The following is a 70,762-nucleotide window of genomic DNA, read 5'->3' as shown; positions in this document are numbered from 1 at the left end:
CTCGTCGATGGCGTACCGATAAAAAAAATACGTGAACCGACAGGGAGGCGATGTTTTTATGTCTATATACGGACTATCGGTCTTCGGCATTTCTCTGTTGGTTTCGAACCGACAAGGAAATATGAGTTTCTAGCAGTGAGACCCAGTTACAGATATGAATGCATGCATAAACGGGCAAAAACTCACCCGAGGCATGCACACAAACCATACTCGTATAAATACCTACGAAGAACTGAGCTATATCGACAAATCCCGAGATTGACGAAGTCAACACAAGTGACTTACTATCGACGAGCACATCGAATACCACTAAAAGAATAGCATTGTTAAATCTTAGAATAAATTATGTCAAGCCAGATTAGAGTCTTAAATCCAGGTAGACATCAAGTTTTCTTTAAAAAAAACATAAGCAGCAGATCTACGCTTGGTTCTCGGTTGCCATTCACACGTGACAGTGGCAAATTGTTATATACTCTCTTCTCTCCGTATAGGATTTAAAAGTCGTTTTAAACAAGGTTTGAGTCAAACATTGAAAATATAAATTATCAATAACTTTTAAATTGTTGAGTTTGTAAATATAAAAATTATATGAATAGGTTTGTCTTGAAAAATACTTTCATAAAAGTATACATATATTATTTTTTCTTAAATATTTTTATACAAATATGAAGTCAGAGTTTGGTTTTGGAGACCATGTGTCATTGTCCTAGACGACTTCTAAATCCTATACTGAGAAAGTATGGTTTTGTTTAGTTCTAATTTTTTTTTATAAAATAGATACTGTAGCATTTTCGTATGTATTTGACAAATATTGTCCAATCATGGATTAACTAGGCTCAAAAGATTCGTCTCACAAATTACACTATAAAATTAATTATTTTTTTATTTATATTTAATGCTATATGCATGTGCCACAAAATTCGATGTGACGGAGAATCTAAATTTTTTTGTAAAAATTTTTAGGACCGGCCTTGTTTACTTCTAAAAAATTTTACAAAATAGGAATAGTAGCACTTTCGTTTGTATTTGACAAATATTGTTTAATTATGGACTAACTAGGTTCAAAAGATTCGTCTTGTCAATTCCGACCAAACTGTGCAATTAGTTTTTATTTTCATCTATATTTAATACTCCATGTATACGTTTAAAGATTCGATATGATGGAGAATCTAAACAAGGCCATATATCCAACGTTGGCGAATTATTACTGGCCGATCACCCCGCGTGAGACTGAGACCCCGGGCAGGCACTCAATTTCCGCGCACCGACGGCGACGGCCAATGGCGACCGCACTCGCGCTCGCGCCCCTGTGCCTGTGGCCAGACCCCGATCGCGATTTTGCCCAGGAGGGTAAACCTCTCGCGCGATCGCCTTCTTTATTTGGGCTCCCTCTCTCTCTCCCTCACCTGGTCCCGTCCTCCTCTTTTTACCCTCGCGCGCGCCTAGCGGTCGCCTCACCCGTTTCACCCCGGCGTCCACCACGAAACGGGCAAGCGTCGGCCTCCACCGCCACCACCAGTCCACCTCCTCCTCCTCCGGCTCACGCAGTTTCCCCGCCCCGCCACTATAAAAATCCACCCCACCGCGTCTACAGTTTCCACACACACGCGCGCGTGCACGGGCGGGCAAGCACCAGAAAGGAAAGCGGAGGCCGGCCGCGCGCGCGCGCGGCGGCCGCCAGTTCACCACCGCCTGCCTGCTTGCCTCCTTCGCTTTGCCATTTTTGGTGGGCGCCCTCCCCTCTCAGATCTACCTAGTTTTGTCTCGTCCCGTGGCTTCTGATCCTCTCGTTTTTTTTAAAAAAAATTCCTCATCTCACCTCACTGTTTGCTGTTGGTTGGTTGGTTTGCTTGTTCGGGCAGCTTCAGCGTCCCTGGATTGGGTTCGGCCGCTCCCGCGGCGGAGCTAGGGAGGGAGGGATCGGCGACGATGGTGCGGGGGAAGACGGAGCTGAAGCGGATAGAGAACGCGACGAGCCGGCAGGTGACCTTCTCCAAGCGCCGCAACGGGCTGCTCAAGAAGGCCTACGAGCTCTCCGTGCTCTGCGACGCTGAGGTCGGGCTCATCGTCTTCTCCCCGCGCGGCAAGCTCTACGAGTTCGCCAGCGCCGCCAGGTGCGTGCGTCCTCCCTCCCTCCCTCCTCTTGCATGCCATCCTTCTCCTTCCCTCCGGCCTGCTTCGACGAATCTGAATGAATACGAGTCCCGCGCGTTCCATCGTCCGTTTGTCTAGCTCGTTGCGCTCCGCAACAGGGCCGCGCGCAGCAGTTGCTCCTTCGATTTCAGACTGTCGGTGGTGAATTTCACTTGATTTTTTCTGGGATTTAATTCGTTGAACTGGGTTTTTTTCCTGCGGTTGGGTTCGTCTTTGCTCCAACGCTTGGGGGCATTTTTTTTCTGGGATTTGGTTCAACTGGGTTTTCCCACGCTTGCTATTATTGGAAGTCGCGAACTCCTGTAGAGCCTGCTCCACCCTCAGCTCCCCCAAAAAATATCTGTACGGCTTCGATGCACATCAAGCGTTCTTCCTCCTCTCTCTCTCTCTCTCTCTCTCTCTCTCTCTCTCTCTCTCTCTCCTGCCCCTTTGCTGCTACTGTTCCTTTCGCTCACCCCACCAGCCACACCCCATGTCCATCGTCCCTGCTTTCATGTCTCCTCTCATTTGATACCTGGCTGGACTGGCTGAAAACAGCAGGACCGGCAGGAAAAACAATTAAAGCCTGAAGAAATCGTACATGGGGGCAACCCAATGCAATGCCAAAGTCCTGTATTAATGCGCGGCCAATAGGAGCAAGAGTGAGTGAGTGGAAAAAGAGGCAGGCGTGCCCAGTGACTGCGTGGAAGGATAGCTGCTCCGGCTACAAACGGAGAAACATCGTCATGTGACTTCTGGTCGCTTGCCTTGTTCCTCCGGCCAGCCAAAGGCACTTTTTTCTTGGTTTGTAGGAGTTTTTTGGAAACAATCTTTTCTTGCTATGGATTAGTGGTGGTGCCAATTGACTTTTCTTGTTTGTGTTCTCCAATCACATCAGTTCCGGACGAGGGTATGATGGCTTGGGACTCACCGGTCATTTTGCTGTGACGTTGGCTACAGTTTGTACTAGCATAGTATTAATTCTTTGGTTTATTTTGCGTGCTTTTGGTCTGGGTTTATTGGTTTCATCCAAAGGTTAAGAAATATAGTACATGCGATATTGCGATATATTGTAGTTTCAGCAAGATTTCTTTCTTCGATTTTATGACAAATAGTCTGGTGACCTGAATGTCTTCAGCTTCTCTGCTGAGCTTTAGTTTCAGTTAGTTTCACCTGTTTTACCGTGAGGCCGGATTCCAACTTAGTCTTCCTTTGGGTAGGTTAGGTTTAAAGTTTTAAACTGACTTGACTTCTTAATGTCTTTATATGTATATGAAATCATTGTATATCGACCCTTATATGAACATATGAAAACAAACTGTCTGGTTTGGTTATCATATCTTGACGGTTTTATCCAATACATATGCTTGGTTGATGCTTAATTAATAATCTATAACATATTCTGATGAATAGTTTTTTCAACCAGCAAGTTCCAACCAAGTTTACGCACGCAATCAATTCTTGTCGTACATCATTCCATGCCCATATTTACACAAATCTTTCGGATTGGTTCAGCCTTGACAGTCCATTGTTTGATGATATAATAATATATAAGCTAATATGAGTACTTATTGTTAGGAATCATAAACTGTACATGGTGTGACATATTCTCCCTTTCATACATTTCAAGATGTTTTTTACTGTGCTGGAGCCATTCTCTTTATTCACTTTGGTTTTCTCCAACAGTAAACAGTATTATACATATTTTGAACATGTTACTACTGGGGTTGCAGTGAATCTGATTTACTTTGGTTAGTTCTTGAGATGATACACCTCGGTTATGAGGTTTCATTTATCAGTACTGGTTGATTAGGAGAGATTACAGAAATCATCAAGTGTGTTACGTGTAATATGAATTTTTCCAGACCATGTAATGCTTAGTTGAGCCCTCATTCAGTTAACCCTTATCCTTGACTTAATGATCTTGTTGTTCTGAATATTTCTTGAGCCCTCATTCAGTTAACCCTTATCCTTGACTATTAATGATCTTGTTCTTCTGAATATTTCTCTAACTGAAGTGTAAGAGAGTTATGAAGTTATAGAGAACTAGAGTCATGTATGTTGCGTATAGGTTGCTAGATTAATCATTAGGTCAAGCTATCTTACATCACAGTTTGGAGCTTTTGTTGAGACGATACCTACATTTGAAAACAATAATATCCATATATTTTTAGCTGTAGGTACACGTCCAATTATCTCTCGAAATAAAAACAGACTAGTGCCAAGTTTTGCTTGAATGAAGCATGTGATAATGGCATCAATGTTCCTTACTAGAGATTTGGTTTTGTTCTTGTCACACTGTAGTTTTTCAGATTGTAGCCTAGTGAATTTTGCTTGAAGAAACCCATAGCATGAGGTGAAGAACCATTGTTACAGCCCCCAAAATTTGCACTCGACCTGCATGTTGATTTTGCTTGCAAGTTATTATAAGGCTAGTCTCAATAGGAGTTTCAAATGAGCTTCATTCTCATTTAATGCTATAACACATCATTAAATTTGTTGAGTAAGCAGGTTAATTACGAAGAGAGGGAAAGAGAAAGTTTCATAGAGTGTCATCTAGATGAAACTTGTTGTGTCAACTACCAACACAAAAGCTGATGTGGCAGTCTTGGTATGTAACTGTGTTATGAAACTTTTCATTGAGACTAACCTAAGAAGTATATATAATTATATCTATTATTATCTAGTTACAAGTGTTAAAAAAAGCCATCACATTCATGGAGAAATTTTCACATAACTCAAAAATAAAAGCGCCAACAACGTTTGATTTTATAATAATCTAATAGCATAAATTAAAGCAACGAGTCTTTGTCTAATGCAATTAGTAAATAGCGAATTCAGAATAATAATAAATTTAGGAAAATTAGAAATTTGATTTCCGTACGAGTTGGAAAGCAAAAGGTACCTAATTAAGAGTTCATCTCGGTGAAGCCAAAATTTAAATAACTACGAAAACTAATAGTTGGTCTCCGAACGAATTGGAAAGAAAAAATCCAAATAAATAGTCTATATAAAATTCAATAATTAAATAGATAAATTCAAGTTTCAATAGTAGTTTAATTTTCCTATGTTGGAAAACACCTAAAATTTGGTGTATTAGTGTAAGTTATTAATTAAAAGTTAGGGTTAATTGAATATTTTTCATTATAAATGTCACATTTGAGTTATACCGTTACTATTGATCATATTGAAACGGTGTCATTACAATTCCTCACCTCTCTAAACCGTCCCATTTTATATATATCTGATAGTGTTAGGCCCATGTGCAAGAGTTGCATAGCGGCTACAGTTTTGTATAGACCAAAGTGCCCACATGGTCTTCTTCTTTCTATCAGTCTTACTTCTTTAGCCCCCTCTGTGGCTGCCATGCTTGACCTCATCTCTTTTTCCACCCTAAATGATGGGTGTAAGACCTCCTTCCCCTTTTCTAGCATTGACTCTTGCATTCACTGCTGACGTTGGCCTCACTGTGCTACTCCTTGTGCTTGACTTGGCATTCCCAAAGGTAGTTGAACCCATAGAGCACGGTGAGATCAAGCACTATGCGATGATGACGAGCACACACCACATGGTGAGCTCAGCGCTCTATCCCTACTACCACTAAGTGAGATGCAAGAGAGCATTGTAGCGAAGAGCTTGGGAGACCCGGGAGGTTTTAACAATGTAGACATCACCAAGGAGGAAAAGGGAGATGAGGTCGACCACACCATCGAGCATTGACTTGACCACCACGCTGAGGCGAGCATTCTCTAACTCCGCGCTCGTTGGTCCCATTGTCATGGGCTTCTCAATTGTGCTCGCACTCACCATGTTACATGTGGAGACATTGAGAGAGGAGAGGTAGGTAGGGAGGGAGGTAAAGATTTTGTGGGAGGGAGTAGATGATGAGTTTTATGAATGAGGCCCACGCATGTGGGAGAGGGACACAACATGGGCATTTTTGTCCATACAAAAATATGGTAGCCTAAGAGTGCATCAAACTACATCCGAAACATATGGCATAGATCTTAGTTAGATAGAATTATAAAAGCACCGGTCTAATATGAAGAATAGTAAATGGTATAACTCAGAAGAGTGACATAATCTATAATGTCATAGATCTAACTAACCTAAAAGTGTAAATAAAATAGTCATCTCTTTTACTCTCGAAGGCCAAAAACAATCACAATGATCCTATAGATCTAGATTGTAGTGGTCTAGATCTATCAAAATATATAGGAAAAAAAGTAAAGAATCCAGTATAGATAGAACAAGTATGGAAAGAGATAATAATATTTAATTAATTCAATACTACAATTCAATTTTGCCGTGGTAATAAAATTCAAGGAAACCACATGGAATGCCTTTGGTAGGGGTTATATTCATGCACATGATCTATCCAAACTGGATACAAATGCCTTAGCACACCCATGAAAAAAAATCATGAAAGCACTTTCAATCTTCACACTGCTCTCTTCGCCTTCCATGCTCTATACCTTGCAATCTTAGTCCTCGCAACTTAGCCCTGAGCTCATTGAGTTGCCCTTTATGCTTGTTCTATCTTGAAAGCTTTGGCATCAATAACGTCATCAGGAAGGGAAAATAAACAATCAGAATGTCTCGATCCAAATGGGCGTGGCTCAAATATGATGACTTTTATGGCTGCAACCTAGGGGAGGGAATATGTACCAACGATCGAGATTATGATGAAATCATGAAAGCATATCAACTTTTTGGTATCTTATGTGTAATTGGTCCATCTATTTCTAGTTACGCATGCGTGAGAAACTCGTGAGCAACACACCCACATCATTTGTTTTTTCTTCATGAGAAGCTAGCTGGTTACAAGTGAGAACATACATAGTCACAACATGGCCTCACTCTAGTCTCCTCGGTCCTCTCCTCCATACCGAACTACCACCTTACTGTGTTCCACCTTGCAGCTTGGGCCAGGAAGAAAATCAACAAAATCAGGAGATTCTTCCTTGGACGGGCGTAGAGCTGCCTTGCAATGAAGCCGACCGGTTGTTCTTCCACTCATCAACTAAGGTCACGGTTGGCGATGGCAAAAGGCCCATTTCTAGCACAGCAACTGGTTGGACGGTGAAGCACCCAAATATTTGGCACCAAACTTGTTTGACTTGCTGAGAAGGAATAACAAATCGGTCCAATAGGAGCTTGACAACTATAGTTGGATCCGTTCGCTAAGGGATAGGATCACCTCTGCTATCCAAGTCGAGGAGTTTGTCTCCCTTTGGATAAGGCTCCAAAGCATCTAGTTGACACTAAGCGTTCGGGACTCCATAGTCTAGAGGTGGACAACCTATGCTTCTTACTCCACTCATTCAACGTACAGGATCCAGTTCCAAGGTTCCTATGGCGGGTTCCGAAATGAACTTATTTGGAGAGCAAAAGCTGAGAATAAAGGAAAGGTGTCTGCTTGGATCCTGGTGCGGTAAAAAGTCTTAACAACAGATAATCTTTAGAAGAGAGGTTGGCCTCACCAGGACCAATGCGCGCTATGCAACGGACCTTTAGAATCATGCCTTCACGTATCACTCCTTTGCCTGTTCGCCAAGGCAGTGTGGAGCCAAGTTCTTTCATGGGAGAATTTTGATGTACAGTTGATCCGCCCCACTCAAGACCCACCTCACCTGAAGTCTTGGTGGCAAGAGGCTACAACCAAGATAGCGAAACAAGAAAAAAGGTGCTTCAATGGGTTAGTCATCTACACACTATGGAACCTATAAAAGAAAATGAATAGGAGAATTTTTAATAACACCCAGAAGTCGATAATGCAAGTGGCACTAAGGGTAAAGGAGGATATCGAGCAAAGAAAAAGAGCTTTAGCTTGGGGAGGGAGCAATAACGCGGGAGGCATCACGTAATCCTTTTGGGGGCTTTGGCCCTATTGATCTGTACATAAACCTCTTTACCCTCTTAATCGAAAGGCAGAGCTCCTGCCATTAAGTTCAAAAAAGAATGTCATGGCACATGGGTCGCAAGCATGATATTGGTAGCTTTTGGTAGTTTATTTGTGACGGCTTGAGGCACCAATGGATGTTGGCGCGATGACAAGGCCGATCAGAGGTAGTAATGGCTCCAATAGACGCAAGCAACATGTTTATGAATTTTATTACACTTTTAGTTTTAGAGAAAAGAAGCAAGTATAGATACACAATACATTGCATAGGATGATCTAGAATTAGAATTTATAAGATGTCAGCAACATGGTTATGAACCAAACAATTTGTGTTAATTTGGACAAGAGTTGACCAATAAATTGAGCTCATTAAGAGGATTCTAAAGGCTATCTTGATTTGACCTCAACAGAGGTATGACACGAGAGAAGGGATACAACAATAGCTTTAGGTGAAGGAATTGTTTGACTTGGTTAACAATCAATCAAATATCATACAAAACTATTAACAAAAGGATAGTTTTAAGTAAAAATCTCAAACGTTATAGAAACTACATGAAGTTCATGCCCATAGATGCAGTGGGATGCATATAAAGAGGATAATTACAATGAATCAAACATACATAACTGTTTGCCAAAAAAAATCAAGTGAAAGTGATCCTAAATGTTATAACTGAAAAAAAGGCTAGCCACATTACTTGTGCGGGGGCACCTTGCTCATAATGAATACATGATTTAGTGGTGAAGGGAGGAGTTCAGATCAGCACACTCATATTGTCTTTTAAAGTGCATCTCACTAATACAACAAAGTTCATAATACCAATTAGCAAAACACAGTATTATGTCATTTTCCATCTTAACAACAGCATGAATATCCCAGTGGTATATATAATAGAAGGAATTTATTTGCCATACATGGTAAACCTCAATATATAACAAATGCAGGTACTTGATTTTCTCGAAAACAAAATCACATGACATCATAATTAATTATCAGAAGTCAGTACATGCAATGGCACATGTACAAGTTTCTATCTAATAATTATACTTGCATCTGGTCTCTGCAAGTTGCCACACCGAAATTATTTATTTTTCTTCAGCAAACACATAATGTAATTAAGCCACTGCTTATCAACATCGTGTCTTCCCACATTAGTGTACTAGTCATACTGAAGCAGTAATTTCTGCTGGAAATGTACCTGCTATGACAATGGAGATGTCTCAGGTCTTACTACACTGCCTGTATGTCTATACATTATTAATGCACGCAATGTTGGCCCACAAATTTTTTGTACTTAGGGAAAATATTGGCTACAATCATCAAATAAACATGGGCTCTTGGCAAACTGCCGCTGAATTTTATTTTGTTCATTTCAATATCACTAAAACTCTGAATCATTAATTCTTTTGCTATTGCCTATCAAATTACTTATTCCAAAAATTTTTGACCCCATTCTAGTGTTCTAAGTTCTAACTGAATACCCCCTTCTAAATCTAGCTACAACTGTTATTCCTCTCTTTTTGTTCTCTCAGCACATAGCTACAGGGAGAGGAATTTTGGAGGTTTTGTTATCTGATAGGCTAGAGATGATGCAAAGTGGAGCATAGTTTCCCTTCAGGTCACAGTGTACAACCAGAAATTTGAGGTCATCTTTATCATTGAAACTACTCAGGTTTCTAATACAATAGTTCAGATTAGAATCAACAGAAAGGAGGTTGGTTTGAAGTAAAATAAGCAAAAAAAGGGAAACCAAAATATGAATGGAATATAAAGAAAAGGGGTGAACACAGTGGTAAAGCTCCCACACAGCTGGGGTCCAGGTTTGCAACCTCCAGGTGAGCTTACACTTATTTTGTAAGGATTCGCTCATTCTAATTGAGGATTTTAAAACTAAATGCAAATCAACTGCGAGTAAACAATATTTCAAAAATACTTGCAATAAATTGAAGTACTTGTGATATTTTGAGATAAATAATAAATTTAAAGCTTTGTGAAACACACAATAGCAAACTCAAGGGACGCTGTGAATTGGGAATGAAAATTGGATTGATAATTCCCAACTGTCCAACTGCCCAAAGGTTTGTTAAACAAATATGAGATACAATAGTGAATATCCAATACCATATATATGTCTGATCTGAGTTCGAGAAAACCAAATCCCAGTAGTACCCATATTCAAAAGTATATGTATCCAAGCTTAGCCTGCTATTGTTTCCCATTCAGCACAAAGGTAAGGAGGTGAGAAATTCCTTTAGCCTCGGCCAAACTCCAGTCCATTAGTTCCTCTTTAGTGAGCAATGATGTGCTAGCTAAAGTTGAAGATGCCATCTTGAAGACACCAACTGTGTAAGATTATCCAAATTGTCAAAGATCTCAGGATTATAATAGAGTTGAGTCCTCTTTGTGTCTAATTGGATCTGCCCTCAACCACCAATCGTCAAAGCAGTCATCATTAATCCATGGGGTTAGAGCCTGCAAGCCGAGCCTTTGCAGCAAAATAAACCAAAATTCCTATGAGAAGGGGCAAGCACAAAGCAAGTGGTTTATCGATCCTATCCCTCCTTTTGATCACAGAATAATGGGTAGATTGGCACATATGAGGAAACACATAATACAAAATGTTCTTATTTTCATGTTTTAGCAGACACTCTTCCAGATCACACCCTTAATTATCGTCTAATGTATTGCACCTGTATACAAGTTGAATATGTTTAGTCTATTCCACCAACTTAAAGCTTTGGCCACTCCATTGTTTCAAACTCCGACTAATCATGACAAAAATTATCCGATGAGTTTTCATATCCAATTTAGACTGAAAGTATCGTAGGACATCATCTGGGGTATTTACTAGTGTGCAGTTAACTAGGGGTAGACATGCAAGAATGAAGGAAAAAAGTGTATTAGAGTTATCATGGACCTATAATTGGTGCAATTGGGAGAAGGGTAGATGGACTTAGTTAGGAGTATCTCGGAGCAAAAGGAGTACCACATTTGTTCACTTAAAATAAACTTCACTATTTAACGGGAAATAAAGATAATTGTTTTATTTTTGACCTTAGCATGTATGGACAAAGGTGAAGGTTAGTTAGGACCGGCCATTGCCCTCATTGTATTTTGTGACTCCTTGGAAAAGAATACTGAATAGAAGTATAATACCTACTTGAACTTGAAAATGCAACCTCTTCCTTGTGCAATAGTCACCCTAAATGTTGTCCTCATCTAACATTGATTACTCTCTTCATTAGCTATAACTGTGAACAGCCTCTTTGATTTTTCTTTGTTGTCTGATCTTACTATTGATTGATTGTACTGCCACATAATAATAGAGATATCTACAGATTTTATTTAATGATTTCTCTTGTGTGGGTCATACAAATATGGAGATAGATGCTTAGTCAATGGAGTGGCTTATGGGCTTTATAAGCACAATTACATTTATACAAGATGATTTTTCTGATTCAGAAATAGCATCATCACCATGAATTAAGGCCAATGTTGGTTCCTTCCCTACGGAAAAACATACACCACCAACCTTCTCTTAAAGGTGCAGGTCAATAATACCAAAAACTACAGATCATAAAGTTTTTGCATTTTTATTGTGAATTCTCTTTGGTTGGATCACTGTTGTTTCTTCCAAATTAACATCCAATGTTAGACTGTGATTGCAATAGTTCCACTGAAGAAGTGATGAGAACATGAGACTAAAGATGATAGGATTGGTATCCTGATAGTATTGGTTTAGGAGGATGCATGTGTGGACTATACATGAAGCAACAGTTATTTCCTTGATTACAATAGCAACCTTTTGATACTCTTCATCTCACATCTAGCCCCTGGAATTGGTTAAACAAGTTTTACTCCCCCTCAAAATCACCAAGGTTATTTTGCTTATTCTTGAATATAAGGATTCTTTGATCAGCTTTATGAGCCATCATACCCTTCACTATTGTATGTTTCTAATCACCTGTGGCATTACTAATTTGGAATCGATTTTCCGGTCAATAGTCTTTCTAACAACAAGAACTCCATATTACTGATCCTACTCTAACTCCAACTGCGAAACTCAGCTATCTCGATCATGCATCAGCTGCAGCTTTTTAGCACAATGGTATTATCATCTCCAGACTGCAGTACTTCATATCAGCTGAGTTTGGGACTTTGGTAGACGTGCAACAGAAGAAATGGTCATTCTTTTGTGTTCGGCATTAATTGTATTCTTGTCTTTTCATCCGAAATGGCCTAATATTATGTTAATTTCAGTTTACTACAAGCTTCAAAAAACAAATTGTGGTGAATTTTGAGAACCTATTCAAAGCATGCACAATTTATTCTAAAACTTCAACCAAATTGCTAGCACACTATTTTCTCCTTGTTAGCTTAGCTCCAGTATGCGCAGATACAATAATATTTGCTTCATTTTCGCATGCAAGTACATAGTTTTAGTAGAGTTGAGCCAAGGCTCATATTCTCATGTATTTTTTTTTGTTCTTTCTAAGTTCCTTGTATCTAATATATCAATTAAGTATTCTAATTCTGGCCAGAAAGGTTAACTTTCTGTCAATGATAAGATTCTGTCAGTGCGATCAACTAATGTTATGCTCGACTTTTTATTAAAAAAAATATATTATTATTTTCTTATTGTTTGCTTCATTCTGCAGCCTCCAGAAAACAATTGACCGTTATAGGACGTACACAAGGGAAAATGTCAATAACAAGACTGTTCAACAAGATATACAGGTGAAGTTCTCACAGCATAGTATGCATGACCTACCTGGTTTTGATTATGACAAACATGAGATACAGCTACTACTTATATGAACTATTTTTCTTCTTTTTATACCGATGAGATGTTTTTTATTCGGAAGATACTTAATTTGCTCATTATTTCAGGTTTCTATCCCTTTTCTTGTGGCTGATGTGTCTACTAAACACATTTTTTGACTAGGGCATCTTCACTTAATACAACAAACCCGAAAGTGAATTTACATGACCGTTTTTTTATATATAAACCGCAACGAAGATGCTGACACGCTTAATTGAAAAGTAAGGAATAAGGTCAATATATTTTGACCTGAATACGTTTATCTCCAAGGCATTAAAGTAATGTTATACAGCATCACTTGAAAACATGGGTAGAATAATCTTCTTGAGGTTAGGCCAGTGTTCTCAATATAAAATGGAACTGCAAATATCTGGGGTCTTACTCTCATGACATGTGAATGTATCTGATGGCGCACGTACTTATCTTTTAACATTCAATCATCTGAAACTGCAGCAAGTCAAAGCAGATGCTGTAAGCTTGGCAAATAGACTCGAAGCCCTTGAAAAGACCAAACGGTGAGCAATCATGTATTTTACTAAAGATTAATGGCATTCTTCCTCGGAGCTAAAAGGCCAGCCATTCATTGTCTTTACACGAGTTGCAGAAAGTTCTTGGGTGAAAATTTAGAAGAATGCTCCATTGAAGAACTGCACAATTTGGAGGTTAAACTGGCGAAGAGTCTTCACGTCATCAGAGGAAAGAAGGTTAGTTCATGCCAGACCTCCCACATAAACCCTAGCCTCTGAAATTACTACATAGACGATAACAAAGATACTGTTCGCCCAAGTTGATATGCATCCTACTTTTGTTTTGACAGACACAACTGCTGGAGCAGCAGATAACCAAGCTGAAGGAGAAGGTAACATAATGCATGGGCCCAGAGTATCCTGAAACTCTAGTAACCAATTCCTGACCTCTGTTGTTTCTTACTTCTACCACTTCCAGGAGAGGAACCTGCTCAAAGACAACAAAGAATTGCGCGATAAGGTAAATGAAACGAACCACCTTGAACCAACACAACATCGCAAACTGCAGAGAATGCAAGTCAAAATCCCCCTCAATCCCCTTTGATCCCTCCTAATCCCAATGGTTTAGGGATGGACTGAAAAACTGTGGGGTACTCCACTTTCAGGAGTTGAGTTTTTTTTTCTTTAACATTGCAAACTGCAAATTAAGTTTTTAACACAGAATATACGCAGGAAAGACAATCTCACAGCCATCATGTATGTACATAACCTAAACAGGTCATGTGTTGTTTGCTTTTTGTAAAAGTTCACCTGCTGTTCTTATCGCTGCAGCAGCGCAACCTCCAGCCTCCACCGGAGGCGCCACCAGTCCTGAACCGCTGTCTCCCTCCTTGGCCGCGTAACCTGCCGGCGCCACCGAGCAACGACGACATGGACGTGGAGACGGAGCTGTACATAGGATTACCCGGCAGGGAGCGCTCCTCCAACAGGGACTCTGGTTGAGCCACGGATTTTCAGCTCGGCTAAAAGGAATAAAAACTCTCTGAAAGCATCATCAAAGGGCACATGCCAATGGTTTTACTTGCACCTTGTATACAAAGTTGTGCTGGAAATGTAAAAAAGTATGTAGTATGTGGATGAAAGAAACGGCTGGGTAGCTAGCTGCAAACCTGCAAGCCTTTCTGGGGCCTGAAAATGAAAATCCATACACGGATACACCCACACAAGCTTGTGTGCTCTCTTTTCCATCTGGGTTGCGGGTTGCCTCATCTGGCGCCTGGATGTCCATTGATGCGCTGCTTTTATACACGAGCAGCTGCTGCCGCGAAGTCTCTAGAGTTCACTTGTAATGTCGCATGCGACAGCGACAAGCCGACAACTCGCTAGGGCTGCACGTGTCCACGTGTAGGGTAGCGCAAAGTGATGCCCTCTGGACACTGGCATTTTTTCTTTTTGAGAATTGCTGGGAATGGGATATGCGGGCGCAGTTCCGCTGGAGCGAGGCAGCGAGCAGATTCGGCCGCCTGCCACTGCGGCCTTTTTGGGCCGAGATCCGGTGTGGGCTAGTCTGTCTGGTCATGAAAGATCGGCCTTAGATCTGCTCAAAAAAAAAAAGAGCGGCCTTAGCTTAGCTAGGCTTAGCCCAGGCTGAGGCGCTTCTGAGTTCAGACTTGGCCTCCCTAATAATTGTACGTTGAAGTCCTATTTATTTCCTCCAATCGGAAAACAAATTTAATAAGCTCCACCAACTTTTAAAACCTTTTCAAGTGCACATTCAAGTTGTAGTCCCGAGTAACATGTTAGGACGTCTAATGGTTTCCAAATAGTTAGTCTACGAAGAATTTTATTAGCTATTAAGGAGAGAGATCAAATAGCTAGCAACTTTCAAATAACTAGTCTAGCACGATCTTATAGAAACTTCTCTCTCACAGCTCACATAACTCTCCACTATATTGTTTATTTTTTACTACTTCTATGCCTTACCTAGCTAGCTATTTGCAAATTATAATTGTGGACGCCCTTATATCATTTTAGTCTTGTTTAGTATAGTTGGATCCTTCATAGCATGGGTTTTCTCATTCCTTAGTGAATGCTCTAGTCTAATCTGTCGCACGGGATTAGATTAGTAGTATAAATGTGGTTTTTATACTATCAAGTACATTGGTTTACAACCTGCCCTATGGATTTGTGGTAGCTACGAGGTAGTGACAACCCTGTCTAGCCTATGTAGTGCACCATGTTCGGATTGGTCTTGAATTGTAGGGCTCTTTGTGGCTTAATCCAAGCACCCTTGTCATCCCTTTTTTGCTAATGGTTTGGCTCATGGCCCGAAGTGCTATTGAATCCTAGCTTGCTATACCTTGGTCTTAGTTGTATTTTCTAAAGTTCTATGCTGGTGCTGATCATAGTGGTAGATAAGATCTTAGGAAATTGATACTCACTAGCTATGTCATTTATCTTAAGTTATCCTTCTATCCTTCAGTGTCACACTACCCTATTACCCTGTCTAGACTTTGGTAGTTCATTGCGATACTATTCGTGGAAATTATATTTATTAATACTCTTACACAAAAACTTTCCTTGAGGATAAAAATCTGATGTCTGGAATACTTCCAGGTGAAGTGCTATAATGATATTTTCTGCGCTTATGGATTTACCTACCGAAGAATAAGATATATCAACATGCATGCCACAGGTATGGGTTATGTATTCATGTAAAGGCTTTGGCTCTTCGGGTTGACTTGGCAAAGAATGAAGTTTTGGGTTTAACAAGAATTTTAGCAAAAGCCTTAAAAAGGATGGATTTTTGGGTCATTACAATTGACCCTGTTGATTTGGCCTTTGGTGCATGTGTGCCACTACAACCCAAGTGAGTCGGGTATTATAGTCATCATAGAATTGAAATAAGACTTTTGCCTATGAACTGAGTGCCATTTTGGTGATGATACTATTCGGGATGCTAAACTGATAGACAGTGTCTAGAAAAATTTGAAAGCCTTCTATGGAGTTATCTTGACAACCGGCTTGGACTCAACCCATTGGTAAATCTATCCACCACAACATAGAGATAGTTCTAGCCCTAGGTGTTGTTTTGAGGGGATCAACAATGTCTAGAGCCCCCAAACAACAAATGGCCATAGGATTGGAATCATTTAGAGCTCCTTAGTCAATTGGCATGTATGTCTGCTAAGCATATTACTATCAACCCTCGCAGGTGTGTATGATGTGATCTGTGTTAGTAACTATGATTAACCAGCAGAAGCTTTGTCAAAAAGCCTTACCAACTATTGACTTTGGTGCCACATGATTATAGGAGACTCTTGGGTGGATATTGTGTAATAGTTGCTTGCCTTGATAGCTCATTTCCTATCACAAAGTAGTACTTGGCACACGGGAGAGGCGCTTGGCTTGGCTTTGCCCTGTGGTAGTGTGTTTCATAGGAGGTAGCTAGGTAGGACCGAGTCTAGCTCGAGTTGATGAGCTTGACCTCTTTTGTATGTTCTATGTTGTCAACTGGCTCCCTATGCTTCATCTATCTCGATAGATGACTTATACAACTCTTGGATGAAGAGTCCATTTTGGACATAATCTGGTTTAGATCTCTTCTTGGTGAATATATCTACTATATTGTTGTATTGCCAACTTGATTATAGACCTTGGTTAGGCTCAATCTACATTTCTCTCTCGGTGGTGCCTTCGCCAGGCAATTGGGTGCACATATACCTTGGTTTTCAAAAGTCGCAAGGGGTGCTGGTACACCAAAGACTTGTTGAACGCTAGTGTGTGGCAGCTCATATAATTACTCAACTCACTACCACACTACTACAGATTGAGATAAAACCTTTAGCATGACCTTTTGAAAACACCCTCCAAGGCGGGTAGCAATTTTAACCACCTCGATTAAAGCCCTCAGATTAACCAAGGCGGTTATTTTTTATTAACTGAGTTCGTCAAAGAAACCATCTCGCAAAATTGGTTTACGGAGGTGGTTAAAAAATAGCTGTCCCCTAAAATCTATTAACCAAGGCCCGCCTCTAAAAGTACTCCCATTTTTGAAGGCGGACGTCTTATAAGGCCTGCCTTAGTTAATATCGGTCGAGGTCCAACCAAAAGCCAAAACAGCTTCTTCTCGGGCTCATATAAATATAAGACTTAGGGTTTTACTCTCCACACACTACTATAGAAAACGTAATCATGACCTTTTAAAAACTACCTCAAAGGTTGGTAGCAATTTCAACCGCCTTGATTAATGCTTCAGATTAACCAAGGTGAGCGCTTTTTATTAATCGAGGTGGTTACATGCAACCCCTTAGAAAATCAATTTAAGGAGGCAGTTAAAAAAACTACCTTCTAAAATCTATAAACTGAGGCGGGCCTTATAACTGGCCTGCGTCCAAAAGTCCATCTATTTTAGGTGGCGCGTGTCCTAACTTGCCTGTCTCGAGAAAAAGGTCATGGCCCAAATGGCCCAGACAAGACCTAATAATTGTGACTAGTATATAAATGCAAGTTATGGTTTTTTAACAAGACGGCAACCTCACTCTACTTCCTCCCGAGCCACCATGCTCAGTGGCGGAGCTAGAGTAAATCTGACAGAGGTGCGTCTGCCTTTTTAGGTGCAGGAGTTTACAATATGTGGGTGCATATATGGTTAAAATTTAGATCTTATCACTGTTTCTTAAAAATTTTGTGGGTGCGGCCGCACCCACTGAGTACACTGTAGCTCCGCCCCTGACCATGCTCCCTCTGTCTCCCCTCACTTTTCTCTCGAGCCACCATGCTCCTTCATCCCTCCGCTCTCTCTATCCCTCCGCCTCACCCGAGCAGCCAGCCCCTCACTCTTCCTCCTCCAAAGCAGCCAAATCACAACGCATAGCTACACCTCACTCCCTTCCTCCCTCCCTTTGCTCTCTCACCTACTCTTCTCTCCTGCGATGGCAGGGCTCGATGGGGAGGTCACGAGAAGCATAGGGTGGTGTGGTCGTGGCCTTATCATTGAGGCGATGCAGATCTCGAGGCATAGGCGGTCATGGCATTGTGGTGGCAGATCTCGAGGCATGGACAGTCATGATGTCGGCCATGGTAGATCTCGAGGCTCGGGCAGCACGGGCGACCATGGCATATCTCCTTCCCCATGTGTTAAGCCTCCCGCGGGTGGACCCCTTTGGTGGTGGTTCCCCTCTCTCAGCACGGCGCCCCCTCCCCTTCCTCCCTCTCTTCTTCATCAGGACTAAATCTAGCGGTGCAGGAGAGGAGGAGCCTAGATTCGGTGACATGGAGACCAAATCATGTGCTGGGGAGGGCAGATCTGGGTGCGGGCGAGGCGGCAATGTCACAGGACAGATCCAACGGCTCGGATGCTAGATCTGGCGAGCGGTAGTAGTGGGAGCACGAGGATGGGCTTGCCGGGCCCATGATGGGCTCAGTGGGATTTTTCATTTTTTTTCATTTTTTGTTTCATTTACCAAGGCTAGTGACAAACCGCCTAAAAAAAGTCACATTAACTTTGACCTTTCATCTGGGGTGGTTGCCAAAACTACCTCAGTAGAGGCATTTTGCTCATCTTGGTAAAAAAATATTATAGTAGTGACAACGGCTCATTCTCTTTCTCTTTCACAACCCAACGTGGCGCCCTTGCCTCACCTCCTCACGACTTCTTCCCTCAATCTCCCCATGGTCACCCTCACCTCCCTGACGCATATTGTCTCTCTCCTCTCCCCAGTGGCGCATCGCCCCTCCTTCCTCGGCGCTTGTTGCCCCTCCTACCTCCCTAGCGGCACGACATCCATCTCTCTCTTAGATTTGCCCATAGTGGCCGACCCTCTCATCCCCGACGACGTCATGCAGGGAACAGCTAGGGCACAATGGCCCTCTCTCCCTTAGATCCACTCACAGTCGCACGAGGAGCGACCTCCATTATCGGGAACACTAGTCCCCTCCTCCATCGTGCATGGGGCACTAGGCTCCCTTATCTAGTGGCGGTGACATGGCCTCCCCTCAGACACATGGTCTCTAGTGATAAGGGCATGCGCGGGGCACCCTCAGATGGCAGCAGACGCATGGATCCAGCGAGCAGTGATGCCAGCGGCGGCAAGCAAGGGCATTGACGGTGAGGCCTAGATCTAGGCCCAATAGGGCTGCGAGCTTCTTTTTTTGTTTTTTTGTTTTATTAACCGAGACGGGCATCCAAAACACCTGTGAAGGGTCTGATTTACCGTGACCTTTGGTCCGAGACATTTTGTATGCCCACCTTGGTTAGGTTTTTGTTAGTAGTGATCACTGCGCCCATTATCACTACCGCTTATGTAATAACCGGTAGTGAAACTATTTCATCAACAATTAAAGTGACATCGAGGCCTAGAGTATAATCAAACTGGGTGTGAAAAGTTGTATCATCGATGGGTGACCATTGGATCAGGCTTCAGGCATTCATGTTGGGGTTTCTTTTCGCCACCATATTTTTACATTGAGCCACATGCGATACCTGTTATGGTCGCCAGCCCTAAATCAACGTTTGGTGTAACCGGCGATCAATAGTTCTTCTTGATTGTTGAGTAATGTCCTAACTAGCAGCACCCTTTCATCACCATTACTTTCGTCGAGAGAAGCCAAAGAGGTCATCCAGTGCTGTACATATACATTGTCGTTGGATTTACTAACAAGATATGGGAGCTAAAGGAGGAATGTATGTTAGAACAATGCAAAAGTTCCAATATGCATCATTCAACAACGACCAGCAGGAGGTCAAAGAGATACCAGAGATTGAAGAAAATGGCGAGGGTTCCAACATAGATGAAGGAAGATTTGGTACCTTTGAGAAAGAAAAATGTGCTTGGTGTTCTTATTTCACCTTTTCTGTACTTATCTTAGTCCTTGCCATGTTCACTTGTAAGTTCGTTTGTTCACCGAAATTGTTCCAAGTGTGTGAGGATTAGTGTTCTTTAGTTTTGTGTTGTCTGCAGCTATATGCATCGGTCGATGTAGAGCCCGGCTGGGATATTTATAATATATTCTCTTTTCAAAAAAAAAAGATTTGTGTTGTCTAGGTCAAGTATTGATGGGTCAAACTAAATTGTGTCACTTTTGTTGAAGTGTTGTTGAAATAAATACAACGTGATTAACCCGATAGTTAACTAAATGCACGAGAGAGGCATGTTGTGTCCCTGCACCCTGGTCCTGCTATAGGATCAAATAATTTATGAGCTTACACTCCTAGGATCCTACCACACCTTCCTCCTGATTATTTCCCTCTCTGCTCCCTTTCTTTGCTTCATCCTAGGTTGCCACAGATGGAAGGCAGCCTCTTTCATGCTCTCTGCTCCATCATCTCCAACCTCTCCGGCCGACGCACAAATCAGCAGCACACGGTCAATGCTTCTCTGCTCCCTTCCTCTGCTTCACCCTGCTCTTGGTGTGGAGACAGAAGGCAGCCTCTCTCGTGCTCTCCTACCTCAGTAACACACAAATCTGCAGTACATGGTCGACCCCTATTCTGTATACTAGTATATTGCCCGTGCTAACGCTACGGTGACATTTAAATATAAATATAAATCAAACAACCCATAATGCAGTAAACTAAAAGTTTATGTTCAAAAAACACCACTTTCATTGTGGCTAACTAATTTTGGCAAATCTTAATTTGAGGTTCATTTGGACTTTCATAGCAATTTGGCATGTTCCACTACCTTGTATTTGGATGAGTGCCAGACGCGTGCTCAACCAAGCCTTATGCAACCCAGCATGACGTGTCTTTCTCGACAATTATGAGGTGGTGGCCATTTTCCTGCACGAAATAGTATATACTTTTCAGTGCAAATTATATTGTATATTAGCAAAGTAAACCTAATAGTGACCAAACATTTATAGGAAAATGGCCAAGAAATGCCAGGTAACATGAGTTCTTGATGAACTTGATCACTTGGAGACGGTTGCACCCTACATATCAATGTCAACTCTCTAGACAACAAAAAATAATTTGAGGCCCTTAAAGGCCTCCAATCAAAGGTTTAGTACAAACTGTCAGAAATGTAACAACAACTTGCTAAAAACTGGAAGGAGGGGAAACCCCTAGTCCTTCACTGATGTAGGCTATGGTACAACCAACACATAACCTATTAGGATGAGTTTAAGAGCATTTCATCGAATGGCTTACCTATAGACTGTGTGTTGAGCAGGCTAGTGCATATATAACCCATCTGTAATCAGCTCCATTCCAGCAAATACAAATTCTTGTAAAATCCAACACACCTAGCTGCCTACTCGAACAATTAATCAAGAAACAAGCACCACCATCTTCTCTCGAAGCAGCAACCTGTCTGCGAGCAATTTCTTAGTGCAAGTTCCTTATTGCAGTCCCACATAAATACAAGCAACACTGCATCTCAATAGTTTGCTTACACATTTCATTAGAGCAAACATTTTGTTACACCAGCTATTCAGTTTGCTACCAAACAATAAAGTGGTAAAGCAATTATTTCTTAAGTGCCAAATTTAGTATAATATATCGATGATAATGTGATGCACCGGACAAGTGTTACTACTGAAGACCTCTATTTCTCATGAAAAAAACAAGTGAAGCCTACTTCTCAATCGGGGCTAGCAGCAATCAGATACATGGGACTGCAATAGAGCAGTTTTTTCTTTTGTTACCTGAAACTCATTTCATGAAAACAAGTGAAGCATACTTCTCTCAATAGAATAGCTGATGCATTGATATTGAAATACTACATGGTAATTGGTAACTGTATTTTAGTTCCTTCTTTGGCTACCTGAAACTCGTTTTATGAAAACCTGGAAATACATTCCAATTCACCTTGGTTGTGTCGGCAAGAAGAGAGGAGCAACAGCAGCGTGGCAACAGGCAGAGAGCAGCACCACGCCACTACCCTTGAGTCTCGTCTTGTTTTCATGTATGATCATATCCATGCAATTGAAACTATGTCCATAAAAAATATTTCTTCTTAACTTCAAAAACCAACAATTCTGTATATGCAGTAAGTTCACTCAATTCCATCTCATTTTATAGAGAATCAGACCTTCTTTGTTGTTGGATCTAGAAAATCTTCAAGTCATGTGCAGATGAAAATGAGTTTTGTTCTTTTAGAGTTTGTGGCCTTCTATCTTTGTGGAGTACAAGTTATGAGGCTTATGAGTTTTGTTTTTAGAGTTCTTTTAGAGTTTTATAGAGAATCAGACCTTCTTTGTTGTTGGATCTAGAAAATCTTCAAGTCATGTGCAGATGAAAATGAGTTTTGTTCTTTTAGAGTTTGTGGCCTTCTATCTTTGTGCAGTACAAGTTATGAGGCTTATGAGTTTTGTTTTTAGAGTTCTTTTAGAGTTTGTGGCCTTCTATCTTTGTGTGGCCTTCTATCTTTGTGGAGTACAACTTATGAGACCTATTGGTGTTGTATTGCTTGTGCGTCATATGTAGATGAGCAGTACGGTTGCATGGATGTTGATTAAAGGCTCCCTACACCCACCTTTAATTATATGTAGATGAGTTTTCGTTCCCGAAGGATTACTCGTTAGCCGGCGTGATTTGCGCACTGCATTTGTCACCGCACAGTGACATGGTATTTAGTGGTATACGACTCACATGTCCCATCCCAGCGATCTATGGTTCCAGTTTTAGTCTACGAAAGGCGCCAATATCCCGTGTAACGGATTCGTATGCCCGTCCCGTACGTCATCATGCATGTGCAGAAACCAAACGCCCTAATCCGGTAGAAACCAAACGATCTAATTCAGGAGTCCTGTTTAAGTCAATTTGGCAGTAGACCTCTCAAGCAGCCGTGTTTGCTATTTCTACTCGGAAGCAGTCTATGGGATGTACTATTCCAATCTGTTTCATGTCTGATTGGTGATGGTAACAGTCAATCACCGAACGGTCACACCATGTACCATGTACGTACGAGTTGGACCGCTACAATACGCCTCCTGAAGTCCTGATGATCCTGGTGAGCACATACGTGCCCGTCAGGTAAACCTCCGCCCCGTCCCGTACGCCCGCTACTAGTGGGAGCAGTGAGGTTGCCTGCCAACATCAACACTGATCGGCGGCGTCGTGCGCGTGCAGCCATGCATGTGCCGGTCCACCGCCGCGTCCCTCGCCGGCCACCACTTGCAGGCGCCGTATCGGCGACTTGTTCAACTCCGATCCGGAGGCCCCTCCTCGACTGCCTACTGGCATCGCCCAAGATTCTGCATGACCGCGTCCGCAGCTTCAGCCGCCGTACGTCGTCCGTTTCGTTGCGACAGCGCGGCAACTGACCGCGTGCGCAGAACGGGTAAACGACGGCAGATACAGCTCCGCCGACGGCGACGTCGACTCGCTCGCAGAACGTCAGTTGAACGCCGCCGTGGGGGCGTGTGTGACGACAGTGTGAGTCCGTGCAAGGTGTCGGGTTGATTACAGGTTCATGTACATGGAAACTGACTATAGAGAGATTAGGACGAAATAGACTAACTTTAGACCAAGACCACCGATTTGTTTCTCTCTTTTCTTTCGATCTAGATCTAGTGTGTCTCTTATATGCCGTGGACTTTGCAGAGACTTACTCCCTCCATTCTTTTCAAAAGCCAGTCTCAGTGGGGGTTTCACGAGGATGTCATGCAAATTTAATAGAGCGTCATGTCAGCAAAATTACACTTTCTGCATGAAACAAAGAGGAGAGAGAAGAAAGTAGTTTCATCATGGTGAAACCCCGCGGGCGTTGTTTCCCACACGGTGAAACGAGATGAAATCCCCACTCTAAATCGTTTCACCATCTTGCATGTGATCCAATCATTTTACAGTAATTAAATGCTTTGCCCAGCCTAGGAAACGTCAAGATGAAACTCATGCATTGTGTAAGTTGTTTCATTATTTGTTTCATTGATGCTGTCAGCGGATTTGTTTTGGAAACAGTGCATTGAAACGGGCCACTGAGACTGGCCTTAATGGTGTTTTCACGTATTAAATAGTCTAGCGTACTTAACTTTAATAACTAAATAATTAATGTGGAGTATTTATGAAACGTAATAAGTGTTACTAGAGTAATCATCGAATATATTTGTGTAATATACACTTATTTAGAGATACAACTATTACTAATAATAATATTGTTCCTAAATCTAGTCAAATTTAAAAATATTTGATTAGCTCGAAAATCTAGGCAACACATGAAAAGAGACAAAGGGAGTATGCTTCAAAATAGTTGCATAGGATATTGTAAAAAAAGAGTAAATTGCATATCGGGTACAAGAACTAGCCTTGTGGGTGCAAATTACCCCCAACAACTTATAATCTGTTGTGTCGGGTACAAGAACTAAGCCACCTGGAGCTATATTAGATTATTAGCCATAAGCTACTAGCAGTGAAAACAGCCTACCAAGATTCAAGTAATTTGATTTGAGGTATGTACTCATATTTTTCAAGATTTATTCTAAGATCTAATAACATTATTTTTCAGTGGTAGGAGATGTGTCTATCGATAACAATGTGCATGTAGTGACTTCGTCGGTCTCGAGATCAACTGACTCAATCTTAGTCTTTCGATAGTACCCATAGAAATAGAATGGGTGTACACGTGTCATAGGGGTAAGTATGCATATATGTACGAGTGTTTGTGTTTATATTGTGATTTGCAAAAAAAGGAAAGCCATAGTAGCCAATCTACTAGAATTCAACTTTTTTAACAAGTTAGTAGGGACTTGAATTCATCTTTAATTCACTAGAATTCTTATTTAGGCCTCATTTCTATGGTTTTAGACTTTTCTAGAAACATTTGAGATCTGTATTCTTCTTAAAGAAAAATATTTATCTAATGATTCTCCATCACACTCTAGCAACATATGGTCGAGGTTCGAATTTTTGAATATAAATGAGAAGGAAATGAATGGAAATAGCTGAAACACCCTTTATGGTGATTCTCCATGGTGTGTAAAATGAGAATTATTTCAGGTAATTTTAGGTAAAACATTTCATATTTTAGCATATTTGGCAGAGGTTCTTGAGATTAAAGTGAGAATACAAAAGTTTGTCGCATCCAAACGGACCCTTAATCTAGACAAATTCTTCTTATGTATAAATATTGTAGCACAATTGACGTGAGTGAATAAGTAATCTATACATTTTGCGGATAGCAAATTATGCCCCTAGGGTAAGTGGTTTAGCAAAATATATAAAGGCATTGCTGCGAATGTGTAATAGCTCTCTAAATAAATTAGAGGTTGCCCCCAACCGGCAATCTCTCTAGGATATGTCATTTTCATTTTCTCCTTGTAGCTTTCTCCTTCCCCTAGACTGCTAGTGAGATCCACAGATGAATTCCTCATAGTAGAACTCTTCATCTGTATCCTTAGACCTTATATTCAATGGAATCTCGTGGGAATGGAGGACTTAACCTTCTCTTGTCCTTTTGTCTTTAAGATCTGAGTTTTTTAGTTGAGTTCGATTTGGTTTTTCTTCTGCAGGTCTCTTCTATTTTGGATTTTGGTGGATTTAGCAATTATGAGATTTTGGGGATATTTGAGGTTAATGAATATGTTCTATGACATATGTGGAACATATCTGTAAGCCCGTTTGGTCTACTTAAGAACAGGGGGGGTGCTCTCCCCCTTTATCCTTGTTGATGCGTCGGTTGACGTCACGAGTGCGATGTCAGGCAACTCCGCCGTCTCCCCGAGCTGATGGCTCGTGCTCGAGGGTCGCACGCAACTCCTTCAAGTGCCTACGATCTTCCTTAAGCTTAGCCTCGAGCTCCTTCAATTACTTGAGCTCGAGTCGACGATGGCCTTCTAGGGCTGATGCTGCCGCTCGCGGTATGTGCTAATCGGTCGAGAGCGCCCCATGTGGGGGCGTTCCATTCCTCGGCTCGTCTGCCTTGGCGGCTTCATGTCCTTTCAGGGGGTGCTCCCCTAGTCTCAAGGTGGAAGCACTCTCTGGAGGGATAATAGTCGCCTTCGTCGGAGTAGCCAAAGCAGTAGTTGCTTGCCGCCAAGAAGCAGCGGAGAGTCTCCGGGTCACTGAGCCTGGAGAAGTCTACACCAGCCCATGCATAGTCTTCTGAGGAGCTGACATTAGGATAGGTGGACGCTGCTGGTGTGGCAATGCGGTCAAGAGTTGACCTCAGGTGGTGGCTAGGAAGGTCTACGTACGCACTTAAGGAAGTGCTCGCAGAAGAGGCATAACTCACGGCGGTGTTCCTCAGTCCGTATGGGAGTGAGGGTGGTGCGACTGCTTGCCCCCTGGCATCAGGTTAGGTCTCAAGCATGGTGGTTGTGGGGCTTTGTGTCATGAGGACGGCACCCCTAGTGTCCCCTTCCCAAGGTGGGGGCAGATCTGGCGTACTGATCGCCAACCGAGGTGGGTCACCAGGGTATGCTGGAGCTCTCCTAGGCCTCGCAGTGGAGCTAGAAGCCTCCTAGGCTTTCCCCTTGGTTAGTTGTGGACTAGGCGTGCTAATCATCGGCTGAGGTGGATCAACAGGGCGTGTTGGGGCGTTCCTAGCCCTAGCGGTGGGGCCAGAACTCCTTGGTCTCTGTCTCGCCCGTCGGGTGTGTCTAGAGTGATGTCCTGAGCGCCTCCTGTGCCCTGTCGGAGATGGGAGAGGCTCATCCTCAGGCTCGACCCTTGGCGAGAGAAGGACCATGTCATACCTAGAGCTGAGTGACATGAACTCCAAACTCCCAAACCAAATGATCATGCCAAGGTGAAGTGGGTGGAAATCGTCAGCCATCTGAGTTTTCCTGAAGGAAAAGGATGTCACACGCAGAAGGCCCCTACGTGGCGCGCCAATTGACGGTGTCTAGACTGGTAGCCTAGGCACTACCGAATAAGATGAGTTTACGTGCCCCTAAACCCAGATGGTGATGCAGGAAGAACACAGGGATTTATATTGGTTTAGGCCAAGTGTTCCCTACGTTCAGTGTGAGGAGGAGGTTTGTATTATCCTGCACTCAAGTGCTTGTAGTAGGGATTACAAGTGAGTTGCAAGGGAGGGAACGTGTCCCAAGCCTCGGCTTTGTGCAATGAATGAGATCTCACTCATGTATGTGGCATTGCTGACTAAGCGAGTGGTCTGGTCAATGTGTGTTGGGCGTGTCTTTGAAATGAGGCCCTCATTCCCCTTTTATAGCTCAAGAGGAGTGAGGGGGTACATGTGATTGTATTTACAGTGTTGTGGTGCTATTCTAAAGCATGGGCTTTGGACATGGCGTCATAGAGAAGTCAAGGTGGTCCATCCCTAGCATCTTGGTCACGGCGTGGTTGCTTCTGTTGCACCTGTCGAGCCTTTCCTGATGCTATATACTTAACGCCCAACCCTGTTCTTGTCATGCCAAGTCCTATTTTGCATCAGGACTATCTCCCGAGGCCTCCATTGTTCAGGAGCGTCGATAGGCTTCATGGCTGCAGTAATCAGGGTTTGATGTCGCCCATTCCTTCTGACTCGATAGTACGTATAGTGACAGGGATTAAGTGTTTCAGTGATGGGAGTAGGCAGAACAGTGAGTGCCATACCCTGCTTGTGCGGCATGGGTGGAACGACGTGCCCGTGTCCCGTCTGTCATATGGCAACTGTGCGCTGGAAGCTTGAGTGTTGTGCTTAGAAAGGGGATCTGAGCCTGGGCTCGGGCGAGTCAGAGAATCCTTCTGAGGCTCAGGCTTGGGTGAGCCAGAGAATCCGTCCAAGGCTTGGGCTCGGGCGAGTTGGAGAGTTCGCTTGAGCCCTAGCCTCAAGCGGGACAGGGAATGGTTCCTTTCGCTCGAGGCCTGCCTTAGGCTGAAGTAGAGTGGTCTTGGCCCAATCTGGCAATGTTCCCTAAGCGGTCCAGTTGTTCTCCTTCTCAGAGTCAGACGATTTTGGGCTTGGGCCTTTATTTGAAAAAGGAGTCCTAGGCTTTTTATAGTACTAACTTGGGTATCGAGGTTCATGGTACCCAACAAGTGGCAATCTGGAAAAAAATTTATTTGGCTCTCAGGCACACCCCTTTGGTCGAATATTTTGGTCCTTCATAATAGTGTAAGCACTACGCTTACACTATATGTACTACTTTAGAGCATCCATACAAAGTGACAAACCCGTGTTATATGAGATAATCAATTATACTAAACAAGATTGTAAATTATAACACTAGTCTAACTAGAGATCAAGACTACTACTAAGAGTAAGACATGAATCAAATACTTAAGTAAACTAGAAAGTAAATATAAGAAATAAGATAAAGTCCTACGAAGGGAAAGATACAAGAGTTATAGCAAACCCCCAAAGGTTTCTTTTGGATCCTAAGCAGAGCTTTACTCGACTCTAACTGTCACTAGCTAGCCTAAATACTAGCTAGGAGAGGCAGTGGAGCCCTGGTGGGGTCGACTGAACTCCAATTGGGTTGGGGTGACCCTTAGATGGCGCCACCTCTTGATGCAATGCTCCATGACAATTGATAGTTACCCAAGTCAGTTTAATTGACGTTGCTTGGTCCTAACTCAAATGGTGGGCCTCTTAATCCAAGTGAAGCTCCATCGTAACCGTTGGATCAAACCGACGTCAGCCATTAGATGATTATTGACCTATGCTAATGTGTAAAATAACATAAAATTGTGTATGACTACATTTAAACTACCCATATATGCCATTAAAATATATGATCTAAAGTATACCTGAATTTGCATCTAATTATCCACATACTCTTATTATAACAGATTGTTTACGTAATCTAATTTGTATCTTATTATTTGAAAAATCAAATATGCTCAAAAATCTGTTTCTAATATTTATCAACATCTTCTAATAAAAACATATTTAAATAACAATAGAGCATGTATATGTTTATTACCCACTTCTATCGATATTAATACACTAATATTTGACTATAGTAAGCATATACGTCGTGCGAGCATGCATGAGCGCTAAATACACATATTATGTTTCATCATAAAAAATATTCCCTTATCAATTCATATTCTAATGATACTAACAAATTATTTAGAACCATATTAGTAACAATGGCATATATGTTGTTACTTTAGATATATCCATATATTTTAAATAAATATTTAACATGTCTATATTGATAGCATAGCCATAATTCCGCATACAAATTCCTTGATAGAAAAAAACTCAACTATCATAAAAAGTATGAGAGACCACTGGTGGCAATATTTACCTGGTCCTTCAAGATTACTTTAGAGTAAACAATTAACCGTTAAATGGCTTAAGTATTAAAATTCTCTCAAGTTAGCACTCTTACCCCATTCCGGGATCTCACATCGAGTTTTGTCACTTATTTTAAGTGAAATGGTGCAGACTTTAAATAATTTTTTATGCTATTGTAGTATTTAAGAACGTACTCTAGGACCTAATATCCTTATTTTTAAAAAAGTGCAAAAGCAAGAGATTTTCCATAAAAAAAGGTTAATAAAAGATACTATAAGGACACGTTTTCCAACATGAGAACAGAAAAAAAAAATTATAGCAGTCAACAAGAATAAAATTTGAAAAATCAAAATTGGATTCATGACTTTATAGATATGTAATGCAACAAGGGCATCATATTTAATGGCAAGATTTCAAACTAATTACATACTTAAAATATAAAGAGGTGTCCTGGTAAGTAAAAATACAAATATAGTTGAAAAACATATAAGTCATTCCCTTACAAAAAAAAATAATTAGTAAGTTTATGATAATAGAATATAGAGTATGAAGTATCCATTATGTCTACTTGGTAGAAAAATAGATAAAGAGAAAAACATATCATTTAATATAAATATTTCTTTATTAATCAGATGTGTTAAACAATTCATCTCTTTAAATTCTAGCCCGAGAGCACGGGGACTAGTCTAATAAAAAAAATTATGTATTTGCCCGAGACTGGTCCCTTTCTCACCACTTCTAATAAATCAGTTTGGAGAACATAGTACGTAGCAGATAGAGATGACGACTGGCATCTGATTCATCTTTTGTTATTCGTGGGAGATGATTGAGCCGGCGACCTGGAAAAGCGGAAACGGAAGAAACAAATGTAAGCAAAGGACCAAGGAGCACATTGTGCGGTGAAGGAAAAACATGAAGACGTCCCGGTAGTGTTGGAACGACGAACTTTCAGAGCATGGAATGGAATGAATGCTCGACTGTCTCACATTGCGTTGCGACTTAGCGAGGAAACGTGAGCCACCCATTAGGCAGGCCATTGGCTCCATCGACACCCAAAATTCGCAACCCCAAGTTTCCAAAACGGATGGTGGCGAACATGGAAAATGCGCCAATGCTGATCCACATTCGCCGTGGACCACCACCGCATCCGCATACAATGGCTCTGGGCGGACGATGTAGATCTGCTACAAGAAATCTTCTCCTGTATCTCTACTGTGTACACAGGTACGCCCTCGACACGGCAAAGCACGTGGATGTGGATCTGATTTCCACCACACTTGGTGGTGCACCGATTGATCGTGTGACGACCAGCAGACATGCATCTTGGCACGACGGCGAATCTGCTCTGGCACACTCTGTCATCTGCCTCTTGGATCCTGCGATCCGCCGGACGAGCATAACCACCGTCCACATGCTGGTGCACATTAGTGCTGGTGCTGGGACACTGATCTCGGCAGATATATATTAGTAAACAAAGATGGTGCATGAACGAAGAAGGTCTTGTGTGGTTCTATTTTTTTGTTTTTGTAAAATAGACACTATAACATTTTTGTTTACATTTGATAAATATTGTTCAATCATGAACTAACTAGGCTCAAAAAATTCGTCTCTCAAATTAAAAGTAAACTATATAATTAGTTATTTTTTTACCTGTATTTAATACTCTATATGCATGTGCCGTAAGATTTGATGTGACGGAAAATCTAAAAATTTTGCAATAGGCACAGAGAGGCTGCTTAGCTCGCCGCCGAGGACCACTTGCCCGCCATGGTTATATATGGTTATGGTTATGGTTACGGTTACGGCGTGATGCGGAGTGGGTGATGTCACTTGCTGCCACGGCGATGACGCGAGGGAGATCAGTCGGCCGAGTCCACCCAACGATCGCAGGGTCGGGCTCTTCTCGGTCGTCGTCGCCGCCGCCGCGGCTGACGCCACGGGCCCGCCCGCCCCGCGCCGAGGCGTGCCACGGCGCAGTCACTACACCACAGGTTACGGCATCCGCGTTCGAGCGCTATAAAAAGCGCGTGACGACCGCCTCCCGGAGACCCATGCTGCTGGACTGGAGGCGAACCGCACAACAGTGGGGTTCCTCCTGGCAGCGCGCGCGCACGCAAACAGTCAAGACCGACGACTTACCCATAGGCGCGCGGCGCGCGGCGGGCGGGCGGCGGTGACCACGCACACGCACGCATGGCGGAGCAGCTCCTCTCGACGGCCGTGCACGACACCCTGCCGGGGAGCTACGTCCGGCCGGAGTCGCAGCGCCCTCGGCTCGCCGAGGTCGTCACCGGCGCGCGCATCCCCGTCGTCGACCTAGGGAGCCCCGACCGCGCGGCGGTTGTCGCCGCCATCGGCGACGCCTGCCGCTCCCACGGCTTCTTCCAGGTCCTCAACCACGGGGTACATGCCGACTTGGTCGCGGCGGTGATGGCCGTGGGGCGCGCCTTCTTCCGGCTGTCGCCCGAGGAGAAGGCCAAGCTCTACTCCGACGACCCCGCCAGGAAGATACGGCTGTCCACGAGCTTCAACGTGCGCAAGGAGACGGTGCACAACTGGCGCGACTACCTCCGGCTGCACTGCCATCCCCTCGACGAGTTCGTGCCCGACTGGCCGTCCAACCCGCCCGATTTCAAGTATGTTATTTATTCGTTCTGATGCTTCCCTCAACTAACCACACTTTTTTATTGTTCAATTAGGGGTATTATTGTTAGTACTCCTACTCCCTAGTTAATTAAAAACAGCAAGCGGAGGTTAGCTACCTAGTGCAAAATATCGGGGGAAGAAGCTGTTAGTTCAGGTAGACAGGTACATTTTTCATCATCAAATCAAATGTGTAGTAGCTGGAATAAAGAAAACACTCAATTTCGGTGAAGAAAACGATCTGAAGCTCACGAGTGGGTCGCCATTTGTAGTGGCATATTAAGCACACTGCTTTTTTTTCAATAAAGGTAAATAAACAGCACTTAGCTTTTTTTGAAGAATGGAAAGGAAATAGTACTTGAAACTTATATACCCATGAAGACTAGGTATATATAGTAGTTTATATACTGTACTCTATAGTAGGTTTTGAGCTCCTGCGGATGCCTGCGTTGATTGTCTGATACTGAATCAACAACAGCCACTAGCATTTTGACCATTGCTTGCAAGAATAATTAAGCGAATAGGAGAAAGAGCATTTTTATAAGTTTTTTTTCTATAAGATAGGAGAAAGAGAAAGTTGCATCATCTCTGGGAACTTCACATGTACACCACTGTTTTTGGGCAACATCACACCAGAAAGTAGTACACCACCGTTTACAAATAGTGACTAATTAGTACTCTCGGCTTTACCAACATCCAGTGTTTAACGTTCAACTGTAAATATTACGCAGATAATAACCATAAACAAAAGATATAGTTGAAGTACTATTGATATATCATATCTGGTGGGATACTCTTTCTGCTTATATTAACTAAATAGCTTTAATTTGAGCAAAAGTCGTCAATTAGACAATTACTATAGTTTAAACAGCTAAAATTAATGTGACAATTACTTGTAAACAGTGGTACTCACTCATAAAAAGTAGTCAATTTTTGGGGGAAAAGAAATGAACTTGTTTTAGTGGTGGCGGAATAGCCAGTCCTAGGACTGTTCAGTAATAAAGGGAATCCAGTGCATGCACGCAAATCAGGCATTGCGAATGCCTTTTCCCAAGGATGCAGACATCCAGGGTTGTGGCGTACAGCATCAGAACAAAAAACTTTGATGCGCCTGATTTGAGCTGACGCTTTCAAGTGCAAATAGACAAGATCATAAAATCTTATCAGATATATGTCATCCGATCCTTTCCTTTTCACATGATAGCAAGGATACAAAACAAAACAACGTGATTCATGCCACCGTCGATGCGGAGTGTTTCAGCAATTCAGCATGCAGTGATCAGTTGGCTAAGGCCCACACAATACGGCAAGCATCGACTTAGGCCAAATAAAAAAGGATTTGCGAGCTACTCCCTCTATTCAAAACTATTGTTCTAGCTTATCTAGCAATATAAATTTTACTATATATTTCAACATAACATATATCTAGATACGTAACGAAAATTATGTATTTAGAAAACTCAGAAATTGAACGACTTATAATTTAAAACAACACAAAGAGAATATTTATGTTTTTGACTCCTCAAATACTTGTTTCAAGCCAGATCTGTTCGATTCTAATCAAGCCAATCTCAAGCTTAAGCCAAATATCACGAACCTTGCAAGCTAGAGCTCGAGCAAGCTCGTGCATTATTACCAGCCATGCATGACTCTAACATGATTTTGCTAAAAATTAAAACAGACATACATGCATCCACTCAAATCTTAAGATCAAACAAATTACTCCATTTCGCAGCTAGCTCAAACTGATCTATAAGATAGTTTTGCTAGTATGGCATGGAGATCCCACATGTAAGAATTAATCCTTCCTCTTATTTCTCTCGCTATGCGTCCTCGGATCCCCCCATCTCTCTTTCTGTCACACTCACTAATTCCCCTCTCAGTATTACATCCCCAATGCCCTCACCAAGGGCAGAGCTCCGGTACTATCGTTTGAAGGATACGGCAAGGAACATTGCCACGCGAGAGTTGTTGGTCCACTCATTGCTGTGGCTCCATCGTGAGCTAGCACTAGGTAGCAAGGCAAGCAGGGGTAAACAAGTCTAACAGCGCTGCAGCCACACATGTTGAGAAAAAAGCACATGCCGAATAGCTAGCATGTGGAGTGTGGACAGCTGCTAGCGCCACGGCGAGAAATGACAGAGAGTGTCACAAGGAAATAAAGTAGCCACGTGTAGAAGCACTCTGAAAGTTATAAGTTGACTAGCTAGGAATCCAGACATGTCGTGGTGTCTATTCCGTAGCTCGATTCCTAAAAAACGTGTAATGCGTGCTGCTCTTTTTCTAGACGTGTAAACGACATCATCAGTCGGCGAGAATGTAGTTACTGTGTATTTCTGATTCTGACACTGTCACGCACGTATGATATGACGATCATGCATCTCATCAGGGACACCATGAGCACGTACTGCAAGGAAGTCCGGGAGCTCGGGTTCAGGCTGTACGCTGCCATCTCGGAGAGCCTGGGTCTAGAGGCGAGCTACATGAAGGAGACGCTGGGGGAGCAGGAGCAGCACATGGCGGTCAACTTCTACCCGCCGTGCCCGGAGCCGGAGCTCACCTACGGCCTCCCGGCGCACACCGATCCCAACGCGCTCACCATCCTGCTCATGGACCAGGACGTCGCCGGCCTGCAGGTGCTCCACGGCGGCAAGTGGGTCGCCGTCAACCCGCAGCCCGGCGCGCTCATCATCAACATCGGCGACCAGCTGCAGGTGATCAGAACGTACACGCACGCATGATTATTATTATTCGCTCTGTCGTCCCATGTCATCGTCATCGTGGCCGGCCGGCTGACCGTTCAGCGAGACAGTGACGACAGTGAAAAACCGGTGGTTTCTGATCGAATTTCTCTGATGCCCGCAGGCGCTGAGCAACGGGCAGTACCGGAGTGTGTGGCACCGGGCGGTGGTGAACTCGGATCGGGAGCGGATGTCCGTGGCGTCGTTCCTGTGCCCGTGCAACCACGTCGTGCTCGGCCCCGCGAAGAAGCTCGTCACGGAGGACACCCCGGCCGTGTACAGGAGCTACACGTACGACGAGTACTACAAGAAGTTCTGGAGCAGGAACCTGGACCAAGAGCACTGCCTGGAGCTGTTCAGAACCTAGCTAGCAGGCGCTGCGGCGGCCGGGCAAATGGATTCGCCCTGGTCCTGTGTTTCACTGTGTTTCTCCGTGAGATTAGAAGAAGACGTTTTACAACGTTTGTCCGTTGAAGATGAAATTTCAAGACTCTAGTCATTGCAATTCTTCCACTCTATATACATAATTAAATGTTTTTTCTCAAAGAGAAGGAAGCAGGTGTATTATGTTATTAGATTTTTTTTAGGAATAAAATAAGGAGGGGTTGTCCCTACTGGTTATATATATTATAAATATCACTCCTCCTATTTCTTAGATGTCTGAATTTTAAGATGATTTCAAGCAACACTTTTGTACCACCAACTAGTACAAGTAAATTGTTGCTTTTGTGATTTAATTATTTGTCTTTCTATCATAACATATTAAATTTGTGTCCTGGTTTGCCTATAAGAATAATTGTTAATTGTCTTTCTACCAACACAAATCAGATTTTGTCGGATTTTGTGGTTTTGTCTAACGGGTTTTTTTTGTTGCCTGTACCGAAAATTACAGATTGCGCTGTGTAATAACCGTCACCTGAAACGAAACTAAAATTTAAGCAGGGGGATTTTAGCAAGTCCCAAGTCCCTGTAAAATATAAATAAAGGTAAGGTTGTAGACATTGATTAACAAGAAAAAGTATTTGATTGGTCCCTATGGACGACTAAGATAAATTTGTGGATAACTATCACCATGTTTGTTTGGCTGATAAGCTATGGCAGAAAGTACTATTAAGAGCATCTTCAGGAGTTTTGAATAATTGAGTTGGCATTTGTTGTTGTTTGCAAACTCCCAAAACAAAATGCAAAGTCTAAAAATAGACCATCTCCAAGGGTTTTGCATAATTAAGTTGGCAATTAGCCAAAGTGGACCCGGCCACGATTTTTTTCCTTCACGCGCCCTCACGATCGTCTTCCCGCGCGACTTTCCTTCGCGCGCGTAAAGTTGCTCGCGATCTGCAGTGGACGGCGGCAGGTGGGGAGGGAGTTTCTGCGCGATATGGAGTCGGTCGCGATCGACAGCGGACGGCAGCGCGTGGAGGGCCAGTGCTCGCGATAGAGTCTTTGGCGACTACGATCGGCAGCGGACGGCGGCGCGTGGAGGGCCGGGGGTTTCTGTCGCGATCGATGGACCATATATGGTGGGAAGAAAGTCCGGGTCGTGCGGGGGACCTGGAGACACGTGCGATCGGCCTTTTGCCAAGCCGTGCGCGGCTTGGCATATATGCCAAGTTTGCTCTCTCATTTGTCAAGTTGCCCAAAATGCAAACTCTAAATGCAAAACTATATTGGATACCTCTTTTTGCGATTTTTGGCAAATTGCAAGAATTCAGAGTCCAAATGCAAAACTCTTGGAGATGCTCTAACTGATTTATTGTGAGACAAATAAACTTGGCAAGTCTTTGATGATCGGCATCAAGTCGGCGACTTTTTCGACCAAAAGCAATGGTCTACATGATGGATCGCAACATATCTATCACACAAGTATAGATGTCCAAACAGGTGGCCTAGCCCTAGCACGGCACGAGCTCTATAGGACACGGCGTAATTAAAATCGGGTCAGCACAACACTAAGGATTAAACATGCCATGTCGTACCCTTTGGGCATAACCTTAGACTCAAGCACTACATTATGTAGATTGCATCATGCCAAGCTACGTCGATGGGCCTAGAAAGCGTAATCAGCCCATATCACCTCAAAATACATGAAAATATTCGTTGACAAAAAAAAAATCCTTCGCTAGTCAATTACATATTCATAGTCATATTGACAAGTTTTTTGCTTTTCCTTCTTGAACTCTAAAAACAGGTAAACTATTTTTGTGAACTTTTCAAACCATTCATTTTATCTCCATGGCCAATTATAAGAGGTTTTCAAAGGGGGTTTGTCTTTTTATTTTTTTTATTTATTTAGACTGAATATTTGAAAAATCATAGTAAATCACTGGAAAATAATAAAATAAAATATCTAATTTTGTTAGACTCCACATGAGTAGATCTACACATTGAACATATAATGTTGTATGCTTTAGTATAACTTTTTTGTTGTAGCTTTAGATTTATGTTTTTCTGTAATTAATTCATAGTTGTAGTTTCTATGGTCCAATTATGGTAAAATTTTTATAGTGGGATAATTAGTGTATGCTTGAACTATAGTAAAAGTTTCATACTCATTTGCTCATTTATAACTTAGTTATAGATTTACAGCCCATCATAAAAATTTCACCATAATTAGACCATAGAAACTACAGTTATGAATTAATTATGGAAAAAGCATAGATTTAAATACAACTAAAACTTTATACTAGAGGATATCATATTATATATTTACCGTGTAAATCTACTCATGTGAAGTACAACAAAACTAGATTTTTTTTATTTTATAATTTACTATGATTTTTCAAAGATTTAGCCGAAAGAAATAAAAAAGGGATAAAACCACCTTTGAAAACTGATCAGGGAGGGAAAAACGAATGGTTTTAAAAGTTCAAGGAGGTGGTTTACCTGGTTTTAGAGTTCAGAGAGGACAAACAAACTTTTGGAAAAGTTGGGAGGGGGGGGGGGAGGTAATCTAGAGTTTTTGGGAAAAAAAAGTAGAGGTCCAGAAGTCTAGATGAGAGGTCAGCTCAGGTTGCTCTTACCAGTTCGGGAGCTACTATGTGCAACTTTCTCTCGAGGCCCCAAGAAGGGCCCGAACAGATCATTTCTTTTCGGAACGTAGCATGTGGCATGGAAAAACGGCCCAACAAAAGCCCAGTCTCTCGCTTCCCCCTCCCAAATCCACAGCCTACCTACGCGTTGTTTCACAACTCATCCGTTGCCGTCTGCAGCACAAAAGCCGGCGCCACGGCCAGGCGCACAAAAGACGCGGAGTGTGAAGGACGAAAGGACCTTTACACGCGGCAGCCGCGTGGTTCCTCAGGCACGCATGGCCCGCGTACCTGCAGGTCGACGGAGACGGCGGACCGCCACACCACACGCGGAGCAACAACCCCATCTTATCATTTTCCCCGGGGGAACGTGTGGCGCCTGCCCAACTTTATCCCCGCGCGCGCGCGCGCGCCTCAGAGCCCCAGCCGCCCGCTGCCGCCGCCGCCGTGCCCCCACGCCCAACGCCTTCCGCACCGCGCAGCGACGTCACCACCCGGGTGACACCGACCAGTCCACAGTTCGCTGCAACACCCACGCACCGCCATGGCCCCTGCTGCCACGGGCGTGGGGAGCCTCGCCGCCGCTCCCGTCGCCAAGGGCTACACCACCTACAGAAAGGCCGCCGCACGCTCCGTCGTCAGGCTGGGGCTGCCCGCGCTGCCGCCGCTGCCCGGCCTCAGACTCGCGGCGCAGGGCCAGGCATCCTTCTGTGAGTGTGTGTGCCACGACGTTGCCTAGCTAGATCAATCGAGCGTCGTTGTTCACTTTGTTCTTACCTGGCTGTACGCGTACCAGGCAAGCGGCTGGCGAGGAACGTGGTGGCCATGGCCACGGGGGAGCCCACCGCGGCGCCTGTGGCTGACAACGAGGAGCTCACCGAGTTCGTCAACGCGTTGAAAAAGGAGGTAGGCGACGCGACATCATGGCACGTCGTGTGTGTTTTTCTTCAATCTGTATGTATGTACTCGTTCCTAGCTAGGTTGGTCGCAGCACGTACGATCGATGACACGTCTTCTCTCGTTGCTGCTGCTGCTTGCGTTGCGTACGTGGTGGTGCAGTGGGACAGGATCGAGGACAAGTACGCGGTGACCACGCTCGCCGTCGCCGCCACGCTCGCCATGTGGAGCGCCGGTGGAGTAGTGTCGGTACTGGACCTTTTCATCCTCTTCGACTGAACTTGCTGAATCCTCTGTCTGCGTGGATAGACAGAGTAACTAACGAGCAGTGTTTTATATTTGGTGTTACCTTTACCTCGCAGGCAATCGATAGGCTTCCCTTGATTCCAGGTCTGATGGAGGCTGTTGGAATCGGATACAGTGGGGTAAGAAGATCCACAGCTGATATGAGTAAAACTTCAGATTATAATAGCTCTTGATGCATGATTTGACAAATTAATGTGGGATGGATTTCGCATTGAGGCCTACAATGTTCAGAATCTTTCGGTTGCCATGCCTGAATTTTCTACGGTTTATCTACTGAATTCTCACCTTTTCATTCATGTATATGCTTTTCTGATGCAGTGGTTCGCGTACCGAAACTTGCTATTCAAGTCTGACAGGTAATGGAACAGTACGATTATCAAAATTTTGCATATGCAAAGGCAGAAAACGCTAATTAACTAATTATTTGTCAGATAGAAATTGCTAAGTTTATATTTTAGGTTTTGCCTACCATAAATTTCTTTGATTTCGTTCCTTTGGTTAAAGATGTTTAGGTGCTCAAACAACTGCAATGTGTTTCAGGGATGCTTTCTTTGCAAAGGTCCGGGAGGTCTACGAGGATATAATCAGAAGTTAACAGATGGAGCACTAATGCAAGCTCATCCAAATCAAGTTCACTTTAAGAGATCCTTCTAGTTTGCTGCCGTTCAGTTGCTTTTGCTAGCTGTAATATATTTCAGTATAGCATCTAGTTTGATCCTCACTCAATGCATGTATGGATAAACATTTTTTATAAAATGCAATCTATCGATGCTCTGTTTTTTTTTTCGTATTAGTTTTTCTGATTATAGTGTTTTGTTGCTTATAGTCAAGGTCATTATTTATTTGAACTATCATTTTGTGCTTTACTTTATGTTGATTGCATGATGTTTGAGCCCTTGTTTTATTCGAAACCTACTGCCTAATCAAGCAATCAAAATTAAGTGAAAGCATAAGCTATGCAATGTGGCAATGTGTAAATAGGATATGTATCTGTTAGAGCATGCTTGAAGTTGACATCACCTTTGAGATATTCCATAACTCAGAATCATTAGGTTGAGCTCCTGGTTTGATATAATGCAAAATGACAATTTAAATGAATAACGATCATGACCACGAGCAATGCAACATTAGTGACAGAAACGAGTAAGATCCAAATAACTCTAAATAGAGCATGAATAGATATATTATATACTCCCTCCGTCCCCAAATACTGCTATTTCTAGCAGATTTCAGACAGATTAGTGTGGCAAATAAAAGACCATTCTACCCTCAATTAATTTGGGTTCCACCATTTAATCATGCACGTTAAGCCATGGTTCTCTGGTTCCAACGAGCTGCATTTAATGCCAACTAAACAGACTCAAACAATTACCATACGCCAAAGTACTACTCCCTAAAAGAAATTAAATGGGCTGGTGGACCACGAAAGTTTCAAGGAGAAATTAAATGGGCTGGTGGACCGAGTATGTTAGTAGAAATAGCAGTATATGTGGACAAAATTTTCTCCTAAAAATAGCAGTATTCAGGGACGGAGGGAGTACTTTTTAAAAAGTAGCACTAGTTTTATATTTTTTATTTGAAATAAATTAGTTAAAAACTGTTATGGATTTAACCATTCTTTTATGATTTTTATAAAAATACATATGTAGGTAAAACAACTTTGAAACATGTCGATGGATAAAGTTAACCGTTGATAGTTGGATGGCTAAAAATATTCAGTTTTGAAGTTTAATGGCCAAAATCAGACTCGGGTGATGCATAGTTAAAAAATAATAGGTTAAAAAAACAACAAAAATAAACTTGTGTTACTCTGTATCGACTTTTCAGAATCAAGATCCTAATGTCTAGTTTAGTATTTCCTTCTGAAAACATACCTTCGCAGTAATATGTATGCTAGCTACCCTATAGGCCACGCCGCCACGGCGGGGTTTCTACGAACAATGATGCTTGGCTGACATTTGGTGTCGGGTGGATTGTGCCATAATCCATAATAGATTGAACCATTTATTCCTCATTCATATTGTATGAGTTCCACAAGAATAAATGTTTCATAGTAGTGTGATTTTTTTAAAGCACACCCCAATAAATAGATGGTCTAATTAATGTGCACGGATTTGGCTACTTTGGCAAGAAAAACAGCAGCGCATGCCCTGTCTCCAATATCCAAATAAGCAAGGACGATCTTTCACTAAGGTGCATATGCATGCACATCATTACATCAAGTCTGTGATCCTCTCCATTATATGGTTCCCCAGCATTTCTCTCCGTGTTTTAGTTTAGGCGATTTATTTATTTCAATCTTGGGCCCTAACGAACTCCTTCGATCATTTGACATGCATGGAACATGTAAGCACGTCTTGACAAAAGACCTACTGACAGTGCTACTACATCATAAAGTCGTATACCTTACACTGTCTCACGTCGTCTACGGAATTCGACCGACACGACCATCAGAAGTCACCACCAGCTTCGTGTTCACAGCCTAAAACTGATGGTCAGCACGGTGCAACTACTAATAATCGCCTCGGACGACGATATTTCGTTTTCCGGCATCTTCAGATATACGTGCTCCCCTCGAACGCATCTTTACATTTTGGGAAAGCGTTTCCTGCCAGGTGCATATATACTACGTGCAAGTGCAACTCCGTCGACCACAGCAAGCTGATTAATTTGAAAACAGTTGCACCGGTCATCTCTCGCAGTGGTGAGGGGCTGGAATCTCTCACCATGGCAATGGGGAAGCAGCAGGGAGCAGGGCTGCTGTTCCTCGTCGTCGTTGCAGGCCTGCTCCTGCACGACACCCGTGTCGCCGATGCGCAGACTCTCCGGGTCGGCTACTACAACCAGACGTGCCGCAACGCCGAGTCCATCGTCGCCGACGAGGTCCTGAAGGCGTCCTACAGGGATAAGGGCGTCCTTGCCAGCCTCATCCGGCTCCACTTCCACGACTGCTTCGTCAATGTAAGATCGATCGAGACACTAGGCACCATGCAGTACCTGAGTATCTCGTCAACGCTCGCCGATTTGCTCACCGGAACCGGGACGGCGGCCGTGCATCGTCCGCTGTTTTTTCATTTCATTTCAGGGCTGCGACGGGTCGGTGCTGCTGGAGTCTAGCGACCGGCAGGCGGAGAAGAACGCCAAGCCCAACCTGAGCCTGCGAGGGTTCGACGTCATCGAGCGGATCAAGCAGAGGTTGGAGGCCGCGTGCGCACTGACGGTCTCCTGCGCCGACATCGTCGCCTTCGCCGCCAGGGACAGCGTTAAGCTGGTACGTAGATTATTGCTTGCTTTTATTTCAATCTTACTACTGATAAGTGATAATCATCATCAAACTAAACGGGAATTAACTAACTAATGAAAACTCACGAGCATGCACAGAGCGGTGGTGTTGGGTACGCCGTCCCCGGCGGGCGGCAGGACGGCACGGTGTCGCGGGCGAGCATGACCGGCGACCTCCCGCCGCCGAACCAGCGGAGCGTGGACCAGCTCGCGCAGTACTTCTACCGCAAGGGCCTGACGCTGGACGACATGATCCTCCTCCTGGGCGCGCACTCGCTGGGCGTCGCGCACTGCGGCACCTTCGACTACCGGCTGACGAGCGACCAGGACAAGGGCATGGACGCCGCGTTCCGGAACAGCCTGCGGAGCCAGTGCCGGCACAACGCCAGCAACGCCGTGCCCTTCGACGCCGGCAGCCCGTACGCGTTCGACACAGGCTACTTCGCCAACGTGCTCGCCAACCGCACCGTGCTCGAGTCCGACGCCGCGCTCGCCTCGCCGCGCGCCGCGGGCAAGGTGAGGCAGTGGAAGGACAACCCGGGCTGGTTCAGGAGCAGCTTCGCGGCCGCCATGGTCAAGATGGGCAGCATCCGCGGCACCAACCCAGGCAAGGTCCGCCTCAGCTGCAACAGGGTCAGGATGTGATGATTGATGGGCATGCGTGGGCGTCGACATGAGGCACGATTGCATCCAAATATTTTTTGTTCCGTGATCTTTTTCTTGTGTTCTTGCTAACTCTCGGCATGTAACAATCGTCATTTTTTTTATTTTTTTATTTTCAATTTTTGCTAATTAGCGCGTGTACCTTCTATCTGCATATATGCAATTAATCATTCTTTCTGGAATCAAGAATTCCTCGAACTTGCATGGTTGGCAATGGCAAGCAGGATATGTATTCTCATGCACCTGCATTTTCTCTTGTTTCTCTCTGAGCCTCTTGGCTTTGCACTGCATTTATACAGTTTGCAATTTGAATACAAATTAGGTAGCCTGAAAAAAAAATGTATTCTCATGTGACACATTTGTTGGCGGTAAACTCACAAGCCCGCTTTGAGCAACCCTGTCACGGACTGGGCTACCAAATGGGCCTATCGTGGACTGGGCTACCAAATAAGCTCAAAATAGAGAAATGTGCAGCGAAAAGGATGGGAGTTTAATTCTCAAAAAAAAAAAAAAAGATGGGAATGCTAGATGCAGGGCATCGAACAGAAGAGAACACATAACTTCCAACTCGTCTTCCTCCTCCATCCCAGGACTCTATCCGTGCCTACTCTAGTTCTTGCTGTTACTGTCTAATTTCCCCTGATTGGTGTCGCAAAAAAATAAATCCCTTGATTAATTTCTCTCTCATTGTATCTTGAATTGAGTAAATCATAGTGATCTTGTTGAGTATTTTTGCTTGGACAATATATAAGGTCTGTAACAAACCTGTAGAGATGCGCACCTCGCAAAACCATATGTGAAAACACTAGTAGAAAAGAGTACAACGGCGACGCCCTCTTTTTATACTACAGGCGGTTGTAGTTATCACGCGCCTGTGGTGTAAAAAGGACGGTGTCAGAACTACGAACCGTCTGTGAAAATACATTTTCACAGGCGGTTTTCCTAACTGAACCGCATGTAGAAATCATGCATTTCTACAAGCGGTTGTCCTAAAAAACCGTCACTAAAAATCATATTTCTACAGGCGGTTTTCTTAACAAAACCGCCTGTAGAAATCATGTATTTCTACAGGCGGTTCTCCTAAGAAACCGCGTGTAAAAATCATATGTCTACAGGCAGTTTGTTACGAAAGCCGTCTATAGAAATAATTTGAAATTGAATTTTTTTAGTTTTTCAAATGACCTTGTTTGAAAAAACTATCAAAATGAAAGTTGTAGATCTCGAAAAGTTATGAAACTTTGTAGTTGATAATTTTTTCATTTGACATCATATTATCGTCGAAAACTACGTTTGAATTTCTTAAATTTGAAATTCAAATTTTGTAAATGACCTCGGATGGAAAAACTTCCAATATAAAAGTTGTAGATCTTAAAAAGTTATGAAACTTTGTAGTTGACAACTTTTCTATTGGAATCCATTTAGGGCCTCAAATAGTCAATATATGCTTGGTTTGGGATAATATGTGGGGAACTAAACTCTAATATAGACACAAGTGAGTGATAGGTGGAGTGGTAGAGGAGGCTACGCGAAATAGGTTTCCAGCCGCCTGTACAGTATGCCTCTGTACTAGTGAAATTAACCGGATACTCTAGTTTTCAAATGACCAGTCCCTCTGATTTGGTTGGGGGGAGTTTTGCTATATTTACCTTGATATGCAGGAAGAACATATGGAATTACCAAGGTTCGTCCTATGGAGGGTGTAACGATTCTCGAGACTTTCAAACCAGATCCTCATCAAGGGAGTCGTGGCCTCTCTTATTATAACGAAGGGACAAAAAAAGTGGCGAATGTATTCAGATTAGACATCGGGGTTAGCATCAAAGAAGCTACTGTGATATGATATTTTATTAAAAATTATGACTCAATAAGAGCCTAATCTTAGAGGATTAGCTAAAAGTTATCGGGGTCGGTGAACCTTGATGATATAGTGTAGATCCGCCCCTGGACAAAACACCAAATGCTGGCAAGCCATGATAGGATCAGAATGGTGCTGCGTAGTAGTGAGGAGGCTGTGTGTGCTTCTCCTCCAATTGCCATCCCCCAAAATAACCATTAGAACATTGGCAACCAAACAATAGATGAGTGGTGCTATAGCGTGGACTGAACTATGACGAGAGAATGATCCAACAGGAGAGAAAAATTGGTGATGCCGAAGTGGCAGAGTAGAGCACATTCGTGACTCAATATTAAGCGGAGGATGTCCAACATTTAAAATTAAGTAGAGTTGGAGATAATTTTATACATGGAAACCAAAATATTATAATTTATCTATCTATACAATAGTATAATTAAAAGCACTCAATTATTTTTATTAAAACGTAGATTTTTTATAGACGGAATTGAACACCGATTTATCAAGGGAGGATATTAGTACAAACCAAATGTTACCATGGTCTCCATGATTTTGTAAATTCATTTGAAGTAAAGAGTTTTTTTTAGATTTAAATATTAATTTTCTCTTGAGGACAGCATTGTTAGTCCTTCTAGGATCTTACTTCAAGCTCTACTATGATTTTACACTTAGACCTAAATTCCTTACTTTAGTAAAATACAAAAAATTACAAAAGGAGCACTTTGAATAAATGTAAAATAAGCAAAATAAAAAATTTGACCTATAGATAGAAAATGTGTATAACTAAGAGCAAATTTTAAAGGACAAAATCTAAAATCATGATATCACGAGACATGTGTTGCAATCAAAATTTATTAAGATTTTTCATCTAAATGCATATGGAAGACATATGTTGGTGTCACGAGGAGAGAAAAAAAACTCTGAAAATGTGGATGGTAAAAACATATAAAGTAATTGATAATAAGTTCATTAAAACTGATAGAGACTAAAAGTATCTATATAGCTACCGCGTTAGAAAATAGAAAAAGAAAGTGAGCACAAAGATAACATTAAGCATTTATATTTTTATTATAATATTTTTGTTAGTGTGGAAGTATGTGTTGATGGACTAGTTCAGCTAATAACAAATAATATCCCTGCCTTAAAAGGTTGACATTCTATTTTTATCTTTAGTCGACTTAAATTTATATTTATATCTAAAGGCAGAATAGCCATTTTAGTCCCTCAACTATTACTCGAGGCTCAATTTCGTCCTTTAACTTTCAAAACGTCCATTTTAGTCCTCAAACTCTACTATTAGATTCAATTTCATCCTAGAACTATGAACATGATCGTTTTAGTCCTCAAACTTAGTATTTTGAGCTCAATTTCATTTAAAAACTATCAAAGTGTATTTTATTCTGTATTATTTTTAACTCAACTTTATCTATGTTGTACGTGGAATGTTGCACTACTGCACATGATTAGCTCCACACCACCAGCGATTGAAGATAGAAAAATAATATTTATCTAAAAACTATTTCATGTCCATTAATAATTCCAAGCTGTTATGTTTAGCATTACCTTATACTTGTACCATTTATATATATCCAACCAAATTGATATTTGTGGGAAGAACTATAGTTACATCAAACACTATTTATTCTTCAAGAATACATGGATATATTGAAATAATAGCAAATCTATAATTTTGATAATTTATGGATGAAATTTTGTCTAAAATATAATGTTTTCTTTTTTAATAGACAAATTTGAGTTGAAAATAAAAGTTAAATGCACTTTAATAGTTTATGGATGAAATTGAGCTTAAAATGCAAAGTTTAAGGACTGAAACAATCATCTTCATAGTTGTAGGATGAAATTGAGCCTAAAACTAAATTTTGAGGACCTAAATGGCCATTTTAATAGTTTAGGGATGAAACTGAGCCTCGAATAATAGTTGAGGAACCAAAATGGTTATTGTGCCATATCTAAAGTACCAAAATAAATATCATTGGATTCACCATATAACATGTTTTCATAATATATCCCTTTGGTATCAGTTAAACAATGTTCTATATAATCTTGATCAAATTTAAAATAGTTTCAATTATAATACAGATAGAATAACCTTTTTTTTTTTTCTCCCTGCCGGAGGCAGAAGAAGGATTTGTGGGCTGAGGCCTGAGGACCGAGAGTAGGCAACAGTGAGGCGGCGGCAGATTCAGCTGATCAACTGGTTCGCAGGGCGACCGTGTGAACAGGAAGAAGCGTATGCATGCTCAGGCTAGCGGTGTTATACATAAAAAGGCAGAACAACGCCAGACGCTGTTCGTGTCGTTGTCGTGGCCCCGCGGGCGCGCTTTGGCTAACGGACCAGGTCACCATACGCGCCTTCGCGCTTTTCGCCATGTGCGAGGCGCCGAGCGCGAGAGCACAGAGCAGACCACCACCCTCCGTCCATCCATCCAATAAGGCATGCGTACAAAGCAGAGCTGATGCCAGTTTGCGAGGTGAGGGTGTTCTGGAAGGAGAGCTTAAAAAAGAGAAGCCGTTGCTAGTCAGTTCGAAAGGGAGGGAAAAAAAAGGAGAGAGGATGGTGATTGATCAGAGGGATCCCGGCCTAGCTGTACTGCGAGAAGAATACCAGACCCCATAGAACGAACAGCAAGGCTGCAAGCTAAGCTAGAGGGCCAGCCAATCAACCTAGCAAAAACGTTCATACTGCTTTTAGATTTGGACCAGCATTGCTGTATATGCAGGTCTATTCGTTTGGATGATAAGCCATCATGGTAGAAAGTACTATTCGCTGATTTGTTATAAGAGAAAAAATATGGCTGACAGATTCGATTCATACAACACCAGCACTGTCGACTGTCGTCGCCGTCACAACCTCAGCTCTTTCGGGCCTGGCTACGGCGGTATACTTGACTGCATCTGGCCATTTTTCGGGGGGCAATGATGGGCAATTCACCGTGCAAATTGTGCCATTTCTTCTAACTACTACACTATAAAGGGCATGTGACCACGGTGTATATTATATATGCAGGCTGGCCTGTTCATTGCAGTGGATGGGATCCCTCTGATCCATCTTCTCACAACGATTGAGATTCCCTGCCTTCATCTCGAGGTCAAACTCAGACGACAGCAGTCCATAGCACCAACCAATCTTGTCACGACTTGAGCTCTACCGAACACGATCTCCATGTGCAGCTCAGTGCTTCAGAGAGAGTCTGCTTCAGACGCCACTCGCCCTGGCGCTCAGGGTCATAGTAGATACTTTAGCCGTTAATCCTGGCTGGATCTGCGTCTGTTCTCGAGCAAAGTTTACTCCCACTTGGCTCAATAACTGCGTTATCTTTCTGCATTTGCAGGCAAAAACTGGAGTTTAGTCTGAACTCATGGACGTCGCCAGCGGCTAAAACAAGCCACGGCCCGGCCAGCTCTGCAGCAATGTGGCGAGCGAGGAATCTTCCTTGACTTGTGCCGCCCTGCCAACCTAACCATACGATACCATACTAAGCCTTTTCATGCTCCGTTGTCAATGTTGAGCCATGAGCGGCAGCATCTTTGCTTTGGCTAGCTGTGGATGTCATGGGAGAGATCATTTCTAATCAGTAACGAGCCAGCCCGCGTTCATGAACCAAGCAAGCATGGGGGGTCAATCATGCATGTTCATCTGCAATCCTATCCTCCCTTGATTCTTTCAAGCTGTGAACCATTTGCAGCTACAGTGCCTGGAACATATAGTTGTCAGGAATCGGGCTGTGCTATTCCTCGAGTATCTGATGCTTCGATCCCTGCAGAAAACAAGCATATCTCAAACTGTAAGCAGAGTAAAGGTGCTAATTGGACCATTCTGCATGACTACATGTAGCATAAACTGGATCAACTCAGATTCGGACTACTGCCTACTGGTGACAATTTCGCATAGAGAAAAAAAACAAGACTACCAGCTCAGATTCATATTACATTATTCCAGGTACAAGCCACACTTCAGTCATAGCAGAACATGCTAATAATGTAAAAAAAAAAGAGAGAGAGAGCAAACATCACAGTCCATCATGTCAGCATCGTCCTGTATCCGTATCACCGCATACTCAAGTGGGAGACAGACGACAACAACGCCGGGTGAAAACGCAAGATGCTGCCATGACCTCATCGCAAATGCCGGCCCTGCATGACAAAATAACCTCGTGGATGCAGTTTCAGTCTTTCAGAGTTCCGCGCTCTACAGTGTCCAATTGTCCGCGACTCCATGTACCGAAGGTGGTAAAACGCACTGGAGACCCTGCCTCTGCGGATCTGGTTGTCTCTCTGGCCTTTCCATCGCCCCCAATCATGGCAGAAAAGCCCAGTCCCCAATTGGCAGGCACCACAGCTTCGCTTCGCACTCTACCAACCAATCTATCCCCTCCCTCTGCACATGCCTGGCATATGGCACACTCACTGACTGCTGGTCTGGCCCTATCGCTCGAGAATCCCCTAAACCCTCCACTAGTCGACATTGTTATATACACCTAGTCCTAGAGATTAGATTACGCTCTCGGCGGCTCGGTGCCTTTCTTTGCCTTCCTTAACCAAGAAGCATATAGCTACTGATTGATGTCTGCGGCCTGAGTGCGAGTATATATAAAAGCTCTCAGGTAGCTTCTAGTGCCATAAAGAGAGTGACAACAACGAGTGGCAGCGGGCGGCGGTCAGCTAGTAGTGGCGATGGCGGTGCAGAGGATGGAGGTACTGTACTTGCAGGTGGCGGCGGTGGCGGCGCTGCTGATGGCGACGGAGCTGCGCGCGCAGCTGCGGGTGGGCTTCTACGACAACTCGTGCCCTGCGGCGGAGATCATCGTGCAGCAGGAGGTGAGCACGGCGGTGGCGGCCAACCCGGGCATCGCCGCCGGCCTGCTCCGGCTCCACTTCCACGACTGCTTCGTTGGGGTCAGTCCATCCTCAGTCGCAAGCTCGCGTCGCTCGCAGCTACCCATACTCACTACAAAGAAAGCAAGGACGAGCTGACTGCAAATGCAGCAGCAGGGTGACAGAACAGAACTGACTGTGATGCCTTGCTGGAAAACTTGCAGGGGTGCGACGCGTCGGTGCTCATCGACTCGACCAAGGGCAACACCGCGGAGAAGGACGCCGGGCCAAACACCAGCCTGCGGGGCTTCGAGGTCATCGACCGCATCAAGGCGCGCGTCGAGCAGGCCTGCTTCGGCGTCGTCTCCTGCGCGGACATACTCGCCTTCGCCGCCAGGGACAGCGTCGCACTGGTAAGCTACAGGACTGTAAGACAATTCATCATTTAATTAGTCTATTAAGATTGCAAAGCTGCATTTGTCAATACTAAACTGCATCTTGCTTTACTGTCAGTGGACGGTGGTGGTAGCACTGCTTCAGTGATAGATAAACTTTTTCTTTTTTAACCCGACATGATTGCATGAATTTGGAATCCAAAGCTGGACTGTCATAGGATTAGACAGAAAAGCATATGTATCTGATGTTTCTGTCTCCCATCTTTTTTGACGCACATTGCCCCCACCACATGATGCCGCGCGCAGCTTGCATATGCACGCCACAAAGAGAAAGAACTCGATATGATGCCACATGCCAGCAGCCCGGCATGGGTCCAACTAGTATCACGCTTAATTAGCACGCACGCCATTGTCGCGTTCTATTCTAACGAATTCTTCGTACGTACGCGCGTGCAGGCCGGTGGTAACGCGTACCAGGTGCCGGCGGGTCGCCGCGACGGGTCCACGTCGCGCGCGTCGGACACGAACGGCAACCTGCCGCCGCCGACGGCGAACGTGGCCCAGCTCACGAAGATCTTCGGCAACAAGGGCCTGACGCAGAAGGAGATGGTGATCCTCTCCGGCGCGCACACCATCGGGTCCTCGCACTGCAGCTCCTTCAGCGGGCGGCTGTCGAGTTCGTCCACGACGGCGGGGCAGGACCCGACCATGGACCCGGCGTACGTGGCGCAGCTGGCGCGGCAGTGCCCGCAGGCCGGCGGGGACCCGCTGGTGGCCATGGACTACGTGTCCCCGAACGCCTTCGACGAGGGCTTCTACAAGGGCGTCATGGCCAACCGCGGCCTGCTGTCCTCGGACCAGGCGCTGCTCAGCGACAAGAACACCGCCGTGCAGGTCGTCACCTACGCCAACGACCCGGCCACGTTCCAGAGCGACTTCGCCGCGGCCATGGTCAAGATGGGCACCGTCGGCGTGCTCACCGGAGCCAGCGGCAAGATCAGGGCAAACTGCAGAGTCGCCTGATGATCCATCAGTCGTGTGGATGGAGTTGTAGATTCATTATTGTATTGATTTGGCGATCGGACGCTGTCGACGTGATGATAGCATAGAGCATAGCCTGGTTGTGCTTGTAACTTAATTGTATGTATGCCTGTACTTGTGCGTGTATGGGTATGGCTGTGCAAATTGCAATGGCTATATTCGTTGGCTGATTATTACCTCTATATTCTTTTTTCCCACTTGATTGAGGCATGTGTGTCTCTTCTGCTTTGTGAGAGAAAAATCTGTAACCAGAAAAAACTGCTTGTGTACCAATTGTTAGATCTAAACACATAATAAATCATGATTAACATTACACAGGATCTTATTCTTAAATCATTATATGACCACTAATCTATTACGGAAAATTGAGGGGATTAGTGCTACACTAGCGTTTGCAGATGCCATTGGAGCCTTCGGTGGTGATGCAGACGTTGGTGGTGGTGTAGATGGACGTGAATCACCAGTTGAGGGTTGGGGAACCCTCTGCTGGTGTGATCTGCTCGGCCGGGTACCGACGTCCTTCTGGTCGCCACCAGCACTGGCCTGGACGGGGTTGTGACCTTTCTAAACTCTCTAGCACCTGAGTTTATCGTTTTGGTGGGGGTGAATGAGATTCAATCGGATGGGGAGGCACCAGGGGTGCCTTTGCTTATATAGTGCGTTGTGGGCCAGGAGGCCAAAACCCTAGACGAATCTGAGGGTTGCCGCCGATCGCGGCAGATCTAATAATGTTGGATAGATATGACGGGTGGACCTGTTACTTAACCCTTAATTAATCACGTGGCTAACTAATCTCGTCATTATCACGACATTTGCCGAGATCACAATCCAACATTCTCCCACTTGATCGAACGGCTAATGCACTTATGTAACTTATGTTCGCTTACTCTTATGCTCAGACTTAGTACTACAGTAAGACTAGACCAATGTGTCGTCAGCAACAATAAGTACTACTGGAACCCCATTACCCATAGTTCACTATAATACCTTGTAAGAGCACTTACTACTTATTGGGAGTATACAACCCTATTACCCAGTCTCAGAGGCTCTCCACTAAACCCATGCTAGTTGCATGTTATTTAAATACAATATGTGGTAAGCCCTTAGTTAGTGGATCCACGAGCATTAACTTAGTACTTATATGCTCAACCTTAATGGTCTGAGCCTGGGTTCTATCCTTCACAACATAATACTTTAGGTCTAAAGATCTTGACCCATTAGTAGATTTGTTGTTACCAGAAAACAATACTGCAGACCGATTGTCACAGTATATAGTAATAGGTTTTGAAATGCTGTCGACAATTCTTAGGCCCGGGACAAAATTCTTAAGCCAAACATCCTGCTCTGTTGCTGCACAACAAGCAATAACTTCAGCTTGCATAGTCGACTGTGTTGCTATAGTTTGCTTAACACTTTTCCGGGAAATTGCTCCTCCAGCAAGGGTGAAAATATATCCTGTTGTGGATCTCTTTTTATCCGCACACCCTCCTAGATCAGCATCTGAATAACCCACAATTTCTAGAGAATCTGACCTCCGATATGTGAGCATTAAATACTTGATGCCTTGACAATAACGTAAAGCTTTCTTAACACCTTTCTAGTGGACCAAGTCTAATTTTTCTGGTATCTGTCTAGCAACCCGGACACATGTGCCAAGTCTGGACACGTACAAACTTGTGCATACATAAGACTTCCGACAGTAGAAGCATATGGCTTATCTCTCATCTCATCTAATTCTAACTTATTCTTAGGACATTTGTTATTCAGCAAATTTATCACCCTTAGCAAACGGTACAGTTGTGGCAGCACACTTTTGCATGTTGTACCTTGCAAGCATTTTCTCAATGTATGCTTTTTGTGATAATCCTAATACTCCTTTGGTCCTATCTCGGTTTATCTCTATGCCAAGGACATAAGAAGCATCACCAAGATCTTTCATATCAAAATGAGATGACAAGAAGTTCTTTGCTTCATGTAACATATTCTTATCGTTACTCGCTAATAGAATGTCATCAACATAGAGTACTAGGATAACAAATCGCCATGGAACATGTTGTGATTCAGTCATAAGAACTGTAATGAACTGCAGCTCCCAATCCACTCTAGTACTGTTCCAGTGAACCGATTCCCTGCTAGAGCTATTGTTACCTAATAACAGATATGCCATTTGTGTCATATTCAAACATTGGGGAAACTCTCCTTCAAAAAGATTGTTGGCCAAATCCAAGCCCCACAAGCTGAGCTCGCAGGTAGATGTTGGGACCTGACCACTGAAATAATTAAAATACAATATGATGGTATCTAGGTTTGGGGCTCCAAATTTCGTCGGCAAGGGTCCTGATAAAGATTTCTTTGATATATCCATAATGTTCAGGCTTCTAGGCAATGGAGGAATTTGACCTGTTAGGTTGTTTGACCTGTCAAATTTGATTATTAGTGGAAATATCTAGAAATGTCACCTTAGAAAATGTATTAGAAAACCAATCTGGAAGCCTATCATTTATACTTGCGTTCGAGATATCAAGCCGTTGAAGATTCACTTGCGATTTCAACCGTGCTAGAAACAAAGGCCCGACATTGCAACTTGCAAAACTTGCTTGAAGTAGACAAATAGTTTTCCAAACAGGCCAGGTCCACTGGGCCAGCCCAGGCATGACACGAGAAAGCACGCCCCAGGCACGGCCTAGCCTGGCACCTGCGTGCCCGTGCCTGCCACGGCCCGCACCCGTGCTTGGGCCACCATTTTGGCCCACGGGCCAGCACGAGCACGGCACGGCTAAAAGGCCTATCCCGCTCCAGGCACGAGAATGCCACAGCAGTTGTCGGATTGACGCCTCCAATTTATCTGAGTCGTCCGCTAATTAGGGTTGGAATGGTTGCTATATAAGCCGCCCCAACCGGCCTCACTCCCAATCCTTTGAACCCAATTCATTTCATTTCCACTCGGCCACTCCCCACTAGCTGCCACTGCGCTGAGAGTGGCGAATTGACTCGCCTCGCCATCATCTTTGTCAGGCGTTAGCCATGGCGAAGAGAGACCAGCAGAGGCGAGGGCGACGGCGGCTCGCCACCGTCGCCACCCCTTTGTCTCATCCTCCGACAGCGGCAGCGATGGAGCCAGAGCTTCGACAAAGCAGGTAAGCTCCCTCTTCTTCTCGTCCTCTATTCTTCTCTGTTCTTCTCTAACCCTCTGTTCTCCTCTATTCAGGTCCGCTGCTACTTGGATCTGCTCAAACTTCTCCGTCGCCACCGACTGCAAGGTAATGGCTAGCTCTGATCTGTTACTCCTTCTCTGTTCTTCTTTGCTTCTGATCTTAAGTCTTCTTCTTGCTCTAATCTTCTTCTTGTTTGCTCTATTATGGCAGCCATTTGAGGCTAGGGCTAGGGCCTATGAGGAGAGTGTCGGCCGCTCCCTCTATCTGTCTCTAGGATGGAGACAGAGGCCAGTGTGACTGCCATGGCCGAGGAGATGGCGGGTGCATGACCTTCTTGGTGAGTTCGAGGAGGACGACATGGGCGAGGAAGAGTTGGAAGAGTTCTTCGGCCGTGGAGCTACCGACGGTGCCGGTGGAGGAGCTACAGTCGATGGAGGAGCTACAACGGAGGACTTGATCGACCTAGAAGGTGAAGGAGATGGTGGTGCTGGTGTAGAAGAAGATGGTGAGAACAACGTCAACGGCGACCATGTCACATGGCAATCTACATCTGATGTCTGGGAAGATTTCTAGAAGCTCTTCAAGATGGGTCCCAAAGGTAAGAAGATCAGGTATGGTGCTATCTGCCTTCATTGTAGGAAAAGGTACTCTAGTAGATCTTCTGGTGGCACTGGCCACCTTCATCGTCATAGGGATAAATGTGCTAAGAGGATGGAGAAGACTAGAGGGTTTAGTCAGATTCATATTTCTTTTAGTCCTGATGGTTCTCTGCGTAGTTGGTATTACTGTCCTATGCGTGCTCGTACTGAACTATGTAGATTGCTTTCTAGGGTAGATCTTTCTATCAGTTTTGGTGAATGTGCTGCATTTGAGGATTACATTGTTAATGCTCATAATCCTAAGTTTCAGGCTGTCTCTACACAAACCATGACAAGAGACTTAGCCAAAATGTTTTCTGATAGGAAGAGTAAGCTTGTTGGTGTATTGTCTTCTGATGCTATTAACTATGTTTGTCTTACCTCTAATATATGGTCTGGCAAAACAAAAGAGGATTACCTTAGTGTTGTTGCTCATTACATAAATCCTGATTGGCAAATAGAGAAGAGGGTTCTTGGTCTTGTGCTCATTGACTATTCTCATAATGGACAGAACATTGCTGATAGAGTTGCATATGTTCTTCGTGAATATGGTGTACTTGAAAAGGTGATTGTTGTTACTTTGAACAATACTTCATCTAATGTTTCTACCATGCGTATGCTTAGACCTATTCTATCTAAATATCTTGGTCTTGATGTCCCTATAGAGGATCTAAGACAGCCTGAATCTGTTGTTAGTACTATGTTTTTGCATTAGCGATGTGCATGCCATATAATCAATCTGATTGTTAAGGAGGCACTTGATTATCTTAAACCTTTGATTGAAGTTTATAGAACTGCAATAACCTTTCTAAACTCATCTAACTAGAGAATTGCAGGATACGAACTTTTGCATTGCTTCTACTGTTAGGCCTAGGAAGTTTTAGTTGGACATGGATGTAAGGTGGAACTCTACATATCTCATGCTTAAGACTTTGTTGCCTCACAAGGTTACTTTCACGACTTTGATACATGCCAACTATCCTAAAGGTAAGGAAGGTGAGTTGCTTCTTACTAAACAACATTGGGCTGTTGCTGAAAAAGTATTTAAGTTTCTTGAATTGTTCTATGAAGCTATTGTATGTTGCCTTGTCTGGTGTTTACTATCCTACATCTCCACTTATGCTTCATTATCTGATTAAGATAGCTATACACCTAAAAAATTATGCTAATGACATTCACCTGAGAAATGTGGTTCAACCTATGCAAGAAAAGTATAATAAATATTGGAGGGACATACCTTTGTTATATTCTTTTGCATTCATCTTGGATGCTAGAGCTAAAATGAAAGGTTTTGCAGAAGTGTTGAGGAAGTCGATGAATCTTACAAGTACAGATTATAGTGCTTACTAGGTGAAAGGATCAAGATGCCCAAGAGGGGGGGGTGAATTGGGCTTCTCTAAAAATTTAAGCAACCTATAAGCTCCAATTCAACCCCTTGTGCCTAGTGTGACTTAGAGAGCTACCGGATAAAAGTTTTGCAACCTAGTTCCAATCCTATTCTAGCATGGCAATTCTAAGAATGTAAAAGCACAAAGTAAATGCTAGAAAGTAAAGGAGTAGTGGAAGAAAGTGCTCGGTGATGCTTTGCCGAGGTATCGGAGAGTCACCACTCTCCACTAGTCCTCGTTGGAGCACCCTCGCAAGGGTCTTGCTCCCCCTTGGTCCGCGCAAGGACCAAGTGCTCTCTACGGGCTGATTCTTAGACACTCCGTCGCGGTGAATCGCCCAAAACCGCTCACAAGCTTGACACGAGCCACCCACAAGAACTCCGGGTGATCTTCGTGCCTCCAATCACCACCGAACCGTCTAGGTGATGGCGATCACCAAGAGTAACAAGCAAAGAACTCTCACTTGACCCAAACAAGGCACTAGAGAGTGGTGGATGCACACTTGACTCTTGGAACTCACTAGAGGAGGATTCTCTCAAGAAATTACTCAAAAACTCAATCCTCTCTAGGCTCTTTGCAACACTCTTGCTCCACAACAAGTTTCTCAGAAGTTCAAATGGGCAAGAGAGCTCTCATGGACGAGGTGGAGGAGTATAAATACTATCCACCAAGTCCAAAGGTCGGCCAACCGTTTTCCACTGAAAACGGGGTCACCGGACGCACGTTATGTTGCACCGGACGCACTGCACTGAGCGTCCGGTGTGACATAACGGCTACCTGCTCTTTCTCTGACAGGTCACCGGACGCTAAACTCTCAGCGTCCGGTGCACCGTCCGGTGCTCGGGGAAACTTTACATGCTCCCTGCGCATGGGACCGGACGCTACCCGGTGCGTCCGGTGCTAGCGTCCGGTGCTCAGGGGAACGTTGCAAGCTCCCTGGGTGCGGGACCGGACGCTACCCGGTGCGTCCGGTGCTAGCGTCCGGTGCCTAAACCTAAGCACGGCACTGTTCTAATGGCTAAGGACCTCACCGGACGCACTCACAGAGCGTCCGGTGCGGCGTCCGGTGCCCCTTTGGGCACCCAAACTTCGTCGAAACGCGATCGCTTCAACACGAAGTTTGCTCCTCTCGATCTAAGGACTATCTCTGAGCTGCCTAGTGCTAGGTTTACCAAGTGTGCACCACACCTAAACCTAAAACCTTGCCTAAGTCAAGCTACTAGATCAAAGCCCCTCTTAATAGTACGGTCAAAGGAAAACAAAGTCCTAAACAACTCTAAGTGCCCTTCTTCACCATATGGCACTTAGACCTAGTCTAGTCTCGACGATGTCCATCTATCCTTCAGAAACCGAAACGATTTCCACTATTAAGTAGGCATTGGCGTCCCTGTCCATTGAGTACCTATATACCATGACCTTACCTATGACTTTGCCTCTGCAAAACACACGTTAGTCATAGTAATCAACAATGTCATTAATCACCGAAATCACTTAGGGGCCTAGATGCTCTTTCACCAGGTTGGCACTAGAGCAAGGCTTAGGCCAATCTCAATGGAGAGTTTCATAGTGTTGTTTCCAAGGTTGCCATGTCATGTAAAATAAAATGAAACATCTACTCTCAATGGAGAGTTTCATTCCATGGTTTCATAGACATTTAATTTCAAGACTCATATAGAGTTGGTAATCGTGCTAAAAGAATTTTATCTAGATGAAACTCATTTCTTCTCTCTCTTCTTAAATACACTGCCATATCATCCAAAATGCCTATGTGGCAGCCTATTTAATGTGAACCAAACTCAGATGAAACTCCCACTGAGACTGGCCTTACTGATGTTTACAATAAGTATGAAGAGAAATATGGAGCTGCTAGGTTGAGGAGGACTGTTTCTCAGAAGCTATCAGGTAAGAAAAGGTCTGTCTAGGATGAAATATATGATGATGATGATGATGATTCTTCTGGTGGGAGTACTTCAATGCTGCATTCTACTCTTAATCCGTCTAGAGACACATCTACTACTGCTTTGCTGCATGTTGCTACTTCTACAGCTTTGAATTCTTTTGAACTTGTCTCATACTTGGACTGTGACACTGTTAGCCAGTTAGATGACTCTTTTTGACATCTTGAGATGGTGGCATGAGCACAAACTAATATATGCAGTGTTGTCTATCATTGGCTAAAGATGTTTTAACTGTCCTGTGTCTACTATATCATTATAATCTACGTTTAGTATGACTGGCAGGATCATCAAGAAGCGGTGGAGGAGGCTAAATCCAGAGATAGTGGAGTGGCTCACCTGCATCAAGGACTGGAAGTTGGTGGAGACAAGGCTGTCGTTGAGATCGAGAAATTCAACATGCTGCAGAGAGAGAGAGAGAGAGAGAGAGAGAGAGAGCAGAGAACGACTTATCTCGTCGGTCTAGCCACCACGGCCTCTGTAGTCGCCAAGCTGTAGCTGGACGACATGGCCTGTGAGGTTGCTGCAGTGGACGTGATCCCACCGGCAGCAGTCGCTGCCCTCGTCGTCTAGCTGCCATGACTGGAGCATGCCTTCGTGGTCAATGGTGATGGCTTTCTTGAATTCAAGGAGGGCCTCCTTCTCCTTGAACACACAGGCATCAGCTATTAAGCCGATGCTAGTGAAGGAAGAGGAAGCGACGACTAGGATAACGAGGAGTAGGAAATCGGTGGCGGACATGTTTCAAGACTATTTTCAGGTCACTATGTTACTACTAGGTCTCACTAGCAGTTGTTTAAAAACAGAAGAAGCACCTAGGCGTGGCGCCAGTATGAAAGAATTTTCTTTCCTTCTGTGCCCCCGTGACATGACCACTGCTCCGTGATGGCCGTTGTTTATGACTGCGGACCTGCCCCGTCGTGAGGTGGACTAAACTACCACTGCGTGAAGACTCACGGTTAGATGGTTGGATCTGTCTACTCCCTCCATACTCCGATTTTGTAAAAAAAGTATACATAACCTCTAAACTATATAGAATAAACTATTTTACCCTCCAAATTATAAAATTGGATTTTTTATCATCTAAACTTTTCAAAACCGGTCAAATAGCCTCCTCCCACACTAACAGTTTTAGACTGTGGTTTTGCTACAATGACGGTGGTTTTGTCTTTTTTCTTTTTTATTTATTTTTTATGAATCTTTGAAAAAACATAGTAAATCATAAAAAAATCATAAAATGGAAAATTAAATTTTGTTGGATTCCACATGAGAAGATCTACATGGTGAACATATAATGCGGTATTCTTTAGTATAAAGTTTTTATGTAGCTTTAAATCTACTAGTAGTGTGCCCGTGCTAATGCTACGGCTACATTTCAGATATGCAAATTAAAACTAATATGAAACAATATATGTTTCTATAGTCAAGCATAGTTCCTATACTATTAAAAACACAACTATGTTTTTCTAAAAAATTGTGTATTACCAAGCCATGTTTAAACTATCTCCATAACATTAGACAAAATCAGTTTCACAAATAGTACTTTTTGTATTATGAACTTAATTTCTTTCCCACCAGGAAAAGATAACCTTAACTTCTTCATTTAGAGTTGTGTGCACCACACTTAGGGACTTTGCTCAATATATGCCTTTGTGGTAGGTTCTAGTAGATGAATTCATATGGATCATCATCTGTCATATTATTTGCAGTTGGGCCCTCCGGAAACAGGCGATATGACTCGTAATTATGATCTATATGTGAGACATTATAATAGAGATCATATTATATTAAATTTTTAATATGATCATATGCTCTATGTAAATACTGATTTATTTAAACTGGATTTGTAACATGACTTATAAATGTCTTTGTAGTACCTTGCACATCTCACTGACTGACTCCATCATCATCATATAAGTTTTCATTGTGCAACCCATGGCCGCCTTTCGTTGCATCTTCATCACCATCCCAATCATCATGTGCTGGTTTAAATAGTTCATGATCAAACTTATCTTCATTGTTTGGGACATCTACATTGTTGTGGCACCCCTTAGGTAATAAACATCTCCAAATATTATTTTAAATAAGTACAGTAGCATGTACGTAAACACCTTTTTTTATAAAAATTGCATGAGGTTGTTGTGCTCACTTGACTCACCGGAAGTAGGCAATGGACCAGAAGTACATGGACCTCTAGGTCGTGGCACGTAATTATCATTTCTGTGTAGCCAATCTATGGGATCTTCTTTCTCACCATTTTTCAATATAGTTGATAATCCAGTTCCAAAACTCGCACCTTCACATATGGACAACAGTTCAAGATATCTCAGATAGATAAGGAAATGCATAAGTTATAGATATTTCTCACCTGTTGTGCTAATATTTTGCAATTCAGCCTTCTCCCGTGCTCGATATTGACGTTAGTACTCTCCTTGTCTCCTTTTATTCGCTTCTCTTTGTTCATCGGTCAACTCAGCTCTTCGTTTCCATTGTTGTGCACTCCTTTCGTCCCTCTTGATATTAGCAATGTCTGTATGCCAGACATATATATACTATATTATAGTAGAGAAGATTAAAATTAAGATATTTTAACACAATATAATAACAAAATGTTTATGGTTGGGCAAGTGCACCGCCTGTTGTGGTCGTGGTGTCAGTTCCAACATGGCTCTGATCTCCATGTGCATCTGATGAGATATTTTCTTTGTCCAATATAATTGGCATGTTTTGCTCCATCTCAAGTAATTAATACTTGCATATATTTTTGTAAGTTCTACAAAAGTTGGTTTCATTATACATAGAGATGAAGAAAGTATACATGAATCTGCGGTCGCATTGCCAATGGCAACATGGCTATGATCCTCGAGTGCATCGGATGGGATATTTTCCTTGTCTAATATAATTGGCATGATTTGGTCCATCTTAGAGTAATTAATACCTGCATAATTTTTTGTGAGCCGTATAATAGTTTGTTTCACTTTAGTAGAGAGAAATAAAAATAAAAACTATCGAAGAGATTAATTACCCATGGCTAATGTTGCAGGCAATGTTTCGGTCAAAGCACAGGAATTGCTAGTATTTTGGGATGTAGCCTTCTTCCGTGCTCGGTAGTTACGCATGTATTCACGCTTTTTTCTATTGATCTCTTTTCTTTGTTTGCTGGACATCTCAGCTTGACGAATTCACTGCCGCTCTCTTATTTCTTCCCTCCTCCGCGAAGCGTCATTTAAAGTGGCATGTGAGTAGTAGAGATTAGAAAGACACCCCAAAGGTGTTGTACACATATATTGAAAGTATACCTGCGATGTTCGTGATATCGCTTAACGCATCGCAGGTATCTTCGAGCGTAGACATTGTGAAATATCAGCGAGGATTTTTATTTGGCAGTAGCGGTGGACAGTCGGTGACGTCTAGAATGCAGAAAGAACCGAAGATGCACATCAATTAAAACAAATTTAATTTTGACATCAAGACCAAGTCATTTAATTAGATTTCGATCATATTCTGTAGCCAAGTTTTAACAAATTTAATATTTCTATAAATGTATATATAGAGTTAGATCAAATATTAAAACACCAAAATCTCTTTTAAATTATTAAGCAATATATTAGGAACCCATCTTCCATCTTATTCTGTAGCCTAGTTTTAGCATGTTTAATTAGCCAATTAAACATTAGCTCTAAAACGATCGGACATAAAAATTAGAATAGAACAAAGAACATGGCTACCTACTGCCGTGCTGTGTGCTGCACTGTAGAGTGAATCGGAGACGGAGAGCGTGGAGCCCTTGATGGCTGGACCTACACTGGACGCCGGACAAATGCGTGCCTTTAGACTGTCTCCAACAGCTCATGCAAAACCAGAAGCAAACGCAAAATAGGTCACGCATAGTGTATTTAGGTGTCAAAAATAGCCTCCAACACAAGACTTAATCAAAGCATGCATTTTGGGTACCGCACGAACCGGTAGGCATATTTGCGTTGTCTCTCTCCGCGATGCAAAGCTCCGGCGCCTGTAGTGGTGGGCCGTAGGAGGCGATGGGGTGGACAGAGCTGTAGTGGTGGGTCGCAGAGGTCCTGACAAGATAGGAGCTCAATGCTGAGTTGAGGCGGCTGTTGGAAACCCGAAAGTTTAGGTTCGTGACCCTTTTTTCAACCGAGACCCAAACGAGTGAATGCATATCGTATTTGGGTAAGGACTGTTGGAGACAGTCTTATGGACCTACACTGGACGTCGGACGAAGGTGTGTGCCTTTTACGGCGGGCGCTGTTGGTGGCTCTACGGCAATCGCGATCGGCAATGGTTGCGTGGATTGTCCTTGGCAGCTCGGCCCTCGCCGCTTAGATCGGACGCTTAGGCCCTGTTTAGTTCTCCATCCAAATTTTTTTCATTCATCCCATCGAATCTTTAGACACATGTATGGAACATTAAATGTAGATAAAAAATAAACTAATTACACTGTTTGGTTAAAAATTTGATACAATTCTTTTAAGCCTAGTTAGTCTATGATTAGCCTTAAGTGCTACAGTAACCCCACATGTCCTAGTGATAGATTAATTATGCTTAATAGATTTGTCTTGCAGTTTCTAGATGAGCTATGTAATTTGTTTTTTTATTAGTTTTTAAAAACCCCTCCCGACATCTTTCCGACACATTCGATGTGATACCAAAAAAATTTTCACCTCCAATCTAAACAGGCCCTTAGATACCGACGATATATGTGGCATCAGGTAGCGGGGGTGCGGCGTCAGGTAGCTAGGTGAGAAGCATGGCTTCCCACATTAGATTTGATGGATATGTTTTTTAGCATTTATTTTTAATGGTGTAGAATTCTTATATGCAATTTTATAGGTATACAGTGGTTGGAGGCTTTTAGTGGGGGACGATTTGGTGCGTGGACCAAGTACAATTAAAGAATTTCATTATAGTAGAGATGAATTATTCAATTAATTACAAAAAGTATAGATTTAAAGTTACAACAAAAACTTTGTACTAAAACACACCATTTTATATGTTCATCATGTAGACTACTCATGTGGAGTGCAACAAAATTGGACTTTATATTTTATGATTTTTATATAATTTATTATGATTTTTTAAAGATTTAATGGAAATAAATAAAAAGGAAAAAAACAAAACCACCATCACTATAGCAAAGCACTGTTCAAAACCGCTTGTGGGGTTATTTGACTCGTTCTGAAAAGTTCAAGGTAAAAAATCTTGTCTATAACTTGAGAGATGAAGTAGTCCACCCTATATAGTTTGAGGGTTACATAGACTTTTTTTTCTTTTAACAATCGTTCTCGCTTTACAATAAGTTAAATTTTGATCAAATAAATATACAACAAAATACAAATATTTATAAGACATAATTAATATCAATAGAAAAAACTATTTTTATAGTAAACTTATTTAGAGAAACCAAGTGGCTAAAGTAGTATCTCGAATCAACTAAGTACTATAGATACAACCAAATATGATTGCCTTTTTACTGAAATATCACTTCGACAGGCCCGCGCGCACACACAAATATTGAGAATGTTCGATATGGACCTATTGTTAATGGGCCTTCCAGATGCAGGCATGTTGTTTGTACCTCTGTTTTCATCGAGTGTTCCTGATTGCTAATGGGTCTTCCTGGTTGTTTCTTTTTTATGATTTTAATGAACAAGAGTGAATCGGCAATATATACAACTACAAATGTGACCATGCATCCAAACAATCATGTATTTATGAGGTTTTTCGTCTAAAGGATCTAAACTGTGAGATCTTAATTTATCTATCTCGAGGCAATCAGAGATAGTGTGCGGCAATGTGAGTGTGATGTTGAAGTCGTCAATTTAACTTGTTCGTTTGAACTTATTAGCTCAATCTGCCAACTTAGTATTTTTTTATAACAAATCACTTAATAATACTTTTTATTATGACTTATCAGTCAAATGAACAAGAAAATGTTAGCGGGCAGCCCCACCTTAGCCACACTCGCCCACCTGCTCCAGCCCAGCCCGATGTATTTATTTCAACTATTTGTATTGTGTGCTGTCCATCTAGACCTGAGCTCGGCGCAGCTCTATGATTTTTAGGCCCAAACAATCTAAGGCTTCGGCCCGATCCGAGAGTGTCTCAGCCCTGGAAATGTTATCGAGGCAAAAAAAAAAGTGAGAAAGCAAGACTTTTGGCCACACCATGTCGCAACTCTGTATGTTGGTCCGGCATTCACCGGTAAAAGATATCTCGAGCATCCAACAAAAGAATTTCTGTTTCTCTGGCCCCGCCTGTGCCTCTCACGACCATCACCGCGCGGCCAAGAAGGCAAGAACGCGGCATGGTGGCTGTGTTGTTAGAAATATTCAGCATTTGACTATTATTAGTGGTAGATCTCTTCATACGTGATCATGTATATATATTTGACTAGTATTAGTGGTAGGCCTCTTCATACGTGATCATGCATATGTGTTGTACTAAACATAGAGCATTAGTCATAGACTAGATCCTTGTCTTTGGGCTTTGTACGGTTGTAACAACTCATCTCCTGTAAGCCACGATGGGGGCTTTTCCCACCTTTACTTAACACGCAACCGTGAGCCTCAACAGGCATCATGTTACCACCATTCATTCATTCTAACATGGTAATCAGAGCATAGGTAAACCAATCCACGAAATATTAAGCCAATTCGCAAGAATCTCCAATGGCCTCTTCCTCCATTCAGCCCACAGCCTTTTCCTTGATCGGCTGCCCAGTTACAGAGAAACTTGCCAAGAACAACTACTCCACATGGAGCACCCACGTCCTATCTGCCATTCGCGGTGCGCGACTGGCACATTTCCTCGACGCCAAGACCGCAGGCATGCCGGCCAGGATGGTGGCTAAAGCTGCGGACAAGCCAGAAGAGTTGATCTCCAATCCTGACTATGATGAATGGGTTGGTAAGGATCAGACAATATTCAATTATCTCTACTCATCTGTGTCCAAGGATGTGCAAGTACAGGTGTCCAACTGCACAACCTCTGCCGAGATGTGGAAGGTCATTCAAGACATGAACGCCGCTCAATCCCGCGGCAGGGTAATCAATACCCGCATGGCGCTAGCACACGCGCAGAAGGGATCGTCCATTGTTGCTGAATTTTTCAGCAAGATGAAAGGTCTCGCCAACGACATGGCGGCGGCCGGGAAGAAACTTGACGACGAGGAGGTGGCTTCGTACATTCTCGCCGGGCTAGACACGGATTTTGATCCGGTTGTCTCGTCCATGTCGTCGCGTGTGGAGTCTCTCACCCTCGGGGAGCTCTACTCGCATCTCGTCAGCTGGGAACAAAGGATGGATCTGCGCCAACCCAACAACTCAGGCACCTCCGTGAACACCGCCACTCGAGGTGGTCGCGGAGGCTCCCAGCGCGGCGGCGGAGGCGGTCGCGGTGGCGGCTTCCAGCGAGGAGGTGGCCGTAACCGCGGCCGTGGCAACCACAACAACAACCGCGACAACAACCGCGACAACCACGGCAACCGCGACTACATCACTACATGTCAACACTGCGGAGACGGCGGACACAGCGCCTACCGGTGCTACAAGCGTTTTGAAACCTCCTTCAGGCCACCACCGAAGCGACGCTCGGCCTCAGCTGCAACCACATCTTATGGCATCGACACAAATTGGTACACCGACACCGGTGCTACCAATCATATCACAGGCGAGTTGGACAAACTCACTGTGAGGGACAAGTATCATGGCAATGATCAAGTACACACGGCCAGCGGTGCAGGTATGAGAATCAACCAAATAGGTCAAAGTATTGTTAAAACCCCAAAATGCAACCTTATCTTAAACAATGTTCTTTATGTCCCTGAGGCTAACAAAAATTTGGCCTCAGTTCATCGCCTTACATCTGATAACAATGCTTTTATTGAATATCATCCAAATTATTTCTTGATCAAGGATCAGGTCACGAAGAACATACTGCTTAGAGGGGAATGCAAGGGTGGATTGTATCCACTAAAGTTGCCATCCACATCCGGTCCATCTTCAACAAATAAAACAATACATGCTGCCATCAAGCCGTCATCATCTACGTGGCACAACCGCCTTGGCCATCCATCCTCTACAGTAGTACATCAGGTCCTTAGCAAGAATCAAATTTCCTTTATTTCTGAGCCAAATAAACCTTCTATTTGTGATGCTTGTCAAAAGGGAAAAAGCCACCAGTTACCATATCCAAAATCGACAAGCATTTCAGCATCTTCTTTTGAACTTGTATTTTCAGATGTATGGGGACCAGCTCCCACCTCTGTTGGAAGAAACAATTATTATGTCAGTTTCATCGATGATTTCAGTAAATTTACATGGGTTTACTTGTTGGAACACAAATCTGAAGTCTTTCAAAAATTTCATGATTTTCAATCCATGGTAGAACGCCAATTTAACAAAAAAATTCTTGCTATCCAAACCGATTGGGGAGGAGAATATCATAAACTAAATACATTCTTCCAACGTATAGGATTATCTCATCATGTTTCATGTCCTTATGCACATCAGCAAAATGGATCTGCTGAAAGAAAACATCGTCATATAGTAGAAGTTGGTTTGTCCTTACTTGCACATGCCTCTATGCCGCTGAAATTTTGGGACGAGGCATTCCTTACTGCCACATACTTAATCAATAGACTCCCTAGCAAAGTCATACAAGAGCAAACCCCACTTGAACGTCTTTTCCAACAAAAACCAGACTATCTTACACTTAGAACTCTTTCGGTTGTGCATGTTGGCCTAACCTACGTCCATATAATACTCACAAACTACAATTTCGCTCAAAAGAATGTGTCTTACTTGGTTATAGCAATATGCACAAAGAGTTCAAGTGTCTTGATATAGCTGAGGGTCGCATCTACATATCAAGAGATATTGTCTTTGATGAGGATGTCTATCCTTTTGCCAAGCTCCACCCAAATGCAGGAGCTCGATTGAGATCAGAAATACTTCTTCTTCCTACCTCACTTCGAAATCCTTGTTCTACTTTTGGGGATAACAATACTGTTGATACTAATGGCATTGATTCTATGCACACTAATATGGCTGATGAGAATGCAGGAGCTGCTGAAAACCAGACACAAAATGGTGGAAATATCATCCAAAATGCTCCCTCCGTCTTTCCATTTTTGGCAACGACAGGTGCAGATCCTGGAGGTGATCACCCAGCGCACGCAGCAGAACCTGCAGGCGGATCAGCATCAGATCAGCAGCACGCGTCCACTCTGCCTCCACTTTCGCCAGGTGGTGCGTTTCAGATGGGGGAGCAGGGCGCTGTTGAATCTACTGCTGAATTGGGCGCTACTGCTGGTGCTCCCGACCAACCTCTGTCACCACAAGAGGCTAGATCTGCTACCCCTACAGATCATGTAGGTCCTACACATCAACGTGTCACTCGCCTACAACATGGAATACGGAAACCAAAGGTATACACTGATGGCACAATTCGATATGGTCAGTTAGCTGTCTCACCTGAGGAACCACCAACGTTGAAATATGCTTTAGCTGATAAAAATTGGAAACATGCCATGGACAGTGAGTTTGATGCATTACATAAGAACAAAACTTGGCACCTAGTACCTCCTCAAAAGAATAGGAATGTAATAGATTGCAAATGGGTCTATAAAATAAAAAGAAGATCAGATAGTACGATTGATAGATATAAGGCTCGATTAGTGGCAAAAGGCTTCAAGCAAAGGTATGGTATTGATTATGAAGATACCTTCAGTCCTGTTGTCAAGGCAGCTACAATTAGGCTTGTGCTATCTCTTTCCATGTCACGAAGTTGGTGTTTAAGGCAATTAGATGTTACAAATGCCTTCCTACACGGTTATCTTGAAGAAAAGTATATATGAAACTACCTCCAGGATATGAAGACAAAACAAAACCTCACTACTTGTGTAAACTTGATAAAGCCCTATATGGACTGAAACAAGCACCCCGGGCATGGTACTCTCGGCTATGTAAGAAATTGCAGAGTCTCAGTTTTGTTCCTTCCAAAGCTGACACATCACTATTCTTTTACAAAAAAGGGAATTATGTGATCTTTATGCTTGTGTATGTTGATGACATTATAGTGCCTAGTTCTTCTCAGGAAGCCGTGGATGCACTTCTTCGAGACCTAGAGAAGGAGTTTGCAATCAAAGATCTTGGTAAGTTGCACTACTTCTTGGGTATTCAAGTTCAAAGAAAAAAGGATGAATTGCTAATGACACAAGAACGGTATGCATCTGAAATTTTGCAAAGAGTCAATATGCAACTATGTAAACCTGTGAAGACACCATTATGTACAACTGAAAAGTTGTCTATCACAAGTGGCACTAGATTGGGAGTTGAAGACTCCACAAGGTATAGAAGCATTGTTGGTGCACTTCAATACCTTACACTCACACGACCAGACTTATCATTCGCAGTCAACAAAGTGTGCCAGTTTCTTCACTCTCCAACCATAGTACACTGGGAGGCAGTTAAAAGAATTTTGAGATATGTCCAAGGTACTATCAGTCTAGGCATAAAAATCACAAAATCTAACTCTATGTTAGTCAGTGCTTTCTCAGATGCAGATTGAGCTGGCTGTCCTGATGATAGAAGGTCCACAAGAGGATTTGCCGTATTTCTTGATGGCAACTTGATCTCTTGGTGTGCAAGGAAACAAGCTGCGGTGTCACGTTCGAGTACAGAAGCAGAATACAAGTCATTGGCTAATGCGACAACTGAAGTTATGTGGGTACGCAAACTATTGGATGAACTAGGTATTCCACATCCTCGAGCTGCGTGTCTATGGTGTGATAACATTGGTGCCACATACTTGTCAGCAAATCCAGTATTCCATGCTCGAACAAAACATATCAAAATTGACTATCATTTTGTGAGAGAACAAGTTGCAGCAAAACTACTTGACATCAGATTTATCAGCACTACGGATCAACTTGCTGACGGTTTCACTAAGGCACTTTCAGAAAATTTGATGATTAAATTCAGGAACAATCTCAACTTGTCAAGACAGTTGTGTTTGACGGTGGGTGTTAGAAATATTCAGCATTTGACTATTATTAGTAGTAGGCCTCTTCATACGTGATCATACATATGCATTTGACTAGTATTAGCGGTAGGCCTCTTCATACGTGATCATGCATATGTGTTGTACTAAACATAGAGCATTAGTCATAGACTAGATCCTTGTCTTTGGGCTTTGTACGGTTGTAACAACTCATCTCCTGTAAGCCACGGTGGGGGCTTTTCCCACCTTTACTTAACACGCAACCGTGAGCCTCAACGGGCATCATGTTACCGCCATTCATTCATTCTAACATGTGCCACTCAATCACGCCACACATCACTGACTGAGGGCTCGGAACCTGCACGTCTGCGCCAGAGTAGTTCGCGGAGTCTGGACGGTGGTTTTTGGTTTGCATCTGAACCACAGGTCCATCCGTCAGAACTTTACAGTACGCTCGAAGTCTGCAAACTACTTTCTTTTTTAAATCTCAAACTTTATTAATAACTAGTTTGAGAATAAGAAATGCATATGTTCTCCTGCGAACTCATAAACCAGACATATCTACCAACTGCCTCATATAAGAAGCCTCTCGCTAGCATATGAGCATCCCTATTAGACATCCGACTTTCATAGATAAACTCAACTGAAGTGAAACTATCTCCTCGTGCTTTGATCTCTTGAATTACATGGCCATAAGATCAAAAACCTTTATCTTGGATATTTCTAACAACTGTGATATTATCACAAGCCATCTTAAATTTTTGTAGCATCAAATCCGATACCAGCGCTAGACTCTCTCTACACGCCACTGCCCTCATGATTTCAGGAGAAATACCTTGAGATATCAAAACCGAAGCCCCAACAAACATGTCTGAGAAGTCTCTTGTCACTGTCGAAGCTGATGCCTTATTCGAGTTCTTCTTTATGGAAGCATCGACATTTATTTTCATGACACCCACTAGAAGGAGGGATCCATGGCGCCTTCTGTACGTCTGCAAACTAGTGTAAGCTCTATCATCCATCTCATTGGCAAGTCGTGCACAATGACAATGACGAAGGCCTGTTGGTTTGGCGGACCCAGGAAATTTTACAGCCTGGGCAGGGAACAGAGCCGAGGGCCGAGCATTGACTCCCTCCTATACCTCTCAGGTCTTGTTTAGTTCCAAAATATTTTGCAAAATTTTTCATATTTCTCATCACATTGAATCTTGCAACACATGCATAGAGCATTAAATATACATAAAATAAATAATTAATACATAGTTTACTTATAATTTGCGAGACTCATAGTTTACTTATAATTTGCGAGACGAATCTTTTAAGACTAGTTAGTCTATAATTTGATAATATTTATTAAATACAAATGAAAGTGCTAATATTTCTATTTTACAAAAACTTTTAGAAGTAAACAAGGCCTCAGTTCTCCAGCATTCATCTTCAGTAGCTGGACCGAGAGGACTAGGC

At 43.1% G+C, this 70,762-nt stretch overlaps 6 protein-coding genes across 8 annotated transcripts; all 6 read left to right on the top strand.

Moving 5' to 3' along the window:
• On the top strand, window positions 1,455-14,545 carry LOC110431745 (MADS-box transcription factor 56-like). 2 transcript variants are annotated; one of them, XM_021451236.1, is made up of 8 exons: window positions 1,455-1,726; window positions 1,863-2,114; window positions 12,692-12,770; window positions 13,309-13,370; window positions 13,460-13,559; window positions 13,673-13,714; window positions 13,801-13,842; window positions 14,157-14,545. In XM_021451236.1, exons 2-8 carry the CDS (start codon window positions 1,930-1,932, stop codon window positions 14,322-14,324), a joined length of 678 nt encoding a protein of 225 aa, XP_021306911.1. In that variant the 5' UTR covers window positions 1,455-1,726; window positions 1,863-1,929; the 3' UTR covers window positions 14,325-14,545. The 2 variants fall into 2 exon arrangements, with proteins under 2 accessions (XP_021306911.1, XP_021306910.1); XM_021451235.1 differs by having other exon boundaries at window positions 1,461-1,726; window positions 14,154-14,545.
• LOC8058814 (protein DOWNY MILDEW RESISTANCE 6) lies at window positions 31,495-35,597 on the top strand. Its single transcript, XM_002467542.2, has 3 exons — window positions 31,495-32,091; window positions 34,488-34,812; window positions 34,964-35,597. Exons 1-3 carry the CDS (start codon window positions 31,649-31,651, stop codon window positions 35,204-35,206), a joined length of 1,011 nt encoding a protein of 336 aa, XP_002467587.1. The 5' UTR covers window positions 31,495-31,648; the 3' UTR covers window positions 35,207-35,597.
• Window positions 38,230-39,861, top strand: LOC110434414 (protein CURVATURE THYLAKOID 1B, chloroplastic-like). Of its 2 annotated transcripts, none has more exons than XM_021458410.1 (6): window positions 38,230-38,578; window positions 38,665-38,774; window positions 38,928-39,014; window positions 39,128-39,190; window positions 39,390-39,427; window positions 39,612-39,861. In XM_021458410.1, exons 1-6 carry the CDS (start codon window positions 38,413-38,415, stop codon window positions 39,664-39,666), a joined length of 519 nt encoding a protein of 172 aa, XP_021314085.1. In that variant the 5' UTR covers window positions 38,230-38,412; the 3' UTR covers window positions 39,667-39,861. The 2 variants fall into 2 exon arrangements, with proteins under 2 accessions (XP_021314085.1, XP_021314075.1); XM_021458400.1 differs by having other exon boundaries at window positions 38,253-38,584.
• Window positions 41,618-43,214, top strand: LOC8058813 (peroxidase 5). Its single transcript, XM_002467541.2, has 3 exons — window positions 41,618-42,032; window positions 42,157-42,342; window positions 42,453-43,214. The coding sequence occupies exons 1-3, from the start codon at window positions 41,799-41,801 to the stop codon at window positions 42,996-42,998; spliced, it is 966 nt and encodes a 321-aa protein (XP_002467586.1). The 5' UTR covers window positions 41,618-41,798; the 3' UTR covers window positions 42,999-43,214.
• Window positions 49,298-51,409, top strand: LOC8062867 (peroxidase 5). The gene is made up of 3 exons (XM_002467540.2): window positions 49,298-49,785; window positions 49,929-50,117; window positions 50,556-51,409. Exons 1-3 carry the CDS (start codon window positions 49,564-49,566, stop codon window positions 51,120-51,122), a joined length of 978 nt encoding a protein of 325 aa, XP_002467585.1. The 5' UTR covers window positions 49,298-49,563; the 3' UTR covers window positions 51,123-51,409.
• Window positions 64,966-65,855, top strand: LOC110432303. The gene is made up of 2 exons (XM_021452423.1): window positions 64,966-65,776; window positions 65,848-65,855. The coding sequence occupies exons 1-2, from the start codon at window positions 64,966-64,968 to the stop codon at window positions 65,853-65,855; spliced, it is 819 nt and encodes a 272-aa protein (XP_021308098.1).

This window comes from Sorghum bicolor, chromosome 1, assembly GCF_000003195.3.
Source record: "Sorghum bicolor cultivar BTx623 chromosome 1, Sorghum_bicolor_NCBIv3, whole genome shotgun sequence".
NCBI lineage: Eukaryota > Viridiplantae > Streptophyta > Magnoliopsida > Poales > Poaceae > Sorghum > Sorghum bicolor.
This window is presented reverse-complemented; position numbering and strand designations above follow the sequence as displayed.

What these genes read in the sequence shown, in the direction of transcription:
- LOC110432303 (XM_021452423.1), top strand. Translation starts at nt 64,966, where the DNA reads ATGGCCTCTTCCTCCATTCAGCCCACAGCCTTTTCCTTGATCGGCTGC.
- LOC8058813 (XM_002467541.2), top strand. Translation starts at nt 41,799, where the DNA reads ATGGCAATGGGGAAGCAGCAGGGAGCAGGGCTGCTGTTCCTCGTCGTC. An exon ending in TCCACGACTGCTTCGTCAAT is followed by an intron (nt 42,033 to 42,156) that starts GTAAGATCGATC and finishes ATTTCATTTCAG; the next exon opens with GGCTGCGACGGGTCGGTGCT. An exon ending in CCAGGGACAGCGTTAAGCTG is followed by an intron (nt 42,343 to 42,452) that starts GTACGTAGATTA and finishes GAGCATGCACAG; the next exon opens with AGCGGTGGTGTTGGGTACGC.
- LOC8058814 (XM_002467542.2), top strand. Translation starts at nt 31,649, where the DNA reads ATGGCGGAGCAGCTCCTCTCGACGGCCGTGCACGACACCCTGCCGGGG. An exon ending in TCCAACCCGCCCGATTTCAA is followed by an intron (nt 32,092 to 34,487) that starts GTATGTTATTTA and finishes GCATCTCATCAG; the next exon opens with GGACACCATGAGCACGTACT. An exon ending in ACATCGGCGACCAGCTGCAG is followed by an intron (nt 34,813 to 34,963) that starts GTGATCAGAACG and finishes TGATGCCCGCAG; the next exon opens with GCGCTGAGCAACGGGCAGTA.
- LOC8062867 (XM_002467540.2), top strand. Translation starts at nt 49,564, where the DNA reads ATGGCGGTGCAGAGGATGGAGGTACTGTACTTGCAGGTGGCGGCGGTG. An exon ending in TCCACGACTGCTTCGTTGGG is followed by an intron (nt 49,786 to 49,928) that starts GTCAGTCCATCC and finishes GAAAACTTGCAG; the next exon opens with GGGTGCGACGCGTCGGTGCT. An exon ending in CCAGGGACAGCGTCGCACTG is followed by an intron (nt 50,118 to 50,555) that starts GTAAGCTACAGG and finishes ACGCGCGTGCAG; the next exon opens with GCCGGTGGTAACGCGTACCA.
- LOC110431745 (XM_021451235.1), top strand. Translation starts at nt 1,930, where the DNA reads ATGGTGCGGGGGAAGACGGAGCTGAAGCGGATAGAGAACGCGACGAGC. An exon ending in CTGTTCAACAAGATATACAG is followed by an intron (nt 12,771 to 13,308) that starts GTGAAGTTCTCA and finishes CTGAAACTGCAG; the next exon opens with CAAGTCAAAGCAGATGCTGT. An exon ending in ACAAAGAATTGCGCGATAAG is followed by an intron (nt 13,843 to 14,153) that starts GTAAATGAAACG and finishes TTATCGCTGCAG; the next exon opens with CAGCGCAACCTCCAGCCTCC.
- LOC110434414 (XM_021458400.1), top strand. Translation starts at nt 38,413, where the DNA reads ATGGCCCCTGCTGCCACGGGCGTGGGGAGCCTCGCCGCCGCTCCCGTC. An exon ending in GCGCCGGTGGAGTAGTGTCG is followed by an intron (nt 39,015 to 39,127) that starts GTACTGGACCTT and finishes TTTACCTCGCAG; the next exon opens with GCAATCGATAGGCTTCCCTT. An exon ending in TTGGAATCGGATACAGTGGG is followed by an intron (nt 39,191 to 39,389) that starts GTAAGAAGATCC and finishes TTTCTGATGCAG; the next exon opens with TGGTTCGCGTACCGAAACTT.